Source organism: Toxorhynchites rutilus, chromosome 3 (assembly GCF_029784135.1).
Source record: "Toxorhynchites rutilus septentrionalis strain SRP chromosome 3, ASM2978413v1, whole genome shotgun sequence".
NCBI classification, from domain to species: Eukaryota; Metazoa; Arthropoda; class Insecta; order Diptera; family Culicidae; genus Toxorhynchites; species Toxorhynchites rutilus.
This window is the reverse complement of record NC_073746.1, coordinates 215,211,796-215,283,884: the sequence shown is the minus strand read 5'-3', so window position 1 is coordinate 215,283,884 and position 72,089 is coordinate 215,211,796. Positions and strand designations below refer to the sequence as shown.

The window sequence follows — 72,089 nt, the reverse complement described above, 5'->3', positions numbered from 1 at the left end:
AATCATTGCTGGAAAATAATCTGCCAGTTCCTCTGGGAATTTTCAAAATATATTCATGTGAAAGAGTTTAATTGAATGTTTTCTATCCATGTTACACTGTGACCAAATATGTTTCAATCAAGTGCTATTAACAGGTGGTTATCGAGTTGGCATTAACCACTGGTGGGCTTCCAGTATCGAGGAAAATGTGGAAATATCTAATCGTTACTGAAAATAATCTGCCAGTTCCTTTGGGAATTTTCAAAATATATTCATGTGAAAGTATTCATGTGAAAGAGTTTAATTGAATGTTTTCTATCCATGTAACACTGTGACCAAATACATTTGGTTTTGTGGTTTTTCAATCAATCGCAATTAACAGGATAGCTTCAGAAGATTATTCTTCCCCATCAGTAGGATATTTCCGTATCCAATATTGTATGCGCCCGCAATCGATTATTGCTCAGTCGCCGAAAGTTCCGAGCTCAGAGAGTTCATTCCCCTCTAGTTTGCCTTCCAAATTGCCATCGTAAACCACACCTTCTCTCGATTCAATCACACACAAAAAGCATACTTAAGCGATATTCTGGTGGTGAGACACATTCATTTTTCGTGAGGACATCGACAAGACAACATCGTTGCCTAACGTGCTGGAGGAGGTGGACGGCGAAGGATCGACACATACACGCGCAGAACTCTTTCCGTTAGGATGCCATTCAGCATCGGGAAAGTTCCGGAAAGATCTAATCATTGCTGGAAAATAATCTGCCAGTTCCTCTGGGAATTTTCAAAATATATTCATGTGAAAGAGTTTAATTGAATGTTTTCTATCCATGTTACACTGTGACCAAATATGTTTCAATCAAGTGCTATTAACAGGTGGTTATCGAGTTGGCATTAACCACTGGTGGGCTTCCAGTATCGAGGAAAATGTGGAAATATCTAATCGTTACTGAAAATAATCTGCCAGTTCCTTTGGGAATTTTCAAAATATATTCATGTGAAAGAGTTTAATTGAATGTTTTCTATCCATGTAACACTGTGACCAAATACATTTGGTTTTGTGGTTTTTCAATCAATCGCAATTAACAGGATAGCTTCAGAAGATTATTCTTCCCCATCAGTAGGATATTTCCGTATCCAATATTGTATGCGCCCGCAATCGATTATTGCTCAGTCGCCGAAAGTTCCGAGCTCAGAGAGTTCATTCCCCTCTAGTTTGCCTTCCAAATTGCCATCGTAAACCACACCTTCTCTCGATTCAATCACACACAAAAAGCATACTTAAGCGATATTCTGGTGGTGAGACACATTCATTTTTCGTGAGGACATCGACAAGACAACATCGTTGCCTAACGTGCTGGAGGAGGTGGACGGCGAAGGATCGACACATACACGCGCAGAACTCTTTCCGTTAGGATGCCATTCAGCATCGGGAAAGTTCCGGAAAGATCTAATCATTGCTGGAAAATAATCTGCCAGTTCCTCTGGGAATTTTCAAAATATATTCATGTGAAAGAGTTTAATTGAATGTTTTCTATCCATGTTACACTGTGACCAAATATGTTTCAATCAAGTGCTATTAACAGGTGGTTATCGAGTTGGCATTAACCACTGGTGGGCTTCCAGTATCGAGGAAAATGTGGAAATATCTAATCGTTACTGAAAATAATCTGCCAGTTCCTTTGGGAATTTTCAAAATATATTCATGTGAAAGAGTTTAATTGAATGTTTTCTATCCATGTAACACTGTGACCAAATACATTTGGTTTTGTGGTTTTTCAATCAATCGCAATTAACAGGATAGCTTCAGAAGATTATTCTTCCCCATCAGTAGGATATTTCCGTATCCAATATTGTATGCGCCCGCAATCGATTATTGCTCAGTCGCCGAAAGTTCCGAGCTCAGAGAGTTCATTCCCCTCTAGTTTGCCTTCCAAATTGCCATCGTAAACCACACCTTCTCTCGATTCAATCACACACAAAAAGCATACTTAAGCGATATTCTGGTGGTGAGACACATTCATTTTTCGTGAGGACATCGACAAGACAACATCGTTGCCTAACGTGCTGGAGGAGGTGGACGGTGAAGGATCGCCACATACACGCGCAGAACTCTTTCCGTTAGGATGCCATTCAGCATCGGGAAAGTTCCGGAAAGATCTAATCATTGCTGGAAAATAATCTGCCAGTTCCTCTGGGAATTTTCAAAATATATTCATGTGAAAGAGTTTAATTGAATGTTTTCTATCCATGTTACACTGTGACCAAATATGTTTCAATCAAGTGCTATTAACAGGTGGTTATCGAGTTGGCATTAACCACTGGTGGGCTTCCAGTATCGAGGAAAATGTGGAAATATCTAATCGTTACTGAAAATAATCTGCCAGTTCCTTTGGGAATTTTCAAAATATATTCATGTGAAAGAGTTTAATTGAATGTTTTCTATCCATGTAACACTGTGACCAAATACATTTGGTTTTGTGGTTTTTCAATCAATCGCAATTAACAGGATAGCTTCAGAAGATTATTCTTCCCCATCAGTAGGATATTTCCGTATCCAATATTGTATGCGCCCGCAATCGATTATTGCTCAGTCGCCGAAAGTTCCGAGCTCAGAGAGTTCATTCCCCTCTAGTTTGCCTTCCAAATTGCCATCGTAAACCACACCTTCTCTCGATTCAATCACACACAAAAAGCATACTTAAGCGATATTCTGGTGGTGAGACACATTCATTTTTCGTGAGGACATCGACAAGACAACATCGTTGCCTAACGTGCTGGAGGAGGTGGACGGCGAAGGATCGACACATACACGCGCAGAACTCTTTCCGTTAGGATGCCATTCAGCATCGGGAAAGTTCCGGAAAGATCTAATCATTGCTGGAAAATAATCTGCCAGTTCCTCTGGGAATTTTCAAAATATATTCATGTGAAAGAGTTTAATTGAATGTTTTCTATCCATGTTACACTGTGACCAAATATGTTTCAATCAAGTGCTATTAACAGGTGGTTATCGAGTTGGCATTAACCACTGGTGGGCTTCCAGTATCGAGGAAAATGTGGAAATATCTAATCGTTACTGAAAATAATCTGCCAGTTCCTTTGGGAATTTTCAAAATATATTCATGTGAAAGAGTTTAATTGAATGTTTTCTATCCATGTAACACTGTGACCAAATACATTTGGTTTTGTGGTTTTTCAATCAATCGCAATTAACAGGATAGCTTCAGAAGATTATTCTTCCCCATCAGTAGGATATTTCCGTATCCAATATTGTATGCGCCCGCAATCGATTATTGCTCAGTCGCCGAAAGTTCCGAGCTCAGAGAGTTCATTCCCCTCTAGTTTGCCTTCCAAATTGCCATCGTAAACCACACCTTCTCTCGATTCAATCACACACAAAAAGCATACTTAAGCGATATTCTGGTGGTGAGACACATTCATTTTTCGTGAGGACATCGACAAGACAACATCGTTGCCTAACGTGCTGGAGGAGGTGGACGGCGAAGGATCGACACATACACGCGCAGAACTCTTTCCGTTAGGATGCCATTCAGCATCGGGAAAGTTCCGGAAAGATCTAATCATTGCTGGAAAATAATCTGCCAGTTCCTCTGGGAATTTTCAAATATATTCATGTGAAAGAGTTTAATTGAATGTTTTCTATCCATGTTACACTGTGACCAAATATGTTTCAATCAAGTGCTATTAACAGGTGGTTATCGAGTTGGCATTAACCACTGGTGGGCTTCCAGTATCGAGGAAAATGTGGAAATATCTAATCGTTACTGAAAATAATCTGCCAGTTCCTTTGGGAATTTTCAAAATATATTCATGTGAAAGAGTTTAATTGAATGTTTTCTATCCATGTAACACTGTGACCAAATACATTTGGTTTTGTGGTTTTTCAATCAATCGCAATTAACAGGATAGCTTCAGAAGATTATTCTTCCCCATCAGTAGGATATTTCCGTATCCAATATTGTATGCGCCCGCAATCGATTATTGCTCAGTCGCCGAAAGTTCCGAGCTCAGAGAGTTCATTCCCCTCTAGTTTGCCTTCCAAATTGCCATCGTAAACCACACCTTCTCTCGATTCAATCACACACAAAAAGCATACTTAAGCGATATTCTGGTGGTGAGACACATTCATTTTTCGTGAGGACATCGACAAGACAACATCGTTGCCTAACGTGCTGGAGGAGGTGGACGGCGAAGGATCGACACATACACGCGCAGAACTCTTTCCGTTAGGATGCCATTCAGCATCGGGAAAGTTCCGGAAAGATCTAATCATTGCTGGAAAATAATCTGCCAGTTCCTCTGGGAATTTTCAAAATATATTCATGTGAAAGAGTTTAATTGAATGTTTTCTATCCATGGTACACTGTGACCAAATATGTTTCAATCAAGTGCTATTAACAGGTGGTTATCGAGTTGGCATTAACCACTGGTGGGCTTCCAGTATCGAGGAAAATGTGGAAATATCTAATCGTTACTGAAAATAATCTGCCAGTTCCTTTGGGAATTTTCAAAATATATTCATGTGAAAGAGTTTAATTGAATGTTTTCTATCCATGTAACACTGTGACCAAATACATTTGGTTTTGTGGTTTTTCAATCAATCGCAATTAACAGGATAGCTTCAGAAGATTATTCTTCCCCATCAGTAGGATATTTCCGTATCCAATATTGTATGCGCCCGCAATCGATTATTGCTCAGTCGCCGAAAGTTCCGAGCTCAGAGAGTTCATTCCCCTCTAGTTTGCCTTCCAAATTGCCATCGTAAACCACACCTTCTCTCGATTCAATCACACACAAAAAGCATACTTAAGCGATATTCTGGTGGTGAGACACATTCATTTTTCGTGAGGACATCGACAAGACAACATCGTTGCCTAACGTGCTGGAGGAGGTGGACGGTGAAGGATCGCCACATACACGCGCAGAACTCTTTCCGTTAGGATGCCATTCAGCATCGGGAAAGTTCCGGAAAGATCTAATCATTGCTGGAAAATAATCTGCCAGTTCCTCTGGGAATTTTCAAAATATATTCATGTGAAAGAGTTTAATTGAATGTTTTCTATCCATGTTACACTGTGACCAAATATGTTTCAATCAAGTGCTATTAACAGGTGGTTATCGAGTTGGCATTAACCACTGGTGGGCTTCCAGTATCGAGGAAAATGTGGAAATATCTAATCGTTACTGAAAATAATCTGCCAGTTCCTTTGGGAATTTTCAAAATATATTCATGTGAAAGAGTTTAATTGAATGTTTTCTATCCATGTAACACTGTGACCAAATACATTTGGTTTTGTGGTTTTTCAATCAATCGCAATTAACAGGATAGCTTCAGAAGATTATTCTTCCCCATCAGTAGGATATTTCCGTATCCAATATTGTATGCGCCCGCAATCGATTATTGCTCAGTCGCCGAAAGTTCCGAGCTCAGAGAGTTCATTCCCCTCTAGTTTGCCTTCCAAATTGCCATCGTAAACCACACCTTCTCTCGATTCAATCACACACAAAAAGCATACTTAAGCGATATTCTGGTGGTGAGACACATTCATTTTTCGTGAGGACATCGACAAGACAACATCGTTGCCTAACGTGCTGGAGGAGGTGGACGGTGAAGGATCGCCACATACACGCGCAGAACTCTTTCCGTTAGGATGCCATTCAGCATCGGGAAAGTTCCGGAAAGATCTAATCATTGCTGGAAAATAATCTGCCAGTTCCTCTGGGAATTTTCAAAATATATTCATGTGAAAGAGTTTAATTGAATGTTTTCTATCCATGTTACACTGTGACCAAATATGTTTCAATCAAGTGCTATTAACAGGTGGTTATCGAGTTGGCATTAACCACTGGTGGGCTTCCAGTATCGAGGAAAATGTGGAAATATCTAATCGTTACTGAAAATAATCTGCCAGTTCCTTTGGGAATTTTCAAAATATATTCATGTGAAAGAGTTTAATTGAATGTTTTCTATCCATGTAACACTGTGACCAAATACATTTGGTTTTGTGGTTTTTCAATCAATCGCAATTAACAGGATAGCTTCAGAAGATTATTCTTCCCCATCAGTAGGATATTTCCGTATCCAATATTGTATGCGCCCGCAATCGATTATTGCTCAGTCGCCGAAAGTTCCGAGCTCAGAGAGTTCATTCCCCTCTAGTTTGCCTTCCAAATTGCCATCGTAAACCACACCTTCTCTCGATTCAATCACACACAAAAAGCATACTTAAGCGATATTCTGGTGGTGAGACACATTCATTTTTCGTGAGGACATCGACAAGACAACATCGTTGCCTAACGTGCTGGAGGAGGTGGACGGCGAAGGATCGACACATACACGCGCAGAACTCTTTCCGTTAGGATGCCATTCAGCATCGGGAAAGTTCCGGAAAGATCTAATCATTGCTGGAAAATAATCTGCCAGTTCCTCTGGGAATTTTCAAAATATATTCATGTGAAAGAGTTTAATTGAATGTTTTCTATCCATGTTACACTGTGACCAAATATGTTTCAATCAAGTGCTATTAACAGGTGGTTATCGAGTTGGCATTAACCACTGGTGGGCTTCCAGTATCGAGGAAAATGTGGAAATATCTAATCGTTACTGAAAATAATCTGCCAGTTCCTTTGGGAATTTTCAAAATATATTCATGTGAAAGAGTTTAATTGAATGTTTTCTATCCATGTAACACTGTGACCAAATACATTTGGTTTTGTGGTTTTTCAATCAATCGCAATTAACAGGATAGCTTCAGAAGATTATTCTTCCCCATCAGTAGGATATTTCCGTATCCAATATTGTATGCGCCCGCAATCGATTATTGCTCAGTCGCCGAAAGTTCCGAGCTCAGAGAGTTCATTCCCCTCTAGTTTGCCTTCCAAATTGCCATCGTAAACCACACCTTCTCTCGATTCAATCACACACAAAAAGCATACTTAAGCGATATTCTGGTGGTGAGACACATTCATTTTTCGTGAGGACATCGACAAGACAACATCGTTGCCTAACGTGCTGGAGGAGGTGGACGGCGAAGGATCGACACATACACGCGCAGAACTCTTTCCGTTAGGATGCCATTCAGCATCGGGAAAGTTCCGGAAAGATCTAATCATTGCTGGAAAATAATCTGCCAGTTCCTCTGGGAATTTTCAAAATATATTCATGTGAAAGAGTTTAATTGAATGTTTTCTATCCATGTTACACTGTGACCAAATATGTTTCAATCAAGTGCTATTAACAGGTGGTTATCGAGTTGGCATTAACCACTGGTGGGCTTCCAGTATCGAGGAAAATGTGGAAATATCTAATCGTTACTGAAAATAATCTGCCAGTTCCTTTGGGAATTTTCAAAATATATTCATGTGAAAGAGTTTAATTGAATGTTTTCTATCCATGTAACACTGTGACCAAATACATTTGGTTTTGTGGTTTTTCAATCAATCGCAATTAACAGGATAGCTTCAGAAGATTATTCTTCCCCATCAGTAGGATATTTCCGTATCCAATATTGTATGCGCCCGCAATCGATTATTGCTCAGTCGCCGAAAGTTCCGAGCTCAGAGAGTTCATTCCCCTCTAGTTTGCCTTCCAAATTGCCATCGTAAACCACACCTTCTCTCGATTCAATCACACACAAAAAGCATACTTAAGCGATATTCTGGTGGTGAGACACATTCATTTTTCGTGAGGACATCGACAAGACAACATCGTTGCCTAACGTGCTGGAGGAGGTGGACGGTGAAGGATCGCCACATACACGCGCAGAACTCTTTCCGTTAGGATGCCATTCAGCATCGGGAAAGTTCCGGAAAGATCTAATCATTGCTGGAAAATAATCTGCCAGTTCCTCTGGGAATTTTCAAAATATATTCATGTGAAAGAGTTTAATTGAATGTTTTCTATCCATGTTACACTGTGACCAAATATGTTTCAATCAAGTGCTATTAACAGGTGGTTATCGAGTTGGCATTAACCACTGGTGGGCTTCCAGTATCGAGGAAAATGTGGAAATATCTAATCGTTACTGAAAATAATCTGCCAGTTCCTTTGGGAATTTTCAAAATATATTCATGTGAAAGAGTTTAATTGAATGTTTTCTATCCATGTAACACTGTGACCAAATACATTTGGTTTTGTGGTTTTTCAATCAATCGCAATTAACAGGATAGCTTCAGAAGATTATTCTTCCCCATCAGTAGGATATTTCCGTATCCAATATTGTATGCGCCCGCAATCGATTATTGCTCAGTCGCCGAAAGTTCCGAGCTCAGAGAGTTCATTCCCCTCTAGTTTGCCTTCCAAATTGCCATCGTAAACCACACCTTCTCTCGATTCAATCACACACAAAAAGCATACTTAAGCGATATTCTGGTGGTGAGACACATTCATTTTTCGTGAGGACATCGACAAGACAACATCGTTGCCTAACGTGCTGGAGGAGGTGGACGGCGAAGGATCGACACATACACGCGCAGAACTCTTTCCGTTAGGATGCCATTCAGCATCGGGAAAGTTCCGGAAAGATCTAATCATTGCTGGAAAATAATCTGCCAGTTCCTCTGGGAATTTTCAAAATATATTCATGTGAAAGAGTTTAATTGAATGTTTTCTATCCATGTTACACTGTGACCAAATATGTTTCAATCAAGTGCTATTAACAGGTGGTTATCGAGTTGGCATTAACCACTGGTGGGCTTCCAGTATCGAGGAAAATGTGGAAATATCTAATCGTTACTGAAAATAATCTGCCAGTTCCTTTGGGAATTTTCAAAATATATTCATGTGAAAGAGTTTAATTGAATGTTTTCTATCCATGTAACACTGTGACCAAATACATTTGGTTTTGTGGTTTTTCAATCAATCGCAATTAACAGGATAGCTTCAGAAGATTATTCTTCCCCATCAGTAGGATATTTCCGTATCCAATATTGTATGCGCCCGCAATCGATTATTGCTCAGTCGCCGAAAGTTCCGAGCTCAGAGAGTTCATTCCCCTCTAGTTTGCCTTCCAAATTGCCATCGTAAACCACACCTTCTCTCGATTCAATCACACACAAAAAGCATACTTAAGCGATATTCTGGTGGTGAGACACATTCATTTTTCGTGAGGACATCGACAAGACAACATCGTTGCCTAACGTGCTGGAGGAGGTGGACGGTGAAGGATCGCCACATACACGCGCAGAACTCTTTCCGTTAGGATGCCATTCAGCATCGGGAAAGTTCCGGAAAGATCTAATCATTGCTGGAAAATAATCTGCCAGTTCCTCTGGGAATTTTCAAAATATATTCATGTGAAAGAGTTTAATTGAATGTTTTCTATCCATGTTACACTGTGACCAAATATGTTTCAATCAAGTGCTATTAACAGGTGGTTATCGAGTTGGCATTAACCACTGGTGGGCTTCCAGTATCGAGGAAAATGTGGAAATATCTAATCGTTACTGAAAATAATCTGCCAGTTCCTTTGGGAATTTTCAAAATATATTCATGTGAAAGAGTTTAATTGAATGTTTTCTATCCATGTAACACTGTGACCAAATACATTTGGTTTTGTGGTTTTTCAATCAATCGCAATTAACAGGATAGCTTCAGAAGATTATTCTTCCCCATCAGTAGGATATTTCCGTATCCAATATTGTATGCGCCCGCAATCGATTATTGCTCAGTCGCCGAAAGTTCCGAGCTCAGAGAGTTCATTCCCCTCTAGTTTGCCTTCCAAATTGCCATCGTAAACCACACCTTCTCTCGATTCAATCACACACAAAAAGCATACTTAAGCGATATTCTGGTGGTGAGACACATTCATTTTTCGTGAGGACATCGACAAGACAACATCGTTGCCTAACGTGCTGGAGGAGGTGGACGGCGAAGGATCGACACATACACGCGCAGAACTCTTTCCGTTAGGATGCCATTCAGCATCGGGAAAGTTCCGGAAAGATCTAATCATTGCTGGAAAATAATCTGCCAGTTCCTCTGGGAATTTTCAAAATATATTCATGTGAAAGAGTTTAATTGAATGTTTTCTATCCATGTTACACTGTGACCAAATATGTTTCAATCAAGTGCTATTAACAGGTGGTTATCGAGTTGGCATTAACCACTGGTGGGCTTCCAGTATCGAGGAAAATGTGGAAATATCTAATCGTTACTGAAAATAATCTGCCAGTTCCTTTGGGAATTTTCAAAATATATTCATGTGAAAGAGTTTAATTGAATGTTTTCTATCCATGTAACACTGTGACCAAATACATTTGGTTTTGTGGTTTTTCAATCAATCGCAATTAACAGGATAGCTTCAGAAGATTATTCTTCCCCATCAGTAGGATATTTCCGTATCCAATATTGTATGCGCCCGCAATCGATTATTGCTCAGTCGCCGAAAGTTCCGAGCTCAGAGAGTTCATTCCCCTCTAGTTTGCCTTCCAAATTGCCATCGTAAACCACACCTTCTCTCGATTCAATCACACACAAAAAGCATACTTAAGCGATATTCTGGTGGTGAGACACATTCATTTTTCGTGAGGACATCGACAAGACAACATCGTTGCCTAACGTGCTGGAGGAGGTGGACGGCGAAGGATCGACACATACACGCGCAGAACTCTTTCCGTTAGGATGCCATTCAGCATCGGGAAAGTTCCGGAAAGATCTAATCATTGCTGGAAAATAATCTGCCAGTTCCTCTGGGAATTTTCAAAATATATTCATGTGAAAGAGTTTAATTGAATGTTTTCTATCCATGTTACACTGTGACCAAATATGTTTCAATCAAGTGCTATTAACAGGTGGTTATCGAGTTGGCATTAACCACTGGTGGGCTTCCAGTATCGAGGAAAATGTGGAAATATCTAATCGTTACTGAAAATAATCTGCCAGTTCCTTTGGGAATTTTCAAAATATATTCATGTGAAAGAGTTTAATTGAATGTTTTCTATCCATGTAACACTGTGACCAAATACATTTGGTTTTGTGGTTTTTCAATCAATCGCAATTAACAGGATAGCTTCAGAAGATTATTCTTCCCCATCAGTAGGATATTTCCGTATCCAATATTGTATGCGCCCGCAATCGATTATTGCTCAGTCGCCGAAAGTTCCGAGCTCAGAGAGTTCATTCCCCTCTAGTTTGCCTTCCAAATTGCCATCGTAAACCACACCTTCTCTCGATTCAATCACACACAAAAAGCATACTTAAGCGATATTCTGGTGGTGAGACACATTCATTTTTCGTGAGGACATCGACAAGACAACATCGTTGCCTAACGTGCTGGAGGAGGTGGACGGTGAAGGATCGCCACATACACGCGCAGAACTCTTTCCGTTAGGATGCCATTCAGCATCGGGAAAGTTCCGGAAAGATCTAATCATTGCTGGAAAATAATCTGCCAGTTCCTCTGGGAATTTTCAAAATATATTCATGTGAAAGAGTTTAATTGAATGTTTTCTATCCATGTTACACTGTGACCAAATATGTTTCAATCAAGTGCTATTAACAGGTGGTTATCGAGTTGGCATTAACCACTGGTGGGCTTCCAGTATCGAGGAAAATGTGGAAATATCTAATCGTTACTGAAAATAATCTGCCAGTTCCTTTGGGAATTTTCAAAATATATTCATGTGAAAGAGTTTAATTGAATGTTTTCTATCCATGTAACACTGTGACCAAATACATTTGGTTTTGTGGTTTTTCAATCAATCGCAATTAACAGGATAGCTTCAGAAGATTATTCTTCCCCATCAGTAGGATATTTCCGTATCCAATATTGTATGCGCCCGCAATCGATTATTGCTCAGTCGCCGAAAGTTCCGAGCTCAGAGAGTTCATTCCCCTCTAGTTTGCCTTCCAAATTGCCATCGTAAACCACACCTTCTCTCGATTCAATCACACACAAAAAGCATACTTAAGCGATATTCTGGTGGTGAGACACATTCATTTTTCGTGAGGACATCGACAAGACAACATCGTTGCCTAACGTGCTGGAGGAGGTGGACGGCGAAGGATCGACACATACACGCGCAGAACTCTTTCCGTTAGGATGCCATTCAGCATCGGGAAAGTTCCGGAAAGATCTAATCATTGCTGGAAAATAATCTGCCAGTTCCTCTGGGAATTTTCAAAATATATTCATGTGAAAGAGTTTAATTGAATGTTTTCTATCCATGTTACACTGTGACCAAATATGTTTCAATCAAGTGCTATTAACAGGTGGTTATCGAGTTGGCATTAACCACTGGTGGGCTTCCAGTATCGAGGAAAATGTGGAAATATCTAATCGTTACTGAAAATAATCTGCCAGTTCCTTTGGGAATTTTCAAAATATATTCATGTGAAAGAGTTTAATTGAATGTTTTCTATCCATGTAACACTGTGACCAAATACATTTGGTTTTGTGGTTTTTCAATCAATCGCAATTAACAGGATAGCTTCAGAAGATTATTCTTCCCCATCAGTAGGATATTTCCGTATCCAATATTGTATGCGCCCGCAATCGATTATTGCTCAGTCGCCGAAAGTTCCGAGCTCAGAGAGTTCATTCCCCTCTAGTTTGCCTTCCAAATTGCCATCGTAAACCACGCCTTCTCTCTATTCAATCACACACAAAAAGCATACTTAAGCGATATGCTGGTGGTGAGACACATTCATTTTTCGTGAGGACATCGACAAGACAACATCGTTGCCTAACGTGCTGGAGGAGGTGGACGGCGAAGCATCGACACATACACGCGCAGAACTCTTTCCGTTAGGATGCCATTCAGCATCGGGAAAGTTCCGGAAAGATCTAATCATTGCTGGAAAATAATCTGCCAGTTCCTCTGGGAATTTTCAAAATATATTCATGTGAAAGAGTTTAATTGAATGTTTTCTATCCATGTAACACTGTGACCAAATATATTTCAATCATGTGCTATTAACAGGTGGTTATCGAGTTGGCATTAACCACACTGGTGGGCTTCCAGTATCGAGGAAAATGTGGAAATAACTAATCGCTACTGAAAATAATCTGCCAGTTCCTCTGGGAATTTTCAAAATATATTCATGTGAAAGAGTTTAATTGAATGTTTTCTATCCATGTAACACTGTGACCAAATATGTTTCAATCAAGTGCTATTAACAGATGGTTATCGAGTTAGCATTAACCACTGGTGGGCTTCCAGTATCGAGGAAAATGTGGAAATATCTAATCGTTACTGAAAATAATCTGCCAGTTCCTCTGGGAATTTAAAATTACATTATGTGAAAGAGTTTATTTTAATGTTTTCTATCCATGAAACACTGTGACCAAATACATTTGGTTTTGTGATTTTTCAATCAATCGCAATTAACAGGATAGCTTCTGAAGATTATTCTTCCCCATCAGTAGGATATTTCCGTATCCAATATTGGATGCATAAAACCTTGTGGCTCCAACGTAACGCTCTCGTTTTCGAAGTTCTCCAAATATTCATTCATTCATAATGAATTCAGATTCAACTTCAAACAAATGATCTCTAAATCAACGATAGTCCTACGTCACCCTTGCGGTTATACCATAGATATAACCCACTTCCTGTTTTTGCTATACTTTATTACCATTACCAATTACCAATACGGCCAATACTTCAGAACTAGAGCCGTTCATATTAGATTGGGGAAAAAGTAATCCATTATTTTCTCGATAGCTGGCTTTGGTGATTTCGCGTAATATCGATCATGCAATTTCAAGTTTAGGTTCGTTGTAAAGGTGACATTTCACACTAAAAAATATCTTTTGCTGTTTTTTGTTTGTTACATTCAGTTGTGAGTTACAGGGTGTTAACAATGGAAGTCAAAAAAAAATCGGTACATTTTACACTTTTTCTTCTATAAAGGCGAAAATGCAAGCAAGAATGGTGAAATTGTGATTGGTGTTTATGGCTCCGATACTATAACAGTAAAATACGTGCAATTATATTTTTTTCATTTAAGGGGGTATTCTAGTGTAGAGACACGAATTTCGGACGTTTTTTCGAACTCCGTAAAAATAAAACAAAGAATATTTTTACTATCATTTATATCATTATTCGTTTATCTATCTTTCAACAATAAAACAAAAATAGGACGGAAAAAAAATATTCATAATTAGAATAGTTACATGCTGGTGAAGTGAGGGTGTTCAAAAAAAAGTTGTGCCATGGCGTACACGATTCCAGTCCTTCTGGTTATCTGAAACAAAAATATCGAACATATTCTGAATCAGTAAAGATGTCGCTATGGCATGAACCTCGGACAAGTCAAAAACATGGGTTTTAACAAAATGGCGGCCGTTTGAAAACAAAAATGCTGTTTAAAACGTTTTTTTTTGCGTTTACCGATTTTTTAAAAATAGTAAAATTAAAAAGTTATAATTTTTTATTGGTTCATGCGATAGAGAGATGTATGCAGATTATTTTCATATAAATTTGACATAAATCGGTTCAGTAGAACTTGAGATATCGTGTACGCCAGTTAGAAAAAAACTAGTGCCGAGAGAAACGCGTTTGAAGTTCATTGTGATGGCCGTAACAGGTTAGATACCACATCACTAAGATGGCTCTAACTAGGTAAATAATAGGATTTTCGATAAGTCCTTTCTAGAGTATATTCTTGAATGCCTAAACTACAGAAATATGGTAAAAAAAAATTTCGATTTTTTCAGATTTCTAGACTAGAATACCCCCTTAAGTTTTTTTATTAATTTTCAATAATTTTTTTTTTTAAATTTTCAGAATTTTTTTATTGATGCAATACACTAATTTCAGATCTCTACAGTCAACAAATGAACCGTTTGAAGTTAGCGAATGACCAGAAATGTCCAGAATAGACCAACAGAGGAGGTATTTTGTTCCATCAGGACAATGCAACGCCACACAACTCCAGGAGCTTTATCGGGACGTTTTAATGCATTCACCATATAGTCCGGACCTTGCACCTAGCGATTACCAATTTTTTCTCGCATTGCTAAACTTCCTGAATGATAAGAAATTGGGATTAAGAGAAGATTGTAAAAATTAATTGCTAAAGTTTTTCATAAATAAAAAAGTCAATATGAATAGGGTTTAGTCTCTTTGAGCTACCTGTGAAACCATGATCCTTTAAATACTTAGGAAGAAATAAATTAATTCAAGTAATTCAAGATCGAAGTGGGTTTAAATTGTTGTGATTTTTTTCTGCGTAAACTTGTTAAATGGAAGAATTTTTTTTTAAGATTTCGCTTAGTTTATTTTCAAATATACTTCAAAATCAAAATGGTGCATATTTGACTCAAATCAGACAATCCGAAGCTCATTGAAAAACAGTTTTGAATTTCACCCAAAAATAATTGATTACTTTTTCCCCAACCTAATATGTATACCAGTTACATTGAACAATGAAAAAACGCATGTTGAGCTTTTTTTTGAAAATATGTTCATTTTATTTGAAAATATCCTTTTCGATTCATGGCAACGAAACACTTCCAAGGGTAAAACCGACACCCTAAGGATTTCCACATATGTCAAGACCTTCCTTTTTTTGGCTTCAAATCGTTACAGAACCTCTCTTAAACTCCACAAACTCCACATTCTACAGTATCTGTTGATAATTTATTGAGAAGAGAATGTTTTTTTTTTCTCATTTATTTATTTTAGCATTTCAGATGTAACAGAGCCGAATTTAAATCGTATACATGCCACATGTTAATCATATCTACACTGCGTTTCACAACTATAGAACCACTAATTTTTTCTGAGTTTCCAGAGATATGTAAGAAGTTGGAACGGAAGTCAATTTCTGTTCAAAAAAACAAACAAGACAAACAAGAAAACAAGCAAAGATAAATAATTAATCATTGAAGAATAATTGCTTTTTGATAGAATATAGCGATATCATTTGGATTCAGTTGAACACATTTTTCTGGTTAGCAAACGGAGGCTTCATCTAATAGCATTCAAAACATAGGTGAGACCCTCATATTTCCAGCTCCATACAACAAACGGTGATCAAAATTCCGATATCGCAACAAAATACGGATTGAAAGGACATTAAGATAGAAAGCATCGAATTCGTTACTGATTCGGTCATCATTTGGTTTAGAATGTCACAGGATGTATGGTCTATGGCTACTTATTGAAACTTTAATGAATTTTAATGCTGTTTGCTCTACATAACACCTGTTTGATGACTAATAGTTTGAACTAGCTCACTTCATTCTTTTGTCCAATTATTGTATCGATTTTTATTATGAACTAATGATAATTACAATAGGTTGCCTTCATTAGGCGAATTTTGAGTGGGTTAATCTCGCTAAAGATACAGTCATCTTCGCGATTATTTAATGTTAGTGATCGGGCATTATGAATCTAGAATTCATGTGCACAATTTGTTTATATGATAATACAATTAGCCTATTACCGCATACGAAGTTGTGGAATATCTCATCTCATCATATCCCTCTAAGAGGCTACTATCATAAGTTCAGATGATCGAGTTTTCTAAAATTGATCAGTGGAATTTGACTAATTCTCAATCAATTCTGTCTAATTGTAATGATTGCCCACCTTTCATGACAGAACAGTTACGTATACATTACAGACATAATCATCCTCAATTATTACTGTGTTAATTGAACCTTACAATCGTAAATACACTTGGTCGGAAGTAACACTCATCGCTAATGGTGATCGGTCTGATCGATGTAATCAATCATCGGTGCGAAATGTTGTACGGAGAGTTTAATCTTATATGATTAATATTAAAAAATCCGCAATTTAAAAAATATAGTTACCGTTTATTATACTGTTTTTGTCATGGTTCCTGTGAATTAACTGATAAGGGTGGCAAAGCATTTTTTTAGAAGGTTTGAGTAGCGTGGGATTTAAGAAAAATTCGTTCCAGCGATTTTTTTTGTATTTTTTATCATTTTTTTTTTTAAATAAATGAAAAAGTCTATATTAATAGGGTTTAGTCTCTTTGAGCTACTTGTGAAACCATGATCCTTTAAATACTTAGGAAGAAATAAATTAATTCAAGTAGTTCAATATCGAAGTGGGTTTAAATTGTTGTGATTTTTTTCTGCGTAAACTTGTTAAATGGAAGATTATTTTTTTAAAGATTTCGCTTAGTTTATTTTCAAATATACTTTCCGAAGCACGAAATGGTGAAACCTTTCTATATGACATTAACAGAAATTAGGTTCTTTTGCTTCGTTTTATATCACTTGCTACAAAGAACAGTGGAAATCTATCGACGAACAAATCTCTTATTCTCATAACAGTGATGTTCACTTCTAATGAAACCATATAAATATAATTATAAATAATATAATGATAATAATAATAATAGTAACGAAATATGGTACGAAAATCTAAAACCATACATTTCAATGTTCAAATTGGGACAATACGTTGTGTGAGCTACGTGTGCTTCTATCCAACAATAAATCCGGAAATGAACGAATAACGATCGTTCTGTTGTTGTTATGAATAAAAAGCACGGATGACAGATTGTACCTAAAAACATTATATGCACTATATAGTAACTATCAGTTCACGGGAAATTTGTCGGTTATTCAGAGTCATTCACATTTAGCCGAACAGTTATATGAAAACAGTTTTACCTTGGTCGGCTCCACAAAGCTTATGCGATTAAGCCTTACAAATAAACGAATTGGAAAACAGTTTTACCTTACTTTGTCGGAAAATAATGTTGAAATATTTTGCCGATATTTGAAAACATAATGTAAATAATACTTCCTTCAGATGAATTTTCGAAAACAGATTCCCTTTTTGCCATATTCTTGGCAAATCAAGGATTGCATACCAAAGGAATTTTTCGTCTCTTGAGGTCAAAGATGAATCGACAACCTAAGTTATGATACTGTATTCTGCAATTGAGCGTCCATCTAAACAAGTATCGATCAAAACGTCCAAATTATGGGCGAATCACAAATCGATTATAGTTCATAAAATTGATCAGAGGGGCCTATTATGTAATTCGAGCAAAGTCGGTAGCATAGACCAGGTGGTAGCTAGTGGTGCGATTGTCAGAACTCTTCAAGCTGTTTGTTTGCTTGCTGCATACCTTCAGAGAATTACTTTGGTTAAACCCTTAACATATTACGGACCGCTCACGAGTTTTCTCATGTTTCGCGTTCCGTTTGTTACGGATAGATCTTGGAAGAATCCGTGTTTTCTACACTCGATGGTTAAATCCTTGGTTTTCCAAGAAGGCCTACCGATGGCTCGCCTTCGTCTCATCCACACCAAAGGAAATGATCTCATTCGTGGAATCCGAACAAATGAAGTGAACAAGTTTGCCCCAAAACGTGCGGTCCTTAATATGTTAACAAGGCCGTGGAAAATTAGACAAGTGATCTACTTCAACTTCAGAGAACATATTCCTTACATGAGGAAGAACACATATTTATTTTTGAAAAAAATTTAACTATAGTAACAATTGAAAAAATTGGTGGCAATATAGTTGCCACTGCCCGTTAACCCCAAAAACACTGTTTGCCGCTGCCATTTATTTTATTGAAGAATTTTACACAGTAGAACGTTCCCAGTGAAAAACTTATCATCTTATTGCATTTTCAACGAATTTGAGAAGATTTTTCTGACGGCGCTCTAAAGTCGTGGTTTTCTTACATCAAAATGACTTACAATTTTCGTACATTTTAACAGCCAAAAAATCGGAGTATTGCCAGGAAATAATATTCCAAGTGTAGCGAAAAACAATTTCTTGGGAGGCAATATAGTTGCCACAGCTTTACAGAGCAGCGCAAATTTTGCTCTGGAAACATTTCAGAAATGCTTCAAAATATGCAATTTGCAATACATGAAGTTTGAGCAAGAACTCAATAAAATTCTCTCGTTTTACAAAATAAAAAATTTTACTCGGTGTGATAATTATAGTGATGGTCGATTCGATTTGCAACTTTTTTTTACAATTTATCTGCTTATTCTACAGGAGTGTCGTCTTTGTTTTAAACAGGGAATACAAAAATCTATATTTCTATTCAAACATCAAAAGCATTTTGCTTCTCAGCATGGAGGCTCTTAGAAAATTTTAAAGTCCAGAAAGAAATATTTTCCAGCGCATTCATCTTGTGCCGTCAGTCGGTATCAAATTAGTTAATTAAAACATTATTAGAATTTCAACAACTAGTATCTACCCAGAACTCAGCTGACAACGATTCCATGAAAGCCTGTCTGTCATTTAGTCGTAGCCGATTCTTGATTTTGGCGCCAGTTCTAAAAACATCCTTTTGCCGGGAATTGATGTCAACATCTAGTTCAGTGATCCTATTAGCCATTGAACATCCCCTCAGTAGCTGCCTCAAGTTCTATCTTTGTTAGAATTGGTATGGAAGCAAATCGTAGAAGAAACGATCCAAAAGTTGACATTATGTTTGAAAAAATAAGTTTTTCTAAGTTTCTAAGTTTTTCTAAAATCGAAAAAATCAAAAGCAAAACTCGATTTTCTCGAGTACAAAAGATCGATCCAAAAAAATCGGAAATCGGAATGGAATAGATCGATCTTCTAAAAATCGATCCGAGATCGCCCAATCCTAGTTTACATGATATGGTTTCTTTCTTTGCTCTTCTTCTTGGGTGGCACTAATGTTCCCATAGGAACTTTCATTGTCTCAATGTAGTTATTACTTGCGTCATTTTTATCAGTAGTACTTAGTTGAGATTTCATATGACAAATAACATGGCTTGAATGTATTCTGAGTTGCAAGCTCTAGAATACGCGTGACGTAAGTCGGAGAAAATTTCTTTGACGAAAACTCTCCGACCAGAACGGGGATTCGAACCCGAACCCCCCGGAATGATGTATGACGCCAACCACTCAGCCGCGGGATCACTTCATCGTTCTTACTTGGTTTTACGTGCTCTTCTTCATTTACAGTAGTCACTCATCAATTGGTAGAATCATAGAGAGATGCTATTGGAAAACGGTTGGAGCATGTACACGTGAAAATTTCTGGTTGTGCGTTTTATTTTTCATAGTTACATGTAACAGGTATACATTAGCCGATATTATGATTGTTGTAAGACGATTTTTCCAGTCTTTCTTCTTACCATAGGCCATTTAGCGAACATTTCTTCGTACAAGGTCCATCATCTTTTGAACGAGTCCTGTTCCAACTTCTTTGGCTGGCAAATTCCATTTCCCCTTGTAACCTTCGGAGTTGTAGCTCCACCACAAATAGGTTTCACCTGAAACTCAACTACTTGCTACTCGTTCGGTTGTCATTTGACAGAGAATAAGTCTGCCGTTGTAGGTACCTTGGGACGGAAGTTGAGTAGTTTGAACCTTGTAGTTGTGTGTCCAGGAGTTGAATAACTTACACATTTTTCCAACCCCATAGGATATTTGTATCTGTCTCCGAGAACTGTAGTGCGCGTCGTGAAAAGTAATTTCTAATTGTTATATGTTAAAATTAAAATAGTTTAGTGTTGATTTGTTGTAGGATTAAAAATATAAATAGTAAGTTTGTGGTTTAATATAAGTCGTCATAATAAAAATATATTTAAAAGACACCCGTCAATATGCTAAAAATAGATATTTAGAACTTAACATAACCTTAATCTACAGTTTTAATAAAAGTTTCGAATTAATACAAAGGAACAACGGACATATAGTTCACATAAACCAAACACGTTAAAAAGGTAATTAATAAAAAACTAAACTGAACCGATAAAACCCAAGAACGTTCACCGTTTAATAAATGCACGCGTTGATAACCTCGAAACCAACCCCAAAAACAACAAGTACCGTGTACTCACCAAATAAACCTGTCACACACTACCCCACAAATCAAACCTAACGAATAAATGCGATTGTAAATATACCCAGTTTTAAGAACATTTCCGCAACAAACAGCCCTCAATTATCTTCCTGTTCGTCACTCGTGTTTGACCGGAACCGCAAGGCCTCGCTCACAGACAGTGGCCAAAATTACAAGCATAGCTGCTTTTGAGCCACCGTCAGTGAGATTCGAATTTTAAAGAATCGTGTGTCGTTGGCGACTAGTGGACATTTGTACTTATTTTGTGTTCCTGCTTACCAGAGTTTACTTGGTCCCTACATAGGACGAAAGGCTGCACGACTTAAAGAGTCTCCTCTCGCGCATAGCCGGGGAGTTACATCCTTGAAATCCTTTTGTTTCAGTTCAAATGCAGTTGCACTTCTTTTCTTCAGTGTGTGCTTCACAACTGACCAATATTCCTCTCCTTGGGAACCACTGTAGGGCCATTTTCGCTATATCACTGCCAGAATAAGCAGTCTACTTAATGCTGCTCGAGAAAAGCCAGCAGTCCCTTGCATAGGCGTAAATTTGCTAGTTCATGATCCCAGCAGTAGCGAAAGTTCCGATTTTTGGGCTACAACAGCAAATCGCATGCCAGACAAGGTATTTTTGGAAAAGTTTCGATATTATATAAATACCAATTTCAATGAAGATTTCTTCATAAACGATCATTTGTTCTTCCATTTATAGTAAGTTCTTACCATTTCCAGAACTTCACGTAGAAACAGCAAACAAAATAGTTAAAATAGCTACAAAACTGTAAAAAAATCACAATGCATGTTTTTATGGAATTTTCTAAAGCAAAATGTTTGCTTTGGTTTTAACAGTCTTTTTCTGCAAATGCTTAGTATTATGGATTATAGGCTGTATCGATACTTGTAAATGATGTTAAAATAAAGCCTGAATCCCAAAGAATGTCAGGATTTTTATTATTCAATTATTTATAACATTAAAGTTCAGTAAATTTACATTTAAAAATGAAGTGTTCGGAATTTTAGACAAAAGGGTATACATATTCTATCAGTTGAAATTCATGGGTTGTTTTGAAAGGTCCGGAGACTTTAATCCTGTGAGCCTCTCTGAAGGTTCAATGCATCTGAGCCTCTCAACTGCCAAGATGTGTTATACCTTGACGAAGCGCTGACAAAATCAACATAGACAACTTCGACTTGTTTCTTTTTTTATCAAGGAAATGCGTAGTTTATCTAGTTTTTATGCAATGTCAAGTTTCTTTCAATATATAAAAAAGTATCATTATACACTCGACAAAAAAAATTTAGAGGAAACAAAATCAACGCATATCGATGGGATATACGTAATTTTGAAGCAAATTTCAGGCATTAGAATATTTTACGTACATAATTCTACCTTGGTGTGTATAGGTGTAGTGGGTAACAATTTCGGGAAGCAATTAAAAGTCGATTTTTGTCTGTTTTTTCAAAGATTTTCTAAACTAACATATTTTTTCTAACCAACCCAACAACGAATCCAATTAACCTTATTAACCAGCTTTCATTTGGTACCTAGAACGTTCCTGTAGGACCTTCCCATACAGAGATATTTCAGTTTGAATGAAAAATTACCCTTTTGTCTTTGATGATGAATTATTCAACAAACAACTATCGCACCGCAAATCGAAAGGCAGTTTTGAAAACTCCAATAAATTATGTATAAGGATAATTTGTTACTTTGAGGAAAAAAAAATTTAAATTTTTTGCATCGATTCCAAAAAAGTGCCAAAAACAGGATTTTAATAGTGCTTTACAAAACCAGCTGTAATTCTGCAAATATCGCAGTAAGTTCTAATGTTTGCAGGCAAATTTTCAGCCTGGTCTATTCCCTAAACATCAATGAACGTTTCATATCGATACGTTTAGCCGTTTTTCCTAGCCGATGTTGAGTTTTTTTTTTAAATCGTTTATTTTTACAGGCTCAGTTACATAAGTTTAAAGGAGCCAAACTCCTATCTGTATTGTTACAAGTATATATAACATTTTTCATTAATTCTAGTGTTAATGGAGTAGAGAACCGATTACTCGCGGTTTGCTCGAGTTTAGAAGGGTGACCTTTTTTTCAGGAAAAGGAAGGTATATAAGGATATGTTGACAATGTTCACACTCACATTCGCACTCACATTCATCATACTCAATTCTTAAGCCTATCTTATATCTAATATGTATTTACATTTCACCTTATTCTATTGTTAGTAAGAAGGGATTTGATTTCTCGCGAAGGAAAAGGAAAAGGAGAATATAAGGATATAAGGACAATCACACACGAAGATCGATAACTTTTAAGAAGACATATATTTGGGACATGTAATCAAGGTCTAACCGAGCCCACACATCTCTCACCGGCACATTGGGCTGTCTTCCTCTGGCCCGAAGAGAGTTTTCCAAATTCGATCTGGCAACAAGATACACCTCGCACGACCAAACAACGTGTTCGATGTCGTGGTAACCTTGGCCACAAGCACAGATATTGCCATCGGTAAGATTAAAACGAAAGACGCGCTAGCGTCTAACGAACAGTGATTGGACATGAGTCGAGAGAAGGTGCGAATAAAGTCCCGACTCAAGTCCAGACTTTTGAATCATGGTTTGAGGCTAACCTTAGGGATAATCGAGTGAAGCCACCGACCCAATTCATCTTCGTTCCACTTACGTTGCCAGTTAACGATGGTATTTTTACGGACTAAAGAATAAAATTCATTGAAGGCGATTTGACGCTGATAAATATCGCCTTCAATTGCACCTACCTTTGCCAATGAGTCAGCCCTCTCATTACCCGGAATTGAGCAATGTGAGGGGACCCAGACAAAGGTAATGACATAACAGCGTCTGGATAAAGCACTCAAAATTTCTCATATTCTCTCAAGGAAGTACGGCGAGTGCTTTTCCGGCCTCACTGAACGGATAGCTTCGACAGAGCTAAGACTATCCGTTACAATGTAATAGTGTTCAACAGGTCGTGAGGCGACGCTGTCCAGCGCCCAGTGTATTGCTGCCAATTCAGCAATATACACTGAACAAGGATTCTGAAGACTGTGGGAGGTGCTAAAAAATTCGTTGAACACTCCAAATTGATACGCCCATACTTTGCATTGAAGATCGTAGGAACGATCCCCGATCGATGATCATCTGGAATTCCATGGATTTTCTCCTTCATGAACAGATCAAAATGTACAGAGGAATTGATGTAGTCAGGAAAACAAACACGGTTGGGAATATACGAAGAAGGATCAACCTGCATGGAGATGAATTCATGAATCCAGAATTAAAATTTAGCCCGATCAGCTGCTCAAAATTTCCGATCACAAATGGGTTCATAACCTTACACCGGATGAGGAACCGAAGAGATAATAAATTGAAGCGATCTTTTAGTGGGAGTACGCCTGCCAAAACCTCGAGACTCATGCTATGCGTTGAGGGCATACATCCCAACGCAATACGGAGACAAAGATACTGAATTCGCTCGAGTTTAATGAGGTGTGTTTTGGCAGCTGATTGAAAACAGAAACTGCCATACTCCATCACTGAGAGAATAGTTGTTCGATACAACATTATAAGATCTTCGGGATGGGCTCCCCACCAGGTGCCAGTAATTGTACGGAGAAAGTTTATTCTTTGTTGACATTTTTTACTCAGATACCTAATATGGGTCCCCCAAGTACATTTGGAGTCGAACCATACCCCAAGATACTAGAATGACATAGCATGAGTGATCGGTTTACCCAAAAGTTGAAGCTTTGGTTTTGCTGGTCTATGCTTCCTAGAAAAAACCACCATCTCTGTTTTCTCCGTGGAGAATTCGATCCCTAGCCCAATGGCCCAGGTTGAAAAATTGTTCAAAGTATCTTGTAAGGGTTCTTGCAGGTCGGATTCTTTTGATCCTACGACAGACACTACTCCATCATCTGCAAGTTGTCTTAAGCTGCAATTTTGTGTAAGGCAATTGTCAATGTCGCTTACATAGAAGTTGTACAAAAGGGGGCTTAAACAGGAACCCTGAGGGAGGCCCATGTAAGAGACCCGACTCACTGCCTAATCTCCGTGAGAAAAATTCAAATGTTTCTCACAAAGCAAGTTATATAACATATTATTCAATAGAGGCGGTAGACCCCGAGAGTGTAATTTATCTGACAAAACCTCTATTGAAACAGAATCAAAGGCCCCCTTTATGTCCAAGAATATTGAAGCCATTTGTTTTTTTTTCGGCGTAAGCCATTTGGATTTCTGAAGAAAGCAACGCAAGACAATCATTCGTCCCCTTGCCCCTGCGGAACCCATATTGTGTATCTGAGAGTAAGCCATTCTTTCAACCAAACGATCAAGACGAAACAAGATCATTTTCTCCAACAATTTCCGTATACAAGACAGCATTGCTATTGGGCGGTACGAATTGAAGTCGGACGCGGGTTTTCCGGGTTTTTGAATAGTTATAATTCGCACTTGTCTCCAATCATCTGGAACAATATTATTCTCCAGAAACCGATTGAATAAATTTAACAAGCGATGTTTCGCCACATCAGGGAGGTGTTTCAATAAGTTGAACTTAATTCTATCCGTTCCTGGAGCCGAATTGTTACAAGAAAGTAGAGCGTTGGAGGCGAATGAACTGCAAAGTTTAAAGCCTCTTAAAAACAAAGAAACAAACAAACAAAGTAGAGCAAGAGAGAATTCTACCATCGAAAACTCGGAATCAAGATCACACCTATCTTGTGGTATATCTCGAACAATTTTTTGCACAGGAACGGAATCGGGACAAACCTTCCGTGCAAATTTAAAAATCCATCGATGTGAATATTCTTCGCTTTCATTCGATGAAGAGCTATTTCTCATGTTTCGAGCCACTTTCCATAATTTTTTCATTGACGTTTCTCGTGACAAACCTCCCACGAAAGTTCGCCAATAAGCACGTTTTTTCCCTTTGATCAAGTTTTTAAATTGATTTTCAAGGTCCAAATACGTTTGAAAATTCTCAATGGTTCCACGTTTTCGAAAAGCTTTAAATGCGTTCGATTTATCCTGATAAAGCTTGGAACATTGGCTATCCCACCATGGATTGGGAAGCCTTCGACGAATAGTGGGGCCTGGGATGGGTTTCGTTTGAGCGCGAACCGCGCTGTCATAGATCAAACGAGAAATGAAGTTATACTGCTCCAATGGAGGCAAACCATCTCTGGAATTGATGGCTAGAGCAATCGCGTCCGCATATTTTTTCCAGTTAATGTGTCTTGTGAGGTCATACGCCATGTTTATAGATTCAGAAGAATTCGACCCAATGGTATGGAAATTTTGATTGGCAAGTGGTCACTACCGTTGGGGTCCTGGATTACATTCCACTTGCAATCTAACGATAGTGAATTCGAGCAAAGCGAGAGGTCAAGAGCACTTGGGTTAGCAGGAGGTTTAGGTACACGTGTTGTTTCCCCAGTATTCAAAACGGTCATATTGAAGCTGTTACAAAGGTCATATATCAACGATGAACGATTGTCGTCGTACTATTCCCCCCAGGCAGTTCCGTGAGAGTTGAAGTCTCCCAAGATCAATCGTGGCCCAGGAAGGAGTGAGCACATGTCAACAAGTTGCTTGCAGCTAACCGCAGCTCTCGGAGGCCAATACAAGCTGACAATACAGAGGTCTTTGCCTCTGATGTTGAGTTGGCTAGAATAAATTGTGTTAGTCCAGAAAATCTTTGAAAAAACGAAGAAAAATCAATTTTTCATATTTTCCCAATATTGTCGCCCACTACACCTACACTCACCAAGATAGAAATATATACGTGTAATATTCTAATACCTGAAAGTTGTAGCTTCAAAATGATGTACTTCTCATCGATATGCGTTGATTTTTCACAAAGTTACAGCATGTCAAAAATCACTTAAAATTTCCGACTTCACACTCTGTTCCTCTATTTTTTTTGTCGAGTGTATGTTTAAATTTATACAGGCAAACCTTTTTTTGTGTGGGGGATAGGGACCGCACAAAAATAATCGCATAGAAAAATCGTGCAAAACTTCACCAGTAGCTTTAAAAAACCGTGTTCGGAACACATTTCGAAAAAAAACTTTTTTGTGCGGTAGATAGGGACCGCATAAAAAAAGTTTCCCCCAAGAAAATAACTCAAATCCACACCCGGTATGATAATGTGAGATGCTAACCACTCGGCCACGGGTGCACTTTTCCGTTCATAACTTTTTGGGTATAAATAAGCCATTCGCGATATTCGATACTCAGTCGCGCTCCAACTAGCGAGCAATCAGCGGTCTCACTTAATGCTAATATGCCACACAACGGGTTTTCTCTACAAAAACTTCAAAAATGAAATCGTTCCATGCGATGAATCGGTCTCAGATGCTCAAAAGATCTGTATATTGTAACCTTTGGAGAGTGTTAATATAGTACACTAGGTTCCCCTTGATTGGCAGCCGCCCAATACAGAATGTTTTGTTTGCTCCATTTCACTCATTTCAGTTTTCCGTTTTCATAGAAATTAGCAGTCACCAGAGCATCGTCAACCGATTTTTCTTCCATCAATCGATCCTCGTTGAGTAAATGCAGCTCAACATCCAGCTTCACGATGAACGATTTGTATTGCCTGTACATATTCATCCACAGGTATGGAGCTGCAAAAATATCAACCAGTGAAAAGGGAAATGCCACCAAATGCATTGTCGACGCAAGTATGTTATTTCATCGACCGGCTCGTATTCGAAATCGCCTAACGTTGGGTGAAATCTTTCATTCACAACACGCAATCGACCCCTTCGAAGCGGATTTTCTCTCGGAAACAAAACAAAAATATTAAATCATCAATAACTCACGACGATACGTTGAATGATGGATTTTTTTTCGTGTGATGTCAATTAATGGATACAATGTTTAACAAATAATCTTAGTTTTTATTCCATGCCGACAGCTTCTTCAGAAATATGAATATCATAGATAATGGTTCATTTTTTTTCTCGGAGTACTGAAGAGCTTGTGTTATCTTCTTGAATGGTTTCGGTGTCTATGTCAAATTTGTTACTTATTTATTATAATATAAAGCTGCCTAACCAAACGAGGAAGGTAAATGTTATCTCATTCTAAAAAAACAATGCTTTCGTAGACCCATAACATACTGCGAATAAATACACTAACATATGGTGATCAACACAAAAAATTATTTACATGCAAGTTAGACTGATTAGGTAATAATATTGATTCTCTCGATTCTACTTGTGCGCACAAATAAAAACAAATATCTGTACCTTTACCGTGATTGTCCATTTGCATGGCAATTGACATGTCTTTATGTTTTCCAGTCAACACTAAATGAACGCGAGGGTCAATATGAACGTCTAGAATATTACTAGCAAAAATGTTGGGTTTAAATCAAAAACGTCAAACAGAACCAATAAATGAAATCAAAATTGAGACGAAATCAATACAATACAATCAATGGACTGAAACTTCCCGCGCAACAATTGTAATGCATCTTTTTTGACCGATTACCACAATTTATTCCTTGTTCACCCAAACTCAGCATTGTTCTTAATCAAATATTTTCAGTCTTATTTAGTTGAATATGTTGTTTCTATTTCTTGTTTTGTGAACTGTTTGAATAAATTATTCAAGCCATACAAATGTTTTCTCGATTTTAATTATGTATCTGAATGTTTTTAACACAGCTCAATATTTTCAACTAGAGGAACTCATTATTCCCTGGGATTGTTGCAACAGAAACTAACGCATGGAAAAATAAATTTCCCAGAAATAAATTATGTTTCTTTGGAAATAAGCTCTCAATTGTAGAGTCAATCAAGAATTTCAATGAATGTTGCTGATGCATTATTAATGAAACTATTTGATTTTCCGGTAAACTCATGGAAGTTCTCCAAAAAATCTGATATTTAAGGATCATCATCATAAAAATGTGCATTGCATAAAGATGGAAATGCATAGTAACAGAGTATAATGCATTATCCCCCACACTTGGAGTAATTAATTATTACAAGTTTAAATTTTATGTATCGAAACAACGTTTATCTTCTGCAGTTGTAAGATACAGATTTTGGCTGTAAGGTGTTATGCGAGTTATTACGTTTTCACGCAGACTAGAGCGTCAAAACTTTGTTGCTTGTTCGAACCTAGATATTTCTACTCTTCTACAAAACCATGGCGCACCGCATCACATCACATCACCACCTGTTTAGTCATGCCTCCCATTTTTTTCATGTTGGTCATTCTCCCTTCAACCGTTTGGTAAACTCTTCCTGTTGCTTTTCTTTCCATTCCTTCTTTGGTTTCATCCGTTTCAGTTGGCCATCCCACACTAGGTCCACAAGACCGCCTTGCTTGGCAATGACACTTTTGACACGGTTAGCAAAATCGATAGCCGATTCGTCCTCGTTCCGAGTCATGGGTGGTAAATACCAGACATCGCACACAATCGCCCAAGATGTCATCATCATATACAAATACTGGAGCATTGAAAATCGGGAGCTGTTCCAAAATGCATCACCGAAGCGGGCATCGTACCTGTAACGAGAAAGGGAATATTATAATCGAATGTTATTGACGTAGGACTACGTCTTTCATTTCTATACCGGGGTGTAAAATGAAAGTTTCTAAAACGAAAGCGTTACGCCGGAGACCGAGATTTTGAGCGTTAATAGCTCCTAAACAACTCAACGAAATGGTATGATAAACACTTCATTCGAAAGATAAAATGTCTATGCGTTATATACTTGTTACTATTTGATCCAAAAACTTGTTTCAATAGTCTTAAAATTGCTTTCAGAAAAGGCTATTGAAATCACCAATCGGTATATAAGGAAGCGCCGCTCGGAAATCCACTCAGTTATAATTGAATAGCGATTGGAGCATGTTGTCGCTGTTGTGGTAAAGCTCTTCGTTTATCATGAAAGCGGGGATGAACGGTGTCACCAAGGGCCTGTTTGGGTACCTTAGGCCAGAAGGGAATCCATCAGGAGGAGAGTGATGCCGCAAACGGTTCCCCGGGAAGAGATCGAAGCAGCCGCCACACACACATACACTCGCGGAACTCTTCGTTTGGATGCCATTCAGCATCGAGAAAATTCCGGAAAGATCTAATCGCTACTGAAAAATAATCTGCCAGTTTCCCTGGGATTGAAAAATACATTCATGTGAATGAGTTTATTATAATGTTTTCTATCCATGTAACACTGCGACCAAATATTTTTCAATCAAGTGCTATTAGCAGGTGGTTATCGAGTTAGCATTAACCACTGGTGGATTTCGAGAAGAATCGAGAAGAATACGGAAAGATGTCATCGTTACTGCAAAATAATCTGCCAGTCCCCTTTGGACTTGAAAATTACATTCTCGCGGAAGAGTTTATTTTAATGTTTTCTGCCCATGTAATACTGCGACCAAATACATTTAGTTTTGTGATTTTTCAATCAAGTGCATTTCGCAGGAAAGCTTCTGAAGATTATTCTTCTCCATCAGTAGGATATTTTCGTATCCAATATTGCATGCATAAAACCTTGTACCTCCAACGTTACGCTTTCGTTATCGAAGTCTCCCAAATATACATTTATTCATTCATTCAGAATGAATTCAGATTCAACTTCAAACAAATGATCACTAAATCAACGATAGTCCTACGTCACCATTGCGGTTATACCATTATTGTTTTTTTCCCACTTCCTGTTTTTTCCCATTTAAAGTGCATGTGGTCAATCAATGAATAGTTCTGCGTTTGGACCCATAAACGTTCGCTTAGTAAGTGTATGATACGAAAAAGACTATAGTAGTCATAGCAGTAGTGTAGTAGGTAGTCTAAAAAGCTTCACGGTAGTCGTAGTCGAAAAGCTCCACTGTAGCGAATACACGACTGCACTATTTTCCGATAGGTGCCGATCATTTCGAGCAGTACGAAATTACTCTACTGTCGTAACATTGTTACAATATAAAAAAGGCGCGGCATCCATGATACCGTCTCTCAGTATTTGAATGTCCAACTAACAATTGTCGCACGGCCGGCCATCATTTTGAATAGTAGAATAAGACATAGTTTTTAGTAGAATAAATGTAGTGCTAATCGTCTAATAAAGAGTTTGTGTAAATGTAACGAGTAATAAAGTTTTAAATGTTGTACTATAATTAGTGTGATCGCGTGCAATAATTAAGCTCCAATAGAAAGAAGCTTTGGAGCTGCTTTATATCAAAGTCCACGCAACAAATAAAGGGAGAGCGCGATTTAATCACCCCGGGAATCTAATACGCGTCGGGAATTGGAAAGACCACTATTTTTCGGAGGTCACAACATTGGTGCCGTGACTAGGATAGTGGTTCTTTGGAAACGTACCGACGCAGAGACGCCATTGGGTCTTTGGACAATTGAATTGGCGCCATTTTCACTCGTTACACAATCACGAGGCGCCATCACGATCAATGTGAATTCACTGGGCGCTGCGATCACGGATTTTGGAATCAGGATTAAGGAGAGATTGAAATATAATACAAGGCTCATTAGACAGGCCTTCAAGGTGAGGACCTGTCCAACTATTTACATTCCGCTTTCATCTCTACCTGGTCGTTTTCTTGGTCCTTCATTTCAATCTACTTCGACGGAGTTCTTGGTGGCCGGATACTAAAACGGTTCTTACGCGTTAATTGGACTAATGGAGGACTCGTAAGGACACTTCTAATACAGCTTGGTGGACGTTAGACGATATCGAGTGTTTGAGAGCTTCTGGACTGACTGGGGAGTGCAAAATTCAAATTTGGACACCAGACGACGAAGGGAAAAGCAGAGACAACTTTTTTAATTTAATACAAGGCCTATTTGACAGGCTCACCAGGTGAGTTCCTGTCCAACGAACAATATTCTCTTCTGGGAGGTACTCTGCTGGTTTCTTTGCTTCACAGTTCTTGCTTGTTATTCGTGAATTCTATCCGGTGCCAGCAGCATGTCAACGTCGAGGAAGTACAAGGCCTTGATACGCAGCAGGGACTGCGTCATCAACTTCGTGGAACGGATGGACCACTTCCTGAAAACAACACAAGAATTCGATGAGCAAGCGGTCAAGATTCGTTTGGAGAAGCTCGATCAAAAATATCAGGAGTTCGAGGATCTCCAGAGCGATATCGAAGGCATGGAGGACAACGAAGAAAGCTTACTGGATTACCAGCAGTCGAGGGCCGATTTCGAGGATAAATATTTCGAGGTAAGGGCAGGGTTGGCGAGAAAATTAACTACAGAACATGCGACACCAAATACTGCGACTACACACACAAACAACGTCCCTCATGTACATGCTTCCGTGCGACTTCCTCAAATAAACCTACCAGAGTTTGATGGCAATTTCCAAAATTGGCTTCCGTTTCACGACACTTACGTGGCTTTAATCGACTCCTCGGTGGAACTAACCGACATACAAAAGTTCCATTATTTGCGTGCTTCTCTGAAGGGCGATGCTTTGAAGATGATCGATTCTTATGCGATGAGTGAGGCTAATTACAGGGTGGCTTGGGATAGTCTGGTTGATCGGTTCTCCAACAAATACCTCCTCAAGAAACGTCATTTGAACGCCTTGTTCGAATATCCCAGAATCAGGAGGGAATCAGCGACTGGCCTGCATGAACTCATCGACTGTTTCGAACGTAACACGAAGATCCTGGATCAACTAGGGGAGAAGACGAATGTATGGGGAGCGATGCTGGTGCATCTAATGGTCTCGAAGCTGGACGAGGTCATTCAGAAGCGTTGGGAGGAAAATGTCACACCGGATAGAGAACCGTCGTACGCTTCATTGGTCGAATTCCTCAAAAAGCAAACTCGGGTGCTGGATGCTGTCTCTGTCGATCAGCAGATGTTCTCCACGTCTTCGTCGTCATCCAGTGGTAGCAAATTCCGTCCAACTAAAGTTTCAGTTAACTCGGCGACTGAGAACTCGCTCCCAAGCTGCTTCGCCTGCAGTGAGAAGCATTGGATTACTCGGTGCCCAACTTTCGCTAGTCTTCCGGTGGATAAACGGCTGCAGCTTACAAACTCCAAGCGGCTCTGCAGCAACTGCCTGGGTCGGAATCATTTAGCGAGAGATTGTCCATCTAAATTCCGATGCAAAACGTGCTCCAAAAAACACCATTCGTTGCTGCATCCTGGTTTCCCTGGTTCTGGATCTAGTTCTGCTCCTATCCCCACTCCAGCGAATGACAACGGTAACACTTCTGCTCCATCAATTTCCGGCGGCGCTTCGAACTCTGGTCAATTGGTTTCTAGTTCGGTAGCATCAGTTTCAACCAACATGGCGATGGGGCAGCCAAGGTCACACTCATTTCTACTCACGGTTTTGCTAAACGTGACGGACGTATGGGGAAGGGCCCACCACGCAAGGGCACTTTTGGATTCTGGTTCCCAAGTCAACCTGATGTCGGAAAATCTCTGCAAGCTGCTTCAATTATCACGGCGGGATAGGAAGGTGGAAATAACTGGAATAGGACGATCACGAAGCCGCACGGCTTTCGAAGTTTCCACCACAGTTTCTTCTCGGGTGCAGAATTTCTCGACGTCATTGGACTTTCTGGTTCTGGGGCAGGTCACCGACGACCAGCCATCTGTCTCGCTTCCACAAACGCAACGGAAAATTCCACCCGATATGGTTCTAGCCGATCCTGAATTCAACATCTCTGGTCCGATCGATTTGGTATTGGGTGCACAGTACTTTTACGATTTCCATGTACGCGATGGTGGCCGGTTGCAAATTCGCAAGGTCGACGATACGCTTCCAGTATTTGTCAATACGGTGTTCGGATGGGTGGCAGCCGGCGAAGCAAAACGCATGGATGAATCAACACGGGTCAGCTGTCACGTTGCCAAGGTAGAATCTCTGGACAAGGCAATCGAAAAATTCTGGACGGTTGAAGAGTTGACGATCAAAACGCCACGGTCACAGGAAGAGGAGGACTGCGAGACGCACTTCGTGAACACATTCACACGCGATGACACCGGCAGATATATCGTGCGATATCCCAAACGCATGAACTTCAGCAGCATGGTTGGCGAATCGAAGCAGACGGCTCTGCGACGATTTCTTCAGACAGAGAAACGATTGGAACGAGACCCAAACCTACGATCGCAGTACGTGGATTTCATGAAGGAGTACATCAAGCTGGGCCACATGAAATACATCGGTGAAGCAGACGATTCTCGCTTGGATAAAGATAAAACGGTCTGCTACCTTCCCCACCACCCGGTATTTAAGGAATCTAGTTCCACCACAAAGGTACGGGTAGTCTTCGATGGATCGGCGAAAACGTCCACAAATCATTCGCTGAACGAAGCTCTACTCACCGGCCCTACGATTCAGGATGAACTCTTGGATCTGATGCTCCGCTTCCGGAAACATCTTATCGCTTTGGTCGCTGATGTCACGAAAATGTACCGGCAAATCTTAATCCACGTCGACGACATTCCCCTTCAACGAATCCTGTGGCGATGTGATCCATCAGAACCAATTCAGGTGTACGAGCTGCTAACCGTCACGTACGGCTTGTCCCCATCGTCATTTCTCGCCACACGTGTGCTGAAGCAACTGGCTTTGGATTCCGCTCAGAAGTACGAACTTGCAGCACGGACCGTGCAAGAAGATTTTTACATGAATGACTTTCTCTCGTGAGCAAACACAGTAGAAGAAGCCATAAAACTGCAGAAGGAAGTCCAATCACTACTGGCCGAAGGGGGCCTCGAGCTGCGTAAATGGAGCTCCAATAGTCCAGAAGTCCTGGAGAACTTACCCATCGGAGCGCTTGGAGGAGAAACAATGCTGCACTTCGAAGCGGACCAGAAAATTAAAACGCTAGGAGTGGGGTGGGAAACCGGATCAGACCAGCTTTGCATCGAAGTACAACCATCTACGAACGAAGGCATTTGGACAAAACGCAAAATTTTCTCGGCAATTGCGAAACTCTACGACCCACTCGGATTGGTCTCACCGGTTGTGGCATGGGCCAAGATAAAGATGCAACAACTTTGGCTGTCAACTTTTGACTGGGATGATCCTATATCTGACGATATCGCCCGGAAATGGGAGGAATTCGCGGCCCAATTGACCCTTCTGAAAGGCTACAAGGTTCCTCGGTTCGTCTTTCTGGCCGATTCGATCTCCACACAATTTCACATCTTCACCGATGCGTCCGAAGTTGGGTATGGTGCCTGCCTTTACACACGTTCAACCGGCAAGGAAGGTCAAATTAAAACCGAGCTCGTCGCGGCAAAATCACGGGTTGCCCCTCTCAAACGGCTTAGTCTGCCGCGGCTCGAGCTCTGTGCTGCACTTTTGGGGGCGAAACTATACGCCAAGGTTTCAGCAGCGCTGCGGATGGAGGGTATTCCTTGCTGGTTCTGGTCGGACTCAACGGTCACACTCCACTGGATACAGGCACCACCCAATACTTGGCAAACGTTTGTTGGGAACCGAACGTCTGAAATTCAACAGCTAACTCACGGCCATAGCTGGAATCACGTGAAGGGAACAGAAAACCCGGCGGACCACGTTTCTCGCGGAATGCTTCCCCAGGAATTCGTATCAAACACCATATGGCGACACGGTCCTTCCTGGCTAGCGAAATCGGATGAATATTGGCCTAAACACATAACTGGTACTCCACCGGGAGATCTACTAGAACGGCGAAAAACGGTACTTGTGATACATCAACCACAGGAGCATTCTTTCCTATTTTACCGGTACTCATCCTTCTGGCGTTTGGTTCGGATCATCGCTTTAGTTCTTCGTTTTCTGAATCGTTGTCGTCGCAAACCTAACCCCTATCCTCACCAACTCGCATCAGTCGGGGAACTAGAGCACGCAAAAGAAACGCTTACGAAGATTGCACAGCAGGAGATGTTCACTGGAGAGTTTAAGGAGCTCGTTAAAACTCGATCCGTTTCCAACAAATCATCGTTGAGGTTACTTGGTCCATTCCTCGACGAAAAAGGTATCATCCGACTCGGTGGCAGACTTGAACACTCTTCAGAGAACTATCAGACCAAGCACCCTATGATCCTACCTAAAATACACCCACTCACACGCCTTATCACCAAACACTATCACGAACTCTGCATGCACTCTGGTCCTCGCATGACTTTAGCCACGATGAGGCAAGAATTCTGGCCGGTGAACGGTAAAGCCATCGTCAATCTTGTGTGTCGCAAGTGTCCGCAATGCTTCCGCCAAAACCCTGTCCCTGTCACGCAACCCGTTGGTCAACTACCGCAGCCTCGTACAGCACCTTGCAGAGCCTTCACTGTGGTCGGAGTGGACTACTGTGGACCCGTGTACACGAAACCAGCGCACCGACGAGCAGCACCACGAAAGGCATACATCGCCGTGTTTGTCTGCTTTGCATCCAAGGCTGTACTTCTCGAACTGGTCTGTGATCTGTCCACGGAAGCCTTCATCGCAGCTCTACGTCGCTTCATCGCTCATCACGGAATGCCAACTGAGATTCACTCGGACAACGGTACGAATTTCCAAGGGGCAAACAACACACTCGCCGAACTGTACCGTCTCTTCAAAAATAAACGCACCCGGGAAGCAATTGTCAGCGAATGCAGCAAACATCGGATCCAGTGGCACTTTATACCGCCGAGAGCACCGTCCTTTGGTGGCCTATGGGAGGCTGCTGTAAAATCTGCGAAGACATCTCTGGTGAAAACACTCGGCAACACCCAGCTTTCCTTTGAAGAATATGCGACTGTGCTGGCCCAGATTGAAGCGAATATGAACAGCCGACCTCTGACGTCCCTATCAAGCGATCCAACAGAGCTGGATGTCCTCACTCCCGGGCACTTTCTCATCGGGTCGCCGCTTATCAGCCTGCCGGATCCGGACTACACCCACGTACCAACCAACCGACTCAATCACTATCAGCAGCTGCAGAAACTAATCCAACAACACTGGAGCCGATGGAGGAGGGAATATCTGACCGAATTGAACCACCAGCGGGAGAAATCCTCACTTCCGATGGATATCCGAGTCGGACAAACGGTCCTAGTCCAGGAAGACGGAAAATCGTCCGTTTCTTGGCCACTTGCACGCATCGAACAAATTCATCCCGGAGCAGACGGAGTGGTACGAGTCGCGACATTGAGAACTGCCAGTGGAACCTACAAGCGTCCTATTTCGCGAATTTTTCCACTTCCTTATGACAACGAACCGAACGACACTCTAGGAACACAAATAGCTAAAAAGGGAGAAGATTAGTTAGTTATTTTGATCAAAAATTGCATTCCTCGGTGAAATTGTTGCTCCGTGCATGTCATGCCTTTTGTTTTTGTAAATTTGAGCTGTCAAATTTAGGTGGCCGGCTATGTATGATACGAAAAAGACTATAGTAGTCATAGCAGTAGTGTAGTAGGTAGTCTAAAAAGCTTCACGGTAGTCGTAGTCGAAAAGCTCCACTGTAGCGAATACACGACTGCACTATTTTCCGATAGGTGCCGATCATTTCGAGCAGTACGAAATTACTCTACTGTCGTAACATTGTTACAATATAAAAAAGGCGCGGCATCCATGATACCGTCTCTCAGTATTTGAATGTCCAACTAACAATTGTCGCACGGCCGGCCATCATTTTGAATAGTAGAATAAGACATAGTTTTTAGTAGAATAAATGTAGTGCTAATCGTCTAATAAAGAGTTTGTGTAAATGTAACGAGTAATAAAGTTTTAAATGTTGTACTATAATTAGTGTGATCGCGTGCAATAATTAAGCTCCAATAGAAAGAAGCTTTGGAGCTGCTTTATATCAAAGTCCACGCAACAAATAAAGGGAGAGCGCGATTTAATCACCCCGGGAATCTAATACGCGTCGGGAATTGGAAAGACCACTATTTTTCGGAGGTCACAACAGTAAGAAAACGTGAATGTTTGAAGTTTAAAGGTCATTTAAACATATTTTCGCTAGGAAAGAACGTAAAAAGTTCATGACATGAAATTTTATGCTACACTCGACAAAAAAATTAGAGGAACAGAGTGCGAAGTCGGAAATTTTAAGTGATTTTTGACATGCTGTAACTTCGTGAAAAATCAACGCATATCGATGGGATGCGCATTATTTTGAAGCTACAACTTTCAGGTATTAGAATATTTTACGTACATATTTTTATGTTGATGTGTGTAGGTGTAGTGGACAACAACATCGATAAGAAATGAAAAATCGATTTTTCTTTGTTTTTTCAATAATATTATGGACTAACATCATTTTTTTGCCAACCAACTCAATAGCAAGTGCTGAGCCTGGAATAACGATTATAGAATCTTCCACAGGACACCCTATGTTGCTACTGTGGTGCACAATTCAGTTCCTATACGGGCGACGATGGATGGGACCAATGCTATCGATGCAACTCGTAGGTACATAACTGCACAAATATTATCTGTTCTGTTGAGTAACATAAAATTGTAGTCTAATCACTTTGTTCACATAGTTATTTTTTGTACATGCGAACTGAATGAAATCCAATGTACGCGATAGTTGCAGAATAGAATAAACTTTCGTTTTATGAACTTGTTACGTTATTTCCTAGCGAAAATATGCTTAAATGATTGATTCAACTAACATGGTCATATTGCCCCGTAGTGCTTACGATCGATGAAAATGGAACACATTTTCAAAGTGTAAATTTTCCATATAAATCTTTTTTAAGCATATTCATACAATGTATATCGATCAATAAGGTTTCCAATCGTGAGGTTTTAACATGTAGCATAATTTATAAATGTTCGCGCATAATTTAGGACGTTTCGTTCTTAGGGGGACCATATTGTCCCTATCTATCCTTCATATAATAAGGGATGAACGATAATAAATTTTGACGTAGGACTACGTCTAACCGGAAGATATAGGGGGTGAAATGGAAATCTAGGCACTGAACAAGTAGGAAAAAATGCAAGATTTGGAACGCTTATAACTCGAGCTTTTCTCAATAGATCGCGAAGGTTTTTGCATCAATTGATAGGAAATATATCTACGCATCTATAATAACGAATACCATTTCATTTTTCTTGAGATAAATAATTGAATATTTGTGAAATATCAAGCATTGTCCAAATGCACTATGTGCCCATTTTTGATTGGTCCAAATCGTACCGACCAAAACGGGCAACCAGAGCAGCAGCGAAATAGAATGAAGCACGATTGGGAAGGAAAAAGAAAAAAAATGAACGAAACATTGGTTGCAGTCTCACACATGCGTAATTCTCGAGCCAGTCAGTCAGCTTAAAAATTCCCGCTCCGCTGCCGTAACGATCATTCTCATTCAAACCGTACACCACATCAGTTCGCATCACAACACATCAACAAACCAACCCAAGCAGCCATGTCTGGACATGGCAAAGGAGGAAAAGTGAAGGGAAAGGCAAAATCCCGCTCGAACTGTTGGTCTGGAGCTCCCCGCAAGGGTAGCTAGGCCGAGCACGTTAGTACCAGTGCACCAGTCCACCTAGCCGGCGTTATATAGTTTCGGCCGCCGAAGTGATCGAGTTAGCTGGCAAAGCTGCTCGCGACGATAAGAAAACCCGCATTCGGAACAGAACACATTCGGTTCGGTGGACATCAAGACAACAGGCAGTTGCAGCGAGTGGCGAGTGGCAAACGCAATCGCAAAACGGCAGCAGGTAGCAGAAGAAAAATGTTTGTTCTTTATACAATCTGCTTTGGTGGCAAATCCAGAACAAGACGGCATCGAGGGCGTTCGAAATGGTTTTTTTTTCAAAACCACGAGTACTAAGTTTTCTGAATTGGAACCATTCCATAAACACGGCGCTTATCAGGGCCATTAAACCTTTCAAAAAAGAGTTTACGAAATACAGTTCAATGCTTTCTAAAATAATATCCAAAATAATAATAAAACACAAATTGATTTTCTCATAATGTGTTTTCCAGGATCTGATGAGTATGTGAATTTGGCAGTTGTTCTGAGCTTATTGATAGTTGGGGACTTTTCTGATTGTTCAATTTTCATCAATTCTTAAATTGTTTCCAGATTGAAAGTACAGTAATTTACAATTAGTTAGACATTTAGCTAATTGGACGGACATGTAATGCGACATATTTAGTTGGACATTTTTGTAAACATAGAGATCCAAATTATGACCCCACATTGAAAGTCGACTCTGTACCACTGTCATCGCAAATGTTCAATTACAGATTAAAATCGCCTCCAATGCGACACTGAGTGGTGCTTCGGCACGTCGCATTGAATGTAATTTACTGTACAACATGTCACAAAGCTGGATGGGAAGAAATTTTGCAACTGTGAAAGCTGTGGCGAGTGGCAACAAATCGCTAAACAGGAAGGTTTAGCCGAACAAGATGGGGATATCGAGTGATAACAAAACAATAAACTCTTTTGATTGAAGATAATTTTGTGATCCTGAAAAGGACCCTTTTTAGCCTGCATGTGAATCCAAGCGAACAAATCGTAATGAATGTATTTTTTTGCAATCGCTGCCTTTTAAGGCTCATTCATTCGTCTCGTTGGACACGCCCCTTTGGCTGAGTCTGCCGATTTGTCTCTATCCTGTGAACGTGTACCGCTAAAGTACAAAACGCGCGGATCCGCTGAAATATATATCATTCTCTTTCAAACCGTAAATCAGTGTGGTTGTATGGCATCGTTTCACATCGCATCAACGGATTGGTGCCGGAGCACCAGTATACCTGATAGCGGTTATAGAATTTCGGCCGCCGGAGTGCCCGAGTTGGCTTGCAAAGCTGCTCACGACAATAAGAAAACCCGCCTACAGAACAGAGCACATTCGGTTCGGAGGCAACAACTAGTTTCAGCGAGTGGCAAACACAATCGCAAAACGGCAGCAGGTAGAAGAAGGATAAAGTTTGTTTATACAGAGTGCTTTGGTGGCAAAACCAGCCACCGTAAAACACGGCGCTTTTCAGGGCCATTAAACCATTCAAAGAAGAGTTATTAAAAGTTATTCACAATACCAATGCATTCTAAAGTGACATAATATGACATATAATATAAACTGATTTATTTTGTTTATGCTTGTTCTTGAACTTATTGGTGGTTGGGGTCTTTTAAATTTATCATTCAGTTTTCACAGTTGGTTTTTCAGAACGCTTCTAGTCTTATCTTACAATTCATTCGTCTCCGAAACCACAGTTTGAGGTACGGTAATGTGCTCAATAGTGAAATATATGATAGTGAATAAGCTGATGACCACCTATGCATTCCCTATCACAGCCATCATTTTGATTGTACGATATGTGCAAATACAGAAAGATACCCGGCGTTAAACATTTAATAAGTACAAAGCCTTCAGAAAAAAAAACAAGAATCAAGTTTGTAAAAAAAAAACGCAAAAACACAACACCAAAGGTTCTTTTCAGAACCCCCAAAATGTTCATAAAGAGTAAACAGTAAACTAATCCATTTTTCAGGTAGATAGGTAGGTATTCACGTAGGAGAAGAAAATAAAAAAATATATTCGAAATATATATTTTGCAAAAGCTGTCCCCTTTGTATAGTCCTACGTCACTCCGGTTATGTCCCCGACATTACCCACCCGTCTTTTTTGGCAGAAAATTTTCAGAAATGTTAGTGTCATTGAAGAAGGCTATGCTGTAGATAAAATCATATTTCCGTACTCCAGGTTGGCCAGACATAATTTTTATTGGCCCTCGCATAATATATATTGGATTTTGATGTAATTGAATACAATTAATATTAATATTCTCAGAATGTTACCAATATATATTGAACTGAAGAACGTGCCCCACGCATTTATCTGCAGTTTCCTGTCTCGTTATCGTATTGTTCACATTGAGAGATTTTTACATCGAATTGAATATTGTCGAAAGCTCGTACAACGTCGAATTACTTACTTGATAGCCACGGGGTATATTACTCCTCCGACTTCAAAGCTGCCTTTTTTAAACTGCATCACAGAGGTGTTATTAATACAAGTGCCTTCGGGAAAGATTAGAATCGGAGGATTGGTTGGATCCGACACGTGCTCCTTAAGCCTGAAAAATACTAGCATTAAGTTTTTGATATTTCTTGAATGAATCTAACACTAAAGTTAATTCAAGCATAACTAACGAGTGAAAAACATAGAAAATACAATACCAAACCTACCTTCTGGCTACCGCCATTCTGTCTTTGGCTTCTGCACGTTCGAACCAAATGTGAGGAGACGCTCTTGCTAGAGCTCTTTGCAAAATTCCTAGGAAGCCTCCATGTCGTTGACCTATCTATTTGCGATGCACAGTTTTAGAATGGTTAAGATGAGAAATAATTATGAAGCAACTTTCTCATGACATTGCAACTGAATGGGATAGTTTTTTTGTCTCTCTCTCTATGATGGTATGTAAATCACTCACCAATGAATAACAGTTATCACACATTAACATTAAAACATCAATGGGGCTTGTATGATTCGCTACGCAGATACCACTTAGCGGACGATTTTCGATATTATGATAATTGACAACAGATGATATCGCGCTTGACAGCACACCGAAACATTGGATCAAAACCATTTTCACCATCCTTCGTTTGGTAGATCCCTCAGGCAAGCAACCAACCAGCGCTGTACATATCGTCAACCACATGACCTAGATGAGTAATGTTTAACAGACAAATAGTTGTAATACGAACGATGCAATAGCAGTTTCAAATGATATGAGATATATTTTTACAAAACCGGGCTTTTCAAAATGGGGAATGTATTGGACCAGGCAGATACGCGTACAGTCACAAATGAATAATCTTTTACCATACATCGTGTGGCATTGCAACAGTTTCAAGTAACCTAATGTAGGCCGATGGAAAGGTTGTCCCTAAAACCTGCTCACCGAACGTCACAATATGAAAAACCGGCCAGAACCAAGAATGCGAACATTGGGGGTACCGAAATGGGATAATAACGAGTTCAATAACTATTGCATTTACCAGAGAGTACGAATGATCAGTTGAGAGAATAGCCACGTCTATTGGGGTCGTATGATTTGCTACACAAAAACCACAGTTTTTCGGCTTATACTCCCTACTGTGGAAGCGGATAACCGCAGACAACGAACGACAAAATATACGAAAAGTATGTTTGAAAACATAATCGTTTGCCATTATTCGAAGTTTCTTATTGGGTATTAATCCGACGATTGCGAAGCCCACTACGCAGTTCACAACCTGAGGATTTTGGAATATGCGTTATGAGACAGCCGAATTGTTGGGAGAAATCAAAGATATTAAAATTATACTGAAATATGACTTATTGTTCCATTCGAGTGGAACCAATACTTACTCCGACGAAGCAAATGAATACTCTGCAGGGCATGAGTATCACATACCGGATGAAAAATCCTATTACCCAGATAACGGTGAGTCGCAACGAAATGAATTCATAGTGTCTGTTTGTACGCGTCAGAAGGTTCCAATTTTTCAGCTCCTCGGCTTCAAACCTACTCGTTACTTCATCCTCAATAATCGCTTCCATTCCGGATTTTACATAATCCAGGCAGTTCGATAAGTTGAACTCAAGAGTTTCAATCTCCTAGAATAGAGAATACAATTATTTATAATAGTTGCCCACTTTCCTCTGTTCATTGAGGCGTTACATCTTGTTGGTTCGAATCACGGTTTTTACTTGGACAGTTTTCAACACCAGGCAGCAGGATGAGGGATTCTACGCGACTTATTACCGAATTACCGTTATTGGTATCTCCGTTCACCATTTGAGTCACAACTCCGTTCAATTTGGTCACATTATTGATCTTTGCTGAATTGCTGGATTGGTCGATGCTATCGGTGGATAATTCTTTGGTTGTGAGAGCCACTTCGTCTACGTCTGATGAATTCAAATTGCTGTACTGCAGCTTACGTACCGATTCAATGTTCTGGCGGCCGTACTGTGGAGAATATAAAAATAAGAGAGATTCGTTAACTCATTTATCCACAGAACTAAATGTTGGAAATGAAATAAATTTTATGCATTAGAAAACAAAGCTGATTCTCAATCAATTCAGAATCAGCTTTGAAACTATAATTATATTTTATCGAGGGTGCAGTTCAATTAGTTCTGTTTTTTTAGCATGGAAAACGCAATAATACATCATTCAAAGCATTGATCTTCGCTAGCCACTACTTTTTCCAATATTTTTGGCAATTTAGAGATTTCCGTAATCATTCCGAATCATTAATCTTTTGAGGCCAAGTAGAGTATTCCACTCAAAGCATACTGCATCAATCGAAACAAATGATAGTCGGAAGGGGCAAGGGCTGGATTGTAAGGCGATTGAACCAGCATTTCCCATCCGCTTTGGAATGTAATGTTAACTCGAACTCGAACAGCAACAGGTCGTCGAGGTCGAGCGTTGTCATGATGGAATATTATCGACTCGTGTCTGATCGCTCTGAACATTTTTTAGTAAAAGCTCGCTTTAAACGGATCAATTAGTGCCTGCAGAAGTCTCCATTGATCGTTTCTTAAATTCTTAGCATTTCATAGTGAATCATAGCCTTTTGATCCTACCAAATACAGACCATTATTTTGGGACCGTGGATATTCGGCTTCGGCGTTGACGTTCCTGGTTGACTGGGATTTAAATACGATTTTTTTGTGTTTTGGGTTGTAGTAATGAATGCATTTTTCATCCCCCGTAACGATTCGATGCAAACAAGACTTCATATTGTGCCGTTCAAGCAACATGTCCGAAAATGCAGAATCGCCTTCGACATCTCACCCTTTCAATTAGTATGGGACAAAATTTCCTTGCTTTTGGACTATCTTACGTCTTTAAATCGTTTAGAAATAGCTTGCCGAGTTACTCCCAATGATTCTGTAAGCTCTGTTTGCGTCTGACACGAATCTTGATTGAGTAATTTTACTCTAATTTTTCGTCTTGAAACTTTTTCGGTTGACCCGGACGATTGATGCCTTCACCACTAAAGTCACCACTTTTAAATCGTCGAAATGGAAACAGAAAATCGAAACATCCCGCTTATTTAAAGTGAAACTTGACAATTCGAACGCACAAAAAATTGAGCGTGGTATACAAAACTCAAAAAAAATCAGCTGTAGCTGTGTGTGAGAGAGAGAGGGGGAGAAAGCGAAAGAGATAGAGAGAAAGCGAGAGAGAGAGAGAAAACGAGAGAGAGAGAGAGAGAGAAAGCGATAGAGAGAGAAAACGAGAGAGAGAAAGCGATAGTGAGTGAAAACGAGAGAGAGAAAAAGCGATAGAGAGAGAAAACGAGAGAGCGAGAAAGCGATAGAGAGAGAAAGCGATAGAGAGAGAAAACGAGAGAGAGAGAAAGCGATAGAGAGAAAACGAGAGAAAGAGAAAAAGAGAAAGGGAGAGAAAAAGCGAAAGAGAGAGAAAACGAGAGAGAGAGAGAGAGAGAGAGAGGTAGAGAGAGAAGAGAGAAAGCATTCCAGTAATTGAAATCGTTGGCGTCATATCCTACATTCGGCAGAAGATCATCCTGAAAATTACTTCTAACTACAGCCCCTCTAACAAGAAGGTGTAATTCTTACAGTGGGTTTAGACTAGTGATATATTCATGTGAAGAAATATGATGAGATTAATAGAAATCGCATCAACCGTTTACACTAGCGCGAACTTATATAATGAATATATTCATATTTTCGGTGAATTTATTCACCTGAAATAGAACTGCTTCAAACTTTAGTGAAACGTATTCTCATGATGCAAAACCAACTACATCTCAGTCCCTACCTATCATTTCTACAAGAGACTGGGATCGCTTCCGAAGTCTGCGAGTAACGACCAACGGATCTGTATTCCAACGTGGCTTCTATGAACGATTCTCATCATACCATCCAACGTTTCTGGGAGATTGATAGGCACGCCAGCCAGAACTACAACATCTGTATAGTACATTCATGAAGAAGTACCAGTACACTGCAAGGAAATCCAAGATTAAGATGATCCACGGGCCTACTATCTTCCTCATCATACGTTGCTGAAGTGTTAGCACCCCAACAAAAGTCAGAGTCGTGGTCGATGGCTCCGGTGGGACCCAACTCAAGATGACTTCAGGATCGCTGTTTCCAAATCAATTGACGACAAATCCATCACCAACCGATACGTCTTAAGTGGGATTGCAAAGATAGTCGACTTTCTCGGATTGGTGTCACCCGTGTTGGAGCCATTCAGTGCATTTGGTCGACCAATTCTGGGTGGGATGATATTTTGGAAGCCATTGTCTTTCAAGAGTGGATTGAATTTCGTGACCTGTTGACCGAGCTCAGCACGATGCGCATCCCCAGATGCGTAGTACCACCCTATACAGTTCGCTAAGAAATCCATGGCTATGCAGATACGGCTGGTGAGGCCAATGGAGCTTGCCCCTATTTTGTCTGAACATTCCGTCAAATATATGCCGGAAATTTGCTTTATTTATCATTAAAACTTATATTTTCCTATTCCTAATAGCCTCCTTCTGTAGCAATACACTTTTTCCAGCGAACAATCCAGTCATCGAATCAGCGATAATTTGATTCGATTGCATATCATACTCGTACATACATATGGTCATGTCTCGTCGCCAGTAATTATGCGTTGGATGAACGTGAGATCAGAATTTGATCGTTCAAGTATGTCTTCAGCCACTTGATTGCGATGAAATTTGAGCTCTTTCGGCACTAGTCGTGTTGCGACTTTTTCCCAAATAAATTTCTCTTCTGCAGTCGGACTAACGGAGCATTTAGCGAAAACCGATGTATCAATGATAATTCGATACCGATCAGTGGCACCCATCGCTATGGATTTGACAGTGAAGAATACGAAATATTTGATAAGGTGAAGTGAATATTGCACCAAAGAAATCATATTTAAGAAAGCAACGTTAAAAAAATTGTTTACGAATGCCGCAATCGATCGTCGTTTCCAATTGTTGGGAAGGGGGTCTTATTTTTGCTGTGTAATTCCGTGGAGGAATCCATTCTTTCTCAAGCGTTCATAATCCTGCTCCGGATCAACGATGGTTCCAACTGTCGGGGTTTGGGAAGAAGGGAACTATTTGCGTTGGGTATTTCCGAGGAGGAATCAATCCTTCTTTGAGTGTTAATAATTCTTTTCCGGCTAAACGAACTGTTATGATAATCACATCATTCGAAAGATGAAATGTCTAAGAGTTATATGCTTGTTACTTATTGATTGCTAAGCCAACGTTAGTTCTACATCCACCTTGCGGTTGTATCACATATATAACACACTTCTAGACGTAGGACTACATCTTACATTAAAGGTGCCAAATCAGAAAACAGGTCACGTTTTCATGAAATAAAGTTAACGTTAATAACTATTTTTGCTGCGAACGGATTTTAACGGTTTGCATACCAATTGAATCGGAAATTTTGTAAGATTTGTTTGATATGATATATATTACAATCCCATAGTCTGTATATGGTTTAAATTGATGAAAATTGGAAGCATTCCCATTTCCCCATACATTTGTTCTGTCCATTTGTGTGCTTTCCCGAACAGAGCTGTCAATAACGGGCAACTTATGCAGCCGCTAGAACAGAAACAGCGAAGGGGATGGCGATAAGAGAATAGTTGTGAAGTAAACTCCACCCTTGCATAGTAAGTAAGCTGTCGCTAGCGTATAAGTATTGCATCTCCTCTGAGGAAAATTCTCAGTATCTTTCTGCGCCTGACACAAAAAAGGTCGCTTATTCATCTCCTGTACATGTGAAGAGCACACCTTCGATACTTTTCGTTACCATTAGTATTTGTTTTCGTGTGCATCGGCTCTGTTTTGATGCAACAAGCTCCTAGCTTTGTTGATGGTTTTGACCGAGAGTCGAGAAACGATTTTTCATAAACGTTCATTCTCGCGATGTTTCATTTTTATCGCTGCAACTGTATGCATCTGTTTGACGCGTGTTTGATGCTTGTTGAATGTGCGGAAGATGCTTCTCGTTAAATACTCAGTGCAATGCGTGCATTGATATAAAGAAACAAATTGCGACACATGACCAATTAGTGTTGTTCTCGCAAAGGCAATAAAGGATCGTTGCTTCTCGAAATGAAAAACCACGCAAGCCATTATACATGTAGGAACCTACTACTAAGATATCGAAATATGACACCTACCTGAACGGGAGAACCGAACGAGTCGATACAATACCCTCTCTTTTACTTTTCACTAAAGAGTTATTTATGAAATTTCGACGTATCCGCGAATAATATCCGAAATGATAAACCAACAAATTACAAAAAAAAGATTACGTAGTCCTACGTCCTAAGCGGTCGTGTCTCGGATACAACCCCTCGATTTTTTTTCTTTTTACGCAGACAGATCTGCCAAAACCAGCAAAAACGGCGCAAATGTAGAAGCCGTCTACCTTTTGAAGGACTTATTTCATCTACATGCAAAAGCAAACAATATACCTACAGAGAATCAAACTATTCAAATCCCATTTTTGTTGCTATCAACTATACAATAATCAATAATCAATTTGCGCATGTGGGCTGTGATCTTCTTTATTTAGACGAATGCTTGAAGAAGAGATTGCTTCCAATGTGTCGAGAGCACATTGTGCCTCGTATGGCCAAATTTCGCCACGGCTCATTACCCCAAATCTACTCTCCTGTGGTTTGCGGAAAACAACATCATGTATGTCGAAGAAGAACCACCAAATTGTACCCAACTGCGACCAATCGAACATTACTGGGTGATTGTCGATGGCATATTCAAGAAGGATGGTACAGTAAGTCGGAACATGTCAGACTTCAGGAAGAATTGGTCAGTGTGAAGTCAGACCGAACCATATGACATTTTTCTGATTTCGAGAAAAATGAGCTTGAAGTTTGGCGCTATAAGGGGCTTTCATTGAGCGTTCAAAACAATTTCAATACGTTATTCGTGCTGTAAGCATGATTTTCCAAATCTGATATGTGTGGTATGTAGCTTACGTAATGCTTAACCAAATGCAATCAATAACTCGTAATTTTTAATTTTGCGACTTGGTCCCCTCTGACCAATGACCACCGACCAATTGGTCAGCAGCGTTCAGGAACTGCGCGAAAGTACGTTTTTAACCAAAAAATTCAATAATCTATTCTCCTTCTTATTTTTACTTTTCGATACACTTATATGAGAGTTTTCTTAACGTCTTCATGCAGGGTGTCGACTTAAAATTCGAAAATAAATTCCATGATATTTCCTGATTTTCCAGTAAAAAAAAACTATGGTTGGGTTATACCTATGATATAACCGCAAGGTTGACGTAGGACTGCCGTTCGCTTAGTAATCAATTGTATTTCTTCGATTAGTAATAATCCCACATCGGATGTTCCTCAATGGGCACGATATCACCGCTGTGCAGAGCTATCTTTTGTGTGTATTGATTAAATTATTGATTAAACTAGTGAATGAATGAAACTATTTACGAATTCGATTGCAAATAAATCCCAATCTAAGCCAATTCATGCATTATGGTAGTAGTTATCGCAGCAAATAGTTATTAACATTTTGCCTAACCATTAAACGGTATGCGTAGAAGTTCAGTAAGCTGGCGACATAAAGAGATATCTTCCAATGCAGCCTTAATCGAGCCAAAGCGTTGCATTTGTACCCTCTTTTGTAGACCGTGTTAGCAAAACGAGTTCCGGAGTGTAAAAATGCATGGGGGTTTAAAAGTATTGCCGACTTGAATGTATCTACAATGCCGATTTTTCTAACTTCTTGGTTTCGGAAACTGTATTTGGAAAAATACAAGCAAGTACAAAAGTACTCGTATCTAAGTATCTATTTTGCAATGCCCATTTCTTCAGGCTCCATGATTTTGAAAGCTGTGTTAGGGAAACATTCCGATTTGCAGAAATGCAAGCGAGTACAAAAGTACCCGCAGTTCGCATCTATTTTGCAATGCCGATTTCCCCAGGCTCCATGATATGGAAATCTGTGTTAGGAAAACATTCCGATTTGCAAAAACGCAAGCGAGTTCAAAAGTACCCGCAGCTTGCATCTATTTTGCAATGCCGATTTCCCCAGGCTTCATGATTTTGAAGTGTGTTAGGGAAACATCCATCCATTCCAGCGATTGTACCTCAATCGTTGCGCAATCATGACTGAGTGGATTTCCAAGCGGCACTCGCTTATATACCGATTGGGGTGATTTCAATAGCCTGTTTTAAAATCAATTTTAGGGCTATTGAAACAAATTTCTGGATCAAAAGGTAACAAGAATATAACGCGTAGACATTTTATCTTTCGAATGAAGTGCTTATCATACCATTTCGTTCAGTTGTTTAAGAACTATTAACGCTCAAAATCTCGTTCTCCGGCGTAACGCTTTCGTTTTCGAAACATCGAATTTACACCCCAGTATAGAAATGAAAGACGTAGTCCTACGTCAAAATCCAGGTGTAGACTAGTATTTAAATTGTCTAAACGTATTCTAGCTGTAGTTTTTTTTTAGTTAGCTTCAACAATGAAATTTAAGAACGTCTGTCGATATTTTCCAATAAATGAATTGTTTATGATTTTTAATTGTCGTCGTTAAACGACTGATAAGTGTCGTAAAAGATTTTAAAAAAATGGATATACTAATACAATTCAAAGAAGGTGTCTCAAATACTAGTACAGAATGAGACATTTTCATTTTGAATCGGATCAATTTCATGAAACTGTTACGATTTTAACGAAATGCTTTATCTCGCAATCTTTCGGTCCCCTTCTGTACGTTTTGCAATAATTCCCCGTTTTACCTCCAGAGATTCCACTTGTTCCCCGTAGCCGTTTTATGAACTTTGATTCATATGATGAGAAAAAGAGTTCAACATCTTTATTGATGCTGTCCTTCCAAAGTGAAGTATAGCATCATAAACTTGTCGCATAGCACAACCGTTTCCTCCCACATATTTTGATGAAATGGAAAAATCGCTAATGGAAAAGCCCTCTCAACGTTGAGGTTTCTAACGATAGACAGAATACCATTTTGGGTAAAAACTTCCGTAAACCTGTCCTTTTCAAAAATGGTCCAGTCGTCCATTTTTCGGATCATAGTGAGCAAACTTGTTTATGTTGCTAGCAATATTCTTTCAATGATAAATCTGCTGGAGCTCCACTGATACGACCAAAATCCGTCAAAAGAAACCAATAGTCAAAAGCTTCTCGAATCGTTTTCCCTTCATTTTCTATCGGAATCAATGATGGAAAGATCAAGGATACATCAACACAGTGCTTCGCATCTCAGACGAAATTTCAAAATTTGTCAGTAAAATTTGGGCGAGTTTTCTTAATCCTTTGATGAACCGTGTAAAATATGCAATCCGAAGCTACCCTAATTCAAGAGCTTTTTTTTCATTTTGAAAAACCAGTTGCAGCTCGCGTCATATGAATTCACGTTTATACCGTCCATCGACACAAAAATAAGTTTGTTCAAATATATAATTCCCATGTCTTCTTCAAAAGCTACAAGTTCATTCCTGATGCTTGAGAATGTCCCAAGAACATTGACGTCATTTAACGATTCACCAAAACCAACATCTTCTTTATCTTAAAATCTGATCGGGTTCATCTGAGATCCATCTGTAGCCTCTTTGTAGTCTTGTTCAAAGACTAGCCGAAACCAACGACAATGTATAGCTTACAAAGTTTCATCGAACCAAAAATTATCGTAATCCTTATTTTATCACGCCCTAGTTAGACCTTCTAAGCTTCCTGGTTGTCATGAAACACTCTTCTCAATAGAACCATGTATTTTTCAGCAGTGTGGAGTGATTTGTGCTACATAACTGTTTCCAGGCACCACAGGAGCTCAGCTTTCATAGTATGATTTTCAAGCATTAATTTATCGATAGTTTTCGAAGAAGAAAAGAAAGGGAATTGGTTGAAGCTGAACGACAGATACTGATGCCAAAAATGCCAGAAAAACATCGCGAATGTGAAAGTCGTCTACATTTGCGCTGTTTACCCTTCGGAAGGACTAAGTTCACCTACAGGCAAAATCAAACTGAAATACCTATAGAGAGTCAAACTAGTAAAATACAACTTCTTTGGTATCATTAACTTTCTAATTACTGCAATAATCAAAATTCTAATTGACGGAATTCCATTTTTTTCCAGATTGGTGACGAACTTCCCTGATATTCCCTGACATTGTTTGAATTCCCTGATTTTCAAAGATTTTCAAGGTAGTCGACACCCTGTCATGGCTTATCATCGGATTTTGGAAGTTCATCCAGTGGAATACCTGTAAACGATTGAATATTGAGTTTTGTGGGCTATATAATGCAGCTTATACTTTGAATTCAGTCAGAAGTTTTCTTCTATCGCTCCAAGTAATGCTGTGTTGCTTTATAGCATTCAAAAGTCAAAAGTTTTCCTAGTGTTTATCAAGGAAGGGATAGTTATTAGTGAGGGGAGGTAAGAATCAGTTTTCACTGTGGTGAGTGATGTGATTAGGATTAGGTTTATCCATTTCTTTCTTTGTATAATATCCATGGATAACAGCTATTACAACCATCCTCCTTAGGAGCTTTGGACCCTCTGCTCTGGTTCTCAATAGTTACAGGTTCATTTTCGCCCAGCGTCAGGCGTTTGAATGAAACTGAACTGGTAAACGTTGGTGCAAACCTGGTGCAAAAACATATTGAAACAATTTATTCTCGAATATCACCTTTTTCATAACCATGGTTTATATCGAATACTCCAATGTAATACAAGTAATTGAAAACCGTTAGTTTAATGCCACTTTTAATTATAAGACTAGAAAGAAAATTCTGCATTTTCTTTCAAGCATTGACGGTATAAATTGGATATAGTTGTGAAGCTACGACATTTGTGTACAAAACAAAAACGCTTAGGAAACATCCATTGTTTGTATATAGCAACTGAAAGAAGCCTCAATTTCCAAACTCGTTTTATCAATGCGATATCTAAAGTATCAGAGCTATATTTATCTTGTCTTATCAACTAGACTGGCCGACATCCAACGATCGGAATGAAAATGATAGGAAAACAAATTAATAAGTCCTCAAAACGGATACTATACATGCTTTGAATTGGTTTTGGGCGTTCAAGCTAAGCAACTATAGGCACCTTATCGCGGAACCTAAAGCCAGCTGTTCTGCGCATATACGATAAGTTAACCTAATCCATCACAAAACAGACTGAATATAATAGTGCGTGGGTATTTTATTAGCTTAAGACAAGCATTTTCACACACGGGTTCATAATTCACAATGTTTTATTGGTTCATTTCAACCTTCCCGTTATAAGCATTTGATCAATATGTGATAAAGAGGAAAAATCAAAGCGATGTAATCTTATCAGTTAGACCGGGCAGCACACCTGACAACTAGGCAGGCAACAACGAACCGGCTCAGATCATACGACGAACACGCATGAACAATCACAGAAACAGGCAACTACGTCTTGATCAAACACGATTAAATACATCTTTTGTATGCGCTGATAGCTCATTGAATCCAGCAAGAGCAATAGCGCTAGCAAATATGTTGCGTGTTGGGCATAACACTACAAAAGCATGCATAATTATTGAACATTGCTCGTTTGGAGCTAATGTTTACAATTTGTTGGTATTATCACTGCCCAGACTTCGATATTCGGAGATTTGATGCAAAATCGAATCGATGCGTTTCCGACACAATGTCTACTTATTATTCTACCGTAATGCGATTCGTTACTACTGGCTTCGAAACACGGATATTGCATATAATCATTGATGTTTATATACCGTTAAAACGCGCGAGGCTCAATCAACTCGCTCGAGTGGGGTAAGTTCTTGACCTTCAGGCAAACTGCACTCATTGAAACAACATTCGAGCGTGTTCGCTCGCGTGCTGTCGGTCTCAAGAATATACCTTCCTGGAGTTAGGTTTTGTAAATCAATTGAAACGAAATACATTTCTGATGCATAAGCATTATGCATAAGATATGTAACATGTAGTTTTAAACTAGGTTTCTATGTCGATTAGCTTTTCCCAAGCCGTACGCATAAGCCCATTTCGATATATCACTAGATTCCCGGTTTTCAACTTTCAATGCCACCTTCAGGTGAAATCCGAGAGACAGAGATTAAAGGTTATATTGATTTTTCATCAAGCCACCGACACTGACCTTCCCGACATGCAGACACTACCGCCCTGCAAAAAATTAGAAAATAGAGAAGACAAAAAAAACTCACCTCAAAGATTCTAACGAGCATATTCACGTACATTCTCCGGACGCCAATCGATTTCCCAATTGAAGCCAAGAAAATGACGAAGAACATCAACATTATAATCGGTTTCAATGCAATTACCGAAAAAACGGAACCGATTGAATCGAGCAGCATCATTCTTGTTTTCACCACCGTTTTTCTTCTCTCGTACACGGCGCAAAGATCCAACAGATGTAAAACTGATGTTGTATGATCGTCACGTATTAGGATTCTTTGTTGTTTGTTTTAATTACTATCATCTTGCCACGTGTAGTAACATATGTCGTCATATATTTCAGTTTTAATTTCGAACACCGTTGAATTGTCTAAAACCACTCAAAATGCACAGAAAAGGGAACCTTCCGCAGCAAGCTCACGAAAATAATGACAAGTTTTACGCAGCTACATACGCTGTTTACCTGACCGATTCAGCTGGTGCTGAGGGGTTCTTCCAACAACGCATACGCGTTAACGGCATTGAGCTTCGTATTACGAAATGGGGGAGTAGGCATGACAATATGGGTTTGCAAAAGAAATGAACACGCTTTTAAAATAAAAATCCTGAATGAAAATTATTTTTCCCAAACCAAATTAGTACTCTATTTGAATGAAAATCACTTTTGCTTGCAAGTAGTGAAAAAATATTAAAATATCAAAATATCAAAATGTCTAAAGATAATTTTATATTATAATGGCAAGTTTAGGTGAGAACATCTGAAGGTTCATAGAAATTAGTTTAAATTAGGGTCAGAACAACGTACTTCTAGTAGGTAAATAACGCCAAGAAAAAAAAATTTCATACAAATTTTAGTAATTTAAAACTGCCTTAGGGCCGACTAATCTGATAGAGAAGAGTTGGTCTCATACAAACTAACGTCGTATCCAGATGTCGACACCATTCCGCCGTCAACGCGAATAACAACGGATGTCTGACACATTTCACCCAAGGCGCCTAGAAGTATATCCTAAGGTGGGCCAACTTGCTAAAACGACTCTTCAGCCATCTTGGAAGTCTACTGTGTTTTGTTTGTAAACAATACACAATACGCTAGTGGCGAAGCTCACTCGTGATCAGTCTATCTCTTTCACGCTACAAGCAAATAATTCCCCTTCTACTTTCTTCCGTACTGTTTTCATATACCGCTCCCCTAACCTACTTAGTGACGAAACGGCCTCACCTAGTACCATAGATCCGTCTTGATTTCACCGAAGGTAATCTTTACTTTTTGTCTCTCTATGTTAGGGTGCTCATACACTGTTTGACCAAAGCAGAGATGCCAGGTTTGAAGACATGTCTTCATTTGACTTACTATGAAGACGTTTGATTTTGTGGAGACATTTTGAAATACGTGAAGTAATTTCAGTATGATAGCGTATGTGAATTTTTGAGAGATATTATTTCCATAAAATACCAATTATTGGTCAAAAATGTCGTCAAAAGAAGAAGGGTCTTTGTCTCAGTGTCATTCGCTTGCTTTTTTTTATCAATATCACTTGTTTATTTTTGTTTCTCAGTAGTTAACGGTGACTTTTTTCTCGGAGTCATTCACTCGCTTTTTTTTTAAACTTCTCCAAGCAGAAAATCTACAAGTATATAGATTGCATTCATCAAAAAAGCGACTTTTATTTCAAATTCTGGAGAACTTCAAACGGTCTGAATACATATTGTCTCTATAAGCCATTAGTTCATTTGCACTAGAAAATTCGATTGTATTTTTATTGTTTTTGGCATATAACGACTACTACACAGATCAAAGGTTTGCCGGTTGAACGGTATAATTAGTTTTATGGGTGGTTAGGCATGGTTTGAGTTACAACCAAAACTTCATAGCTGAAATAAACAAATTGAGTTATCACAGTTCTGTGTTTGTTAAAGAACTCGGGCGATATTCACTCATTCAACAGTATATCAAGCAAATTATCTCTAAACTCATAAAATTTAGTTTGCATTTGCGCAATATATACTTTGTTCACATTTATTGCGCTATGCAACAATGTCAATTAGATAAACATAATATAATATAATAATTGTGAGGTGCGTGGAAGAAAGATCAAATGCACAATACCCTACCTCTCGCAGCTGACAGTATAACAGTGATGTTGGTGTTATATCATAGCAGCAGTAGTAGCATACATTTCCACTTCATTTCCTCCTTCAACAGACAACGGTGGAATAGGTAAGCCACACTTAATATTTCCTCTCTGTATCGGGTGATTTCACTGTAGGATTATACAAACAGCATTGAGGAACCCGTGCAGTGAATATCAGAAGTTTCACATTGGCGATCCTGCCGGACATTTTATGTTTTTTGCCAAAAAAACGATACGTTAAATATTCAGTTAAAATCATCCGGCATAGAGGAAAGAAATTTAAGAAAATGGCATGTTGGGACAACCGTCTGTGATAATAAATGGCGTGTCGGGACAACCGCCTGAGATGTTGCGTGTTGGGATAACCGCTTGAAAAAGTGACGTGTCGGGACAACCGTCTAAAAGAATGCGTGTTGGGACAACCGCTTGCAAAAGGGGGCGTGTCGGGACAACCGCCTAAAAGAATGCGTGTTGGGAAAACCGCTTGCAAAAGTGTCGGGACAACGGCCTTAAAAAACTGCGTGTTGGGACAACCGCTTTTGAAAAAAATGGTGTGTCGAAGAAACCACCCAATATCGAAAAGAAACAGCGAGCTGGGAAATGCTCGTTCAGTAACAATAGTTCTCAGGAAACAACATTGGATGCACTGAAGTAGATGATAGCTAGAAGTGTCGTGACATTCCGGCGTATGAAGCGACGACAAGTAATACGAACGTTCGATGCGACTAAACCGAACGAATGATGGACTGCAGGCTGCAATACAGCCGCATAATGCTGCTGCTCACTCAACCACCAGTTTCTCCAGAGGAAGTCATGCTGAAAAAACCAGGGTGGTTTCACTATTGAACCGAGGATAAGCGCATATTGATGAACAGTTGTCAACGAAAGGGACGCAAAGACGAAACTGTCTTCGAAAAAGCATTAGGATAAAACACGAGACACTAGACCGTGCAATGTTCAGCCTGGTGACACCGTAATAACCGAGCAATAATCTAAAACTAAGGGAGATTCAAGATTTGACAATGGACGTTAGGTTGTAGTACAAGAGCATAATGGTAGCTTACTCTTGAATGACAATGATGGTATCCGCTCAGACGACATGTCACTCGAACGATAAAAGTGTATTCATGGCGAAAAGTAGAAACTAAAGAACAGAGTCCAGAGGAAATTTCAAAAGCAAGCAGAGGAAAAAAGAGCTCCTGGTTATTCATCTGACTGTGCGATTGACAAGGATCATTCAAACGGTTTTACCTTCACTATTTATCATCAGATAGACACACCTAAAATAAAACAGTGTAAGCGAGCAATATATAAATATATAATTACGTGACCAGAAGGACCTCGATCAGCACATTCCTAATATCGGACGATCGAGGTCAGCCAATAGCCAGCCAGGAGACGATTCCAGCCGCATCAGCAAATCTACACAATAAATACAACAGCAGAACCTTCACCCGTGTTCAGTTTCAGTTCTATTATATCCTGTATCGGTGTCGCGCGTCGTTCGTCGTTTTAAATAAAGTGAAAAATAAATTATATCTTTTTTTTAAATCTCAAACACGCCGTCCCAAACAAGATTGGCGCAGCCGTGCGGTTCCAGTGTGTGAATAAGTAACGTGTGCGTTAAAACAGTGCAAAAGCTAGGATTGGTAAATCCAGCTAAAGTGAGTCCGCGATTTACGAAAAACGAACTTGTTTAAGTGATAGCATCGAGCGCCGCTCGCGCAGTGACATTCGAGTTGAGTCTCCGCCGCGCACCGCACCTCACCGCTGGAAGAACCAGGAACCCCGCACAAAACACGATTGCAAAGGTAAGTTTTTTTTCTCTTCTTTAAATCCCCCTTACGCTATAAAGAAATTAACTTGCCGCGGTCAGTGGCATATTTTTTTTGTGCACCGAGTCCGTTCTAAGAGAGAGACTCGGACATAATTTTCAATTGTCACTAACTGCCCGGAGGAAGGAGTGTTCTAAGCGAAATCCTACTCCATCCAGAATTGTGGTGTTCTAAGAGAAACACAATTCTAGAAACCACACGAGTTCTAAGAGAACGTGTGCGTTTTCAAATAACACAATTGCAGACAAATCTGGAGCCACACGAGTTCTAAGAGAACGTGTGTGCTTTAATTTGTTTCACATTTAACGGCCTTATTAATGCCAAAGACAAAAACTGCTCTGAAGAAAACCCGCGATTTTCTTAGAAACGTGAGGCGCAGTAATTGCGAACCTTCAGATTCTGAAGAAAGCATCTCCTCTATTGATTCAGGGGATTTAGCTCACATTCCAATCAAAGAAGTTCCATCCATTGACAACCTTTCACTAAACGAAGGCCCAAATATGGAACAATTTAGTACGCAAATGCAGAAAGTTATAGAAATGATGGATGAATTCTCTGCTAAACAAAAAGAACATGACAGAATGTTCCAACAAATCGAAACACGCTTAAATAACCCAATGCAGGTAGATCAAGCTACCATTGCACAACCCATTTTTGTACAACCAACCGTGGAACAAATTCAAAATCAAGCCATCAGCTTCGAGATGTTATGCAAGATTCCCGACCCAATAAAAATGATCCCGACTTTTGACGGCAACCAGAAACAATTAAACGCATGGCTAACAACAGCGAACGAAACACTAGATGCTTTTCGATCCCTTGTTACGCCACAACAATACAAAATGTACACCACCGCTGTAATCAACAAAGTACAGGGGAAAGCAAAAGACATAATATGTCTTGCAGGTAACCCTGACAGTTTTGAAAGTATAGCAGAAGTACTGAAGAATGCTCTTGGTGATCGTCAAGAGCTTTCTACATACAAATGCCAGCTATGGCAATGCAAGATGACCAAAGATATGAGCTTCGCCAAATATTACAACAAATCGAAGGGAATAATCCAAAACATAAAAACATTAGCCAAACAGAATGAAAGATACCGAATAAATTGGGAAATTATTAACGAATTCATTGAAGAGGACGGGTTAGCAGCTTTTATTGCTGGTTTATCCGAACCTTACTTTGGCTACGCCCAAGCAGCGAGACCAAAGGACATAGAAGACGCCTATGCTTTTCTGTGTAAATTTAGGTCTAAAGAAATAACAGCTCACACTATGACACCCGGTAATTTCAATAGAAAATACGAGAACAAAGATTTCGAAAACAAGGCTAATAATAAACCCTTCCAACAGAATAAAATCTTTAAACCATTCAAATTCGATAATCAAAAACCAGAACGAAATGAAATCGAACCTATGGATACAAGCACCACACGCAGTAAATTAACAATAAATAAGAGAACTATAAACAACCACGAAGTAACGAAAATCGACTCCGGCGACGAATTCTCAGAAAATCTCAAATCAGATAGCGAATCAGATGATGACCTAGACTTAAATTTTCACTCGGGGTCCACAAATCAAGATCTAACTTAAATTATCTTCCCTATCTAAAACTGAAACATCCACAAACCAAAAAGTTGTTAAACATCCTTATAGATTCTGGAGCAAACAAGAATATCATTGCACCAGGTATCCTACAGAAAACTAGTACAGTACCAGACACAAAAATCAAAAGTGTTTGCGGAACCAACAGTGTGAAGGAAAAAGGACGAATAGACCTTTTCAATGGCGCGTTCAAACCGATTCCGTTTTACATATTGAAATTCCATTATTTTTTCGACGGTCTGATAGGATCAGAATCATTAGCAAACTTAAAAGCTCACATAAACTACGAAAATGAAACCTTAACACTATCAGATAAATAATATTCATATGCGAAATTCCACCCTTCAAAACAACTTTATAATCATTCCGTAACAATAGAAACCAAAAACAACGGTGACTGGTTAGTTCCCACATATCAAAAACTTTATAAGAAGACCTTTATTCAACCTGGACTCTATAGAGCGCAAGACAATAAAACTACTATAAACATCGTTTCCGCATATAAAAACCCCACGAATTTACCAAAAATTGAATTAACCGTTAACAACTTTGAAACTATTTCCCCCTTCCCGATAAAACCTACGGAGAACATATCCGAGAAAGAAATTGACAATATCATTAGAACGAATCACCTATCCCCACTAGAAAAATCAAAATTAATTAAAGTCCTCTACGAAAATCAAACAGTCTTGTTGAAACAAGGAGAAAGACTTACTTCCACCTCAGCAACCAAACATAAAATTTTAACAGATAACGATCTTCCTATCTACACAAAGAATTACCGATACCCCCATCATTTCAAACGCGACGTTCAAGAACAGATACAAGAAATGCTAGACAATCGATGGTCGAATGATACCGACCATCTAAAAGTCCATACTCCTCACCTATTTGGGTCGTGCCAAAAAAGATAGACGCATCTGGCAAAAACAAAGTAAGAGTTGTAATCGACTATAGGAAGTTGAACGAACATACCATCGACGACAGATATCCCATGCCCCAAATTGAAGAAATCCTTTATTCTCTGGGAAAATCCGAATACTTTTCGACAATTGATTTGAAATCTGGGTTCCACCAGATACCAGTGGACCCAAAACATATCGAAAAAACAGCCTTCTCTACAGACAAAGGGCATTTCGAATTCACCAGAATGCCTTTTGGACTAAAAAACGCCCCTGCTACATTCCAGAGAGCAATGAATGATATTCTCGGCAATTATATCGGAACGAAATGTTATGTGTATCTAGATGACATAGTTATTACTGGATACAATTTGGAGAACCATTTAGAAAATCTTCAATCAATTTTAAAACGTTTATCAGAATTCAATTTAAAGATACAATTAGATAAATGTGAATTTCTCAAAAGACAAACAGAATTCTTAGGACACATAATAACATCCGAAGGAGTAAAACCAAATCCGGAAAAAATTGAAAAAATCATTCAATGGCCTCTGCCCAGAAATCAGAAGGAAATTAAACAATTTATTGGCCTAGTTGAATACTATAGAAGATTCATTCAGGATTTTTCAAAAATCACTCGCCCCATGACTAAATATTTAAAAAAAGATTTGACAGTCGAATCACAAGATCCTTCATACCTCAACTCTTTTAATACACTTAAACAGATACTCTCCACAGATCAAATATTGGCGTACCCACAATTCGAGTATCCTTTCATATTAACTACAGATGCATCCGGTTTTGCTCTGGGTGCTGTACTTTCACAAATACAAGACAATGTTGAAAGACCAATCGCATTTGCCTCCCGAACACTTTCAGACACAGAATCTAGATATGCGACTAATGAAAAAGAAGCACTAGCCATTATTTGGGCAGTGAACAAATTCAAGCCATATTTATATGGTCAGAAATTCACTCTCATAACCGACCATAAACCCTTAATATTCATCAAATCCTCAGACAAAAATTCCAAAATCTTACGGTGGCGCTTAGATTTAGAAAACTACGACTACGAAATTAAATACAGAGAAGGAAAGTCCAACGTTGTAGCGGACGCTTTGAGCAGGATGCCAATCGAAACAAACGTTAACATAACAAATAATAATGCAACTTCCAATTTTTCAGATCCCAACAACCAAGAGGACGGTGCAGCATCGATTATGAATAACGCCCCGCAGTCAAACTACCCCGATAACCTCCCTAATTCCTCCGATTCACAAACAGTTCACTCCGCCGACGATTCCTCCAACTATTTTATTCACTTCTCCGAACGTCCACTAAATTACTTCCGCAACCAGATAATCTTCAGAATTTCAAGGTTGGATACCGTCATTCAAGAAACATTATTTCAAAACTACCACAGGACAATCGTATCACAACCTTCCTTCAGCAAAGATCAAATAACCCACTTCCTAAAAATCTTTCACAACGGGAAACAAACAGCCCTTATGGCCCCGGAGAACCTCATACAAACTATTCAGGAATCTTTCAAAGAAAATTTCAGTCAAAAGGGACACTTTGTATTTACTGACAGAATGGTAGAAGATGTCCAAAACGAAAACAGACAAGATCAAATAATAGTAAAAGAACACGAGAGGGCACATCGTGGTATCTCGGAAGTGGAAGCACAAATTAAAAGATCGTATTTCTTCCCCAACATGTGCATGAAAATTCGAAAGTTTATAAACTCCTGCGAAATATGTAACACGCACAAGTACGAGAGGAAACCATTTAATATAAAGGTATCCCCAAGACCAATCACTGAAAAACCGTTAGATAGAGTCCACATGGACATATTCATTATAGATAAACATTGCTTTTTATCTTTAATCGATTCGTTTTCAAAACATTTGCAAATGATTTTCCTTAAATCAAAAAATTTAATACATGTTCAGAAAGCATTGGGAAAATACATCAGTAACTTCGGAGTGCCTAAACAAATCATAACGGACCATGAAACTACTTTTAGGTCTATCCAACTTAAAGATTTTCTCGCTCAATTAGGAACACTAATAGATTACGCAGCATCATCTGAGTCTAACGGACAAATTGAACGTACACACTCAACTATTATAGAAATCTTTAACACCAATAAACATAAATTCAGAACCATGGGAACTAAATCAATTGTCAAGTTATCTGTAGCATTGTACAATAATACTGTGCACTCTTCCACTCAATACACACCAAACGAGATTCTTTTTAACCAAAATAATATTGTCAACCCAGAAGAAATTTTAAGGGATGCACAAGAATTGTTCATCAAAGCTAAAGTAAATATGGAGAAGTCACAGAAACATGTTATTAACCAGAATGTAAAGAAAGAAGATCCACCCAATATAAACGAAGGGCAAGAAGTTTTCGTCACACCAAATATTCGAACCAAAAAACAAGCAAGAGCAAACAAAACCAACGCCAATGCGGTAACAGACCACACATTTAAAAACAACAATGGAGTGAAACGACATAAAAATAAAATCAAAAGACCGAAGAAATTATAATGTAACTTTTATCTCATTATGTATTACAGATGCTCCTCTCATACATAGGAATCATAGGAATCATCGTACTCTCGAAAACCTCATGTCAAGAACTCACAATTAGAAATCTCCATAAAGATCTCATCTTGATGCACAAGATAAACCCTTGTAAGATCCAGACAGGGAACATTAGGATTGTCCATCCAATTAATTTAACAGATCTAGAGATTACAATCAATCAACTTACGAACCTAGTATACCACAAACAAAAACAGAACAATGTACTTAACCAAATTAGCAAACACAAAATACGCGAATTGTACTCTAATTTTCTACTCATTAAACCAACGACGCATAAGAGAACAAGGAGATGGGACATCATCGGTACAACATGGAAATGGATAGCCGGGAGCCCGGACGCCCAAGACCTACGAATAATCGACAGAAGCTTGAACCAATTAGTCGAAGAGAACAACCACCAAATCAAAATCAACGAACAAATTGGCAATAGCATTTCGGAACTAACATCCGCCATCAATGAAATAATCGAAAAACAACACATCAATCAAATCATTCTTGATGATATCGACATAATCACAACTATTCTAAATATCGACACCCTCAACAAAATCCTCATCAACATTCAAGAAGCGATACTTTTTTCAAAAATGCGCGTTACGAATAGTAAAATATTATCTAGCAAAGAAATGTACTTGATTAAAACTATCCTTAACAACCAAGGAGTACAGACGGAGATTCCAGAAGAAACACTTAACCTTGTGACTCCAAAGATAGCAACCAGTGAGAACACTCTGCTCTACATTCTGCATGTCCCAGAATTAGAACCACAAGAATCTACAGTTATCCGTATATACCCGTTGAATCAGAACGACACCGTCATAAAAGATTACCCTCAATTCGTAATAAAGCAAGGCAGACAACTTCTAACTACATCAAAACCAGAAAACTACGTACAATTAAACACGTACACAAGAGAGTTCAAAGACTCTTGTATTTACCCACTCATCATGGGCAACGAACCACACTGCCTCATGGAAAAGAATGAAAGAACCTCAGCAAAACTGATAACCAATAACAAAGTTTTAATCACTAACGCGAATAATTATGAATTGCATTCAGATTGCGGACCAAGTAACAGGATACTTTCTGGAAATTTTGTAATATCCTTCTCGAATTGTACAATCACCTACATGGGACACAATTTTACATCGAAGGAGAAAATTAGCGAAACTGAAACAATCCAAGGAGCTCTCCATGAACTTTTCATCAACAAACAAACCATAAGAAAACATGACGTTGCAAAAATAGAAGAAGTAGCGCTTTCAAACAGGAAACATTTGGATGAAGTATCCTTACAACAAGAAACCGACCAAAAATGGAAATGGACTCTAGTAGGAGGAACATCTCTATCTTCAACTCTTTTAATAATCATCTTGGTATTGATCTATTATCATATAAAATCCATCCAGCAAAGACAGTACCGAAAACATAAACACCAAAAGAAGAACGTATCATCAAGTACCCAAAATGACCACCCAAGTGCCGAGGACGACACTTTTTCACCCCCCCGATGAATTACGTGACCAGAAGGACCTCGATCAGCACATTCCTAATATCGGACGATCGAGGTCAGCCAATAGCCAGCCAGGAGACGATTCCAGCCGCATCAGCTACACAATAAATACAACAGCAGAACCTTCACCCGTGTTCAGTTTCAGTTCTATTATATCCTGTATCGGTGTCGCGCGTCGTTCGTCGTTTTAAATAAAGTGAAAAATAAATTATATCTTTTTTTAAAATCTCAAACACGCCGTCCCAAACAAGATTATATGTTTTTTTCAAATTCCACTTAAACTACCGCCATGCATGCAAAATAATGTCATTGATATTTCTATTCCAAAATAGTCAACTGAATGATTCAAAAACAAGAAAATAATAGACAGCGCAATCAATGAATTTTGAAGTATATAGCTATCAAACTTCGTTGAAAACAAAGTTATGAATTTTAGTTTTCTTCGATATGACTGTGAAGACATTTGAAGACATTTTTTCATATCATGTGAAGACATTTGGAAAAATCGCCTGGTATCCCTGAACTGAAGACAAATATTTGACAATATCTTCGACACAAAACACGACAAGCAAATATTCAGTTATTGGCCTACAGGGTTGCCACATATACAGAATATTCTGTATTTTACATATTTTTCGCCAAATATCAGATACAGAATCTGTATATACAGAATTACAGGTTATTCAAGTCGAATCTTATGAGAAAATAGAGTAATTCGAATATAACTAGGTCCCAGCTGTTAGATGTCAAAAGGCGTGATGGGAATTTTTTATATCCATTGCTAAGGTCGTTTGTAAGAAATTTCTTGAAGACACTTGTCAGTATTCACAATGCCAACAAAACAAAGTCCGGAAATCGGTTGGCTTCCACAATTCTAGACTCTATTTGAAAGCGAAGAACTATGTATTGGCTAAAGGAGGAGCTCGTCCTTGACATCCTTGAAGTTGAAGGAAAGTTATAAAGCAAGGTTCAACAGAAAACATCATACAATTTAGAGGTGAAAAGAATTTCTATGATTTGTTTGGTTGTATTGACACAACTTTAACAACCCATAAATAAGAAAAATAAGTTCAAAGTGATAATAAACCTTTATATAATTTTTCCCCTTACTTTTCGATACATATTTTTTATACTGATTTTCTGGCTAAAAATACATACATACAGATTTTTCCAGAAAATTTTACAGAATTAAATATGGCAACCCTGGATGCCTAGAATATTTTTCGGCCTGTTCATCAAACCTGTCGGTACATGTAAATATTTCAGTCGATTTTTTGACGTAGGACTACGTCTTACATTAAGGGTGCCAAATCAGAAAACAGGTCACGTTTTTATGAAATAAAGTTAACTTTATTAACTGTTTTTACTGCGATCGGATTTTAACGATTTGCATACCAATCGAATCGGAAATTTTCTAAGATTTTTTTTTGAAATGCTATACATTACAATCCCATAGCCTGTATATGGTGTAAATTGATGATAGTGCTGTCCATTTGTGTGCTTTCCCGAACAGAGATGTCAATAACGGGCAACTCATACAGCCGCTAGAATAGAAACAACGAAGGAGGATAGCGAAAAGAGAATATTTGCGAAGTAAACTCCACTTTTGCATAGTAAGTAAGCTGTCGCTAGCGTATAAATATTGCATCTATTCTGAGGAAAATCTCAGAATCTTTCTGTGCTCGAAACACCAAAGGTCGCTTATTCTGTTCGTTTTGTGTTTTATGATTCCCCTCGAACTGTAAACGCTAACGTATATTTCACTTGAAGTGCATCTGACATTGCAGTTAACACAATCATCAGAGCCATGGCAAAGCAGGCGAAAAAATAGAAGAGTGCAAATGGTTATAGGTCGCTTCTAGCCATCAGTATTTGGCTTTGTGTATGTTGCTTGTTTTCGTTGCGCGAAACTTAGAACTTGTTTATTTCCTGTACATGTGAACAGTTGATACTTTTACGATAAGTTAGCTCGCCACAGCAGCAACAACATGTTCCAACCGGTGTTCACCGACTGAGTGGATTTCCAAGCCGGGCTAGCTTATATACAAATTTATGTAAATTCAATAGCCTGTTTTCACAGCAATTTTGAAGCTATTGAAACTAGTCATTGGATTAATAATTAACAAGCATATAACGCACGCGTAGATATTTTATCTTTCCAATGAAGTGGTTATCATACCATTTCGTCCAGTTGATTAGGAGGTATTAACGCTCAAAATATTGTTGGTCCGGCGTCACGCTCTCGTTTTCGAAACATTGAACTTACAACCTAGTATAGAAATGAAAGACGTAGTCCTACGTCTTAAGACTTCGGAATCCGTCCAAGCTCTCATATGCCGACGACTTAAAACTTTACTGCATAACAATCTGTCCAGAAGACGCCCATTTCCTTTAACATGATCTTAATATTTTCTCCGAATAGTGCTCAACTAATCGGATGAGTCTGAATGCTGACAAATGCTCTGTTATTTCATTGGTTCATAAACGTTCCCCACATTACTTCAATTATACCATCGGCAATACGCCTCTCAAACGTGAAACCTCCTTTAAAGTTTTAGGTATTCTCCTAGATTCGCGCCTAACCTTGTTGCTTGTTGGTTCGATCTTCACTGGAGTATGCAACAGTTGTAAGGGCACCACACTACCAAAACCGTATACAACAAGTAGAGGCAATTCAACGCAAGTTTATCCCTTTTGCTTTTAGACGATTGCCTTGGAACGATCCTTTTAATTTCCCAAGATATGAGGATTCTTCTTCTTCAATGGCACTAACGTTCCTAGAGGAACTTCGCCGTCTCAACGTAGTATTACTTGCGTCATTTTTATTAGTACTTAGTTGAGATTTCTATGCCAAATAACACGCCTTGAATGCATTCTGAGTGGCAAGCTCTAGAATACGCGTGATCACAGTGCAAGTCGGAGGAAATTTCTTTGACGAAAAATTCCCCCGACCAGAACGGGAATCAAACCTGAACACCCGGCATGTTAGTTATGACGCTAACCACTCGGCCACGGTAGCACAAAAGATATGAGGATTGCTACCAGCTAATCGATCTAGATCTTCTTATGAAGTGAAGAAATGTTGCCAAGGCTTGCTTAGTGTCTGATGTCTTGCAATCTCACATCGACTGCTCTGCTTTGCTAGACATGTTTTATTTTGATATTCGTCGTCGTAGCCTTCGTTCGCACGATTTCCTACGAATTCCGACATTCCGCACTAACTACGGCCGCAATGAGCCAATTCGTAGTATGTGTCGTGTGTTTAACTGTTGTTGTTGTGTTTTTGATTTCCATTTGTCCCACTCTGCTAATAAGAGTAGGTCCCGTGAAGTGCTCCGTTAGTTTAGTTTAGCTTAGTGTATTATGTTTCGTTTGTTTTGTCTAGATTATTATTAAGTAGAATAACATATATTGATGTTAGATGTAAGTACAGGATGTGTCATTAGTATCATTTAATCTGTTGATGCATAAAAAGAGGAGGTTTTATGCCCATTTAATTAATTGCATTGAATAAGCCACACTTAAATGGGCTTTTCCCTCATTTCAAAATAAAAATAAAAAAGACGGGTGGGTAATGTCGGGGACATAACCGGAGTGACGTAGGACTATACAAAGGGGACAGCTTTTGTTAAATATATATTTTGAAAATATATTGTTTTATGTTCTTCTCCTACATGAATACCTACCTATCTACCTGAAAAATGGATTAGTTTACTGTTTACTCTTTATGAATATGTTGATGGTCCTGAAAAGAACCTTTGGTGTTGTGTTTTTGTTATCACTCGATATTCCCATCTTGTTCGGTTAAACCTTCCTGTTTAGCTATTGCGTTTGCCACTCGCCACAGCTTTCACAGTTGGAAAATTTCTTCCCATCCAGCTTGTGATATGTTGTTCAGTAAATTACATTTAATGCGACGTGCCGGAGAAACACTTTGCCACTCACTGAAACAAATTGTTGCCTTGATGAGCGCAGAACCGATGCTGCTCTGTTCTTGATGCGGGTTTTCTCATTGTCGTGAGCAGTTTTGCAAGCCAACTCGAGCACTCCGATGGCCAAAACTCTATAATCGCTTTTAGGTATACTGGTGCTCCGGCACCAATCCGTTCGGCCTAGTTACCCTTGCGGAGCAATCAGTGAATGCGACCAACAGGGAACTGGAGACCTGCACGGTTCGAGTGAGACTTTGCCTTTCCCTTAACTTGTTCTCCTTTGTTACGTCCACGATGCCGATGCCGTACAACCACACGGGTTTACGGTTTGAAAGAAAATAAGATATTTTTTTGGGGTCCGCGTGTTTTATACTCTAGCGGTACACACTCACAGGATAGAGACAAATCGGCAGACTCAGCCAGAGGGGCGAGTCAAACGAGACGAACGAATGAGCGTTAAAAGGCAGCGATGGCAAAAAAATACATTCATTACGATTTGTTCGCTCGTTGGATTCACATGCAGGCTAAAAAGGGGGGATCACAAAATTATCTTCAATCTAAAGAGTTTATTGTTTTGTTATCACTCGATATCCTCATCTTGTTCGGCTAAACCTTTCTGTTTAGCGATTGCATTTGCCACTCGCCACAGCTTTCACAGTTGGAAAATTTCTTCCCATCCAGCTTGTGACATATTTTACAGTAAATTACATTCAATGGCATGTCGCATTACCACCACTCAGTATCGGATTGGAGGTAATTTTAACCTGGAATTGAACATTTGCGATGACAGTGGTACAGTGTCAACTTTCAATGTGGGGTCGTAATTTGGACCCCGAACTCTATGTTTACAAAAAGGTCCAACTAAATATGTTGCATTACAGGTCCGTCCAATTAGCTAAATGTCGAGATAAGTGTAAATTACTGTACTTTCAATCTAGAAGCAATTTAAGTGATTAAGTGGTGAAAATCAATAAGCTCAGAACAACTGCCAAATTCACATACTCATCAGATCCTGGCAAACAAATGATGAATAAATCAATTTGTGTTTTATTATTATTTTGGATAATGTTTTAGAAAGCATTGAACTGTATTTCCTAAACTCTTTTTTGGAAGGTTTAATGGCCCTGAAAACCGCCTTGTTTTATGGAATGGTTCCAATTTAGAAAAGTTAGTACTCGTGGTTTTGAAAAAAACCATTTCGAACGCCCTCGATGCCGCCTTGTTCTGGATTTGCCACCAAAGCAGTTTGTATAAAGAACAAACTTTTTTCTTCTGCTATCTGATGCCGTTTTGCGATTGCGTTTGCCACTCGCTGCAACTGCCTGTTGTCTTGATGTGCACCGAACCGAATGTGTTCTGTTCCGAATGCGGGTTTTCTTATCGTCGCGAGCAGCTTTGCCAGCTAACTCGATCACTTCGGCGGCCGAAACTCTATAACGCCGGCTAGGTGGACTGGTGCACTGGTACTAACGCGCTCGGCCTAGCTACCCTTGCGGGGAACTCCAGATTAACACGGTTCGAGCGGGATTTTGCCTTTCCCTTCACATTTCCTCCTTTACCATGTCCAGACATGGCTGGTTGGGTTGGTTTGTTGATGTGTTGTGATGCGAACCGATGTGGTGTACGGTTTGAATGAGAATGATCGTTACGGTAGGTAGGTAGGTATTGTATTATAGAGACTTTAAACTTTTGCCGTTCATTCGTCTCTAGCCTTGAGAAAGGCCCTTTGAAAACTCTACTCTACTTTACTCCAGCGCTACCACCTCCGCCCTCTTGCCTTGAGAAAGGCACTCGATCCCTCGCCGTCCAGCCCGTCCAGCAACGAAGTTGTCCAGTCGGTGTCCACACAAAGAATGTGATCGTTACGGCAGCGGAGCGGGGATTTTTAAGCTGACTGGCTGGCTCGAGAATTACGCATGTGTGAGACTGAGACCAATGTTTCGTTCATTTTTTTCTTTTTCCTTTCCAATCGTGCTTCATTCTATTTCGCTGCTGCTCTGGTTGCCCGTTTTGGTCGGTACGATTTGAGGAGCACAAAATGGACCAATCAAAAATGGGCACATAGTGCATTTTGACAATGCTTGATATTTCACAATTATTCAATTATTTATCTCAAGAAAAATGAACTGTTATTCGTTATGATAGATGCGCAGATATATTTCTTATCAATTGATGCAAAAACCTTTGCGATCTATTGAGAAATGCTCGTGTTATAAGCGTTCCAAATCTTGCATTTTTTCTTACTTGTTCAGTGCCTAGATTTCCATTTCACCCCCTATATCTTCCGGTTAGACGTAGTCCTACGTCAAAAATACTCACAAAGGAAGAAAAAGAGGGTATGAGGATATAGGCACAATCACACACGAAGATCGATAGCTTTCAGGAAAACATATATTTGGGACATGTAATCAATGTCTAACCGAGCCAACACATCTCTTACCGGTACATTAGGCTAACTTCCTCCTTAAGGGAGGGAGGCCTGAAGGGAGTTTCTCTGGTGACAAGATACACCTCGCACGACCAAAAAACATGCTCGATGTCATGATAACCTCGGTCACAAACGCAGAGATTGTTGCTGGCAAGATTGAAACGAAAGAGTAGCGCATCTAACGAACAGTGATTGTACATGAGTCGGGAGCAGGTGCGAATAAAGTCCCCACTCAAGTTCGGACTTTTAAACCACAGTTAAAAGGTAACCTCAGGGATAATTGAGTGAAGCAACCGGCCCAATTCATCTTCGTTCCATTTGAGCTGCCAGTTAGCGATGGTATTTTTACGGACTAAAGAATAAAATTCATTGAAGGCAATTTGGCGCTGACACGTTTGCTAATGAATCACCCCTCTCATTGAGCAATGTGAAGGGAACCAAGATGAGGACCAATCGGTAAAGCAGATCGTTGGAATGAACTACGATCGATGATAATCTTGAATTCCATGAAAATGCTGCTGCGGGAACCCTTGTTCGGAATAAGTTGGTCGTCTCCACGAAAACCGACCCAGTGAATTTGTAAGAACGCATCCGAGGGGGAATGATGGAAACTTACGCGAATATTTTTACTCGTATTCGGACAGTCTTCAAGTCTTTTTAATTCCGCTGACCATTTTCTCGAGTAAAATTCTGCTTCGGACGCAAACGTAAATAAATAAAGTCCGAGCCACGAAAATGTTTGTGTCGTATCCAGACATCATTTTTGCTGTCCGGTTACAGTTTTTCTTCTGCTGATTAAAATGTACCCCGCTGCTGCTGCTGTCCGATGCCCGACTTTGATGCTGTCCAAAAGGTTGGATCTTCCCCTGCTGCTGCCCGATTTGTGCTCATCTACCGTCCAAATAGTTGGTTCCTCTGCTGCTGCTGTCCGATGCCCGACTTCGCTGCTGTCCAAATAATTGGATCTTCTCCTGCTGCTGTCCGATTTGTGCTCCGCTACCGTCCAAAGAGTTGGTTCCTCTGCTGCTGCTGTATGTTGTGTGCTCTACTGCATTCAAGTCACGAATGAGCTCGCTCGAAATTGCGTGGTTGCTTATATAGCGGCGTTCATTATGTTTTACTCCAGACGGTTCTTTCTCGTTTTACCCGTCCATCGA

General features: G+C 39.3%; 1 protein-coding gene across 2 annotated transcripts; it reads right to left on the bottom strand.

Annotated features, from left to right (window-relative positions):
• Positions 1–27,610: 27,610 nt before the first annotated feature.
• LOC129775172 (glycerol-3-phosphate acyltransferase 3) lies at positions 27,611–54,459 on the bottom strand. Of its 2 annotated transcripts, none has more exons than XM_055779553.1 (7): positions 53,989–54,459; positions 43,424–43,714; positions 43,111–43,359; positions 42,759–42,995; positions 41,943–42,058; positions 41,690–41,830; positions 27,611–29,329 (listed from the first exon to the last, which is right to left on the bottom strand). In XM_055779553.1, the coding sequence occupies exons 1-7, from the start codon at positions 54,139–54,141 to the stop codon at positions 29,032–29,034; spliced, it is 1,485 nt and encodes a 494-aa protein (XP_055635528.1). In that variant the 5' UTR covers positions 54,142–54,459; the 3' UTR covers positions 27,611–29,031. The 2 variants fall into 2 exon arrangements, with proteins under 2 accessions (XP_055635528.1, XP_055635529.1); XM_055779554.1 differs by lacking the exon at positions 42,759–42,995 and adding an exon at positions 42,188–42,421 and having other exon boundaries at positions 53,989–54,456.
• Positions 54,460–72,089: the final 17,630 nt, after the last annotated feature.

Coding starts and splice junctions, on each gene's coding strand:
- LOC129775172 (XM_055779553.1), bottom strand. CDS start 54,141: ATGATGCTGCTCGATTCAATCGGTTCCGTTTTTTCGGTAATTGCATTG. Junction 43,715..53,988: donor TGCTCGTTAGAATCTTTGAG/GTGAGTTTTTTT, acceptor TATTCTCCACAG/TACGGCCGCCAGAACATTGA. Junction 29,330..41,689: donor ATATACCCCGTGGCTATCAA/GTAAGTAATTCG, acceptor TTCTCGTTACAG/GTACGATGCCCGCTTCGGTG.